At 38.9% G+C, this 72,089-nt stretch overlaps 3 protein-coding genes and 1 pseudogene across 3 annotated transcripts; 1 reads left to right on the top strand and 3 right to left on the bottom strand.

The window, feature by feature from the left end:
- Positions 1–22,670: 22,670 nt before the first annotated feature.
- SHH2 (DNA-BINDING TRANSCRIPTION FACTOR 2) lies at positions 22,671–35,206 on the bottom strand. The gene is made up of 9 exons (XM_077382701.1): positions 35,052–35,206; positions 30,545–30,630; positions 30,391–30,436; positions 30,173–30,314; positions 29,993–30,056; positions 27,862–27,913; positions 27,355–27,498; positions 27,119–27,238; positions 22,671–23,153 (listed from the first exon to the last, which is right to left on the bottom strand). The coding sequence occupies exons 1-9, from the start codon at positions 35,103–35,105 to the stop codon at positions 22,788–22,790; spliced, it is 1,074 nt and encodes a 357-aa protein (XP_077238816.1). The 5' UTR covers positions 35,106–35,206; the 3' UTR covers positions 22,671–22,787.
- A 3,956-nt stretch (positions 35,207–39,162) lies between these two features.
- On the bottom strand, positions 39,163–41,009 carry LOC143845480 (kiwellin-1-like; annotated as a pseudogene).
- A 4,419-nt stretch (positions 41,010–45,428) lies between these two features.
- LOC143879957 (kiwellin-1-like) lies at positions 45,429–45,992 on the bottom strand. The gene has a single exon (XM_077382689.1). It carries the CDS (start codon positions 45,990–45,992, stop codon positions 45,429–45,431), a length of 564 nt encoding a protein of 187 aa, XP_077238804.1.
- A 12,188-nt stretch (positions 45,993–58,180) lies between these two features.
- LOC143879950 (uncharacterized) lies at positions 58,181–60,503 on the top strand. Its single transcript, XM_077382677.1, has one exon. The coding sequence runs from the start codon at positions 58,818–58,820 to the stop codon at positions 60,324–60,326; it is 1,509 nt and encodes a 502-aa protein (XP_077238792.1). The 5' UTR covers positions 58,181–58,817; the 3' UTR covers positions 60,327–60,503.
- The last annotated feature ends 11,586 nt before the right edge of the window (positions 60,504–72,089 follow it).

Raw genomic sequence — 72,089 nt, 5'->3', positions numbered from 1 at the left:
GGACTCTAGCCCATGTAGGCCCACTACACCGGTTCATTATCTTATTGGGCTTATATTAGAACATATATGAGTTATATTATATACCCAACAATCTCCTCCTATGTTCTACATATAGCACAATCCAATAGATAGATAATGTGATGTCCAAACAAAATATTAAATCCTGCATATCACCATATCAAAAAAGATTCGTAATCCAACTGAAAACAAGAATACTTTTAAGAATAACCAAGAGTTTTAGAAATAATCTAAACTCAAACAAAAACAGTTTCACAAGTGAACTATTTATTGAAAAGAAAATAATAGTCCCCACTGCTCTATAAGGATTCACTCATCAAGTAAGTCATCTCATCAAAATCCACGAGGCAAGCTCCTCCATTTTCGCAAATTTCTGTAAATTACCAAATATGAATTTCATGAAAATGAATCCTATCATTTGTGTAAAATACTAAAGTATCTAGTTCTACCAGAAGAACTTAATACAATTTCATAATGGCTGAAAAAACAAATATCAATAAGCATTATTGTCAAGTTTCAATACAAGAACAAGACCTAAATAGTTTCTTTTACAAAAAATCATTTCATGTTTTCATTTGGAATGCTACAGTCATCTTACCCAAATTTGAGTTAAGTTGTATCATCAAGTTTGGAATGAAACAACTTTTCCAAAAAAGGACATGTCATCAAATGTGGAATGACACAAAAATAACTGTAAACATCATTAAAACATATCAAGTGCTTATCTTGGCCAAAAGAGAGAGATTCAAAAATTCAAAATAACATGGATGTAGGTTAATACATGTCTATACAGTCTTTAACCCCATCTCCCCCACAATTTTGAATATTCGATCTTCGTTCAGTCCCTTTATAAGAGCATCAGCCATATTATCCTTCGATCGCATATCAACCATAGTGATAATTCATTGTTCTATGAGATAATTCAGCGTGACATGTTTCAGTCTGACATGTCTCCTCTTACCATTAAAGAGTAAGTTCTTTACAATCGTAATTGTAGCTTGATTATCACAGAACAAACTTAAAGAATTAATCTTTAAACGGGTTAATGGAATGTCCATAATCTGATCACTTATCCACTCTGCTTCATCTCCTACAGAAGCTAGAGCATAAAGTTCTGATTCCATAGATGACAGAGCAATGCAAGTCTGTCTCTTTGACTTCCATGCAACAACTGCTCCACTTAGTGTAAATACATAACCACTGGTAGATTTACTATCTCCTAATTCTGAGTCCTATGATGCATCAGAATAACTTTTCAGTATAGGAGGATGGCCACTATAACATAGAGCATAATGTAGAGTACCCTTAAGATATCTCATCAACATCATAAGGGCATTTCAGTGCTCATGGCCAGGATTACTAATGAAACGACTTGGCATGCCTTCCATAAAGGCTATGTTTGGTCTAGTGCAACTCATCGCATACATGAGACTACCATTCAATTTAGAATAATCCAATTGATTCATGCTGGCTCCGTTATTAGGTCTCAGCTTTTTGGTATAATCAAATGGTGTTTCAATCGTTTTACACTCACTGTATCCCCATGTAGAAAGTAGTTTCTCAATATAACGGGCTTAGGTAAGAGTGATCCCTTGCCTTTCAAAACTTACTTTTATACCAAGAATGATGTCTACCACACCAAGATCTTTTATGTTGAATTCTTTAGCCAACATTGATTTCACCTTACTCACTAGAGAAAGATCGGAACCAAGAATCAACATGTCGTCTACATACAAGCAAATAATTGCAACCTTATTCGACACAAAACGAAAGTAAATGCATTTATCTGAGTAACTGGTCTGAAAACCAAAGCTCTTTACTGCCTTGTCGAATTTTTGATGCACATTTTATGTGCTTGTTTAAGACTATACAAAGATTTGTTTAACTTACAAACTTTGTTCTCCAAACCTTCAATGACAAACTCTTCAAGTTGGTTCATGTAGATGTCCTCTGTGAGGTCTCCATTAAGAAAAGCCGTATTTAAATCCATTTGATGCATAACATGCTGCTCAATAGATGCTAAAGCAAGAAGAATTCTTATCGTTGACAAATGACAGACCGGTGAGTAAACATCAAAGTAGTCTATCCCACTGACTTGAGTATAGCCCTTAGTTACTAAACGTGCTTTATACCGAGCTATAGATCCGTCAGGATTAAGTTTCTTCTTTAAAATCCATTTACAGCCCACAGTCTTAGCCCCTTTTGGCAAATCGACTAGCTGTCAGGTTTGATTTTGTAACAGAGAGCTCATTTCATCATCAATGGCTTCGGCCCATAACAAAGAGTCCCTAGATCTCATCACTTCCTTATAGGTTGATGGTTCATTCTCTAAATGGTAGGTCACAAAGTCCTCACCAAAGTTCTTGGGTACTCTATCTCTTGTAAATACTCTTAAAGGTTCTGATTCAGAAATCAGTGTAGGATGGGTGTCAGAAATATTCTGTTCAGACTCTATATGCGATTTTGTATTCATCTCAGTATCGCTAGGTATGGTCAAACCATGATCTTTGCGAAATTTATTCTCAAAGAATACTGCATCTCTAGATTCTATAACCATATTGGTAGATAGATCCAAAAACCGATCAGCAGTACAGTCTTCTGCACCACCTAGATTCACACAAGTGTTGGTTTTAGGTCCCACTTTAGGTCTCATAGGGTCTTGTATTCGCACATAAGCAATACAGCCCCAAGTCTTAAGAGTATCAAATCTACAAGGATGTTTATGCCATAACTCATAAGGAGTAGATGTCAACTTAGAGTGTGGTACTCAATTCAGGATGTGATTTGCAGTTAAATCATCTATAAAAGTGATTAAATACTTCTGACCACCTCTAGTAGTGAATTTTTAAAATCATAGAGGTTAGAATGAATTAACTCAAGAAGTTGTGTGCTCCTAAAAACCGAACGAAAATATTTTCTAGTGATCTTGGTTTGTGCACACACTTCACACCTGTCAAATTTAATCGACGTATCTAAAGGTACATTATGAGTTTTAGCAAGTTGGACTAGTTTCCTATAGTTCACATGTCCCAATCTATTGTGTAACAATTTAGGATCAATTAGAGTGGAACTAACCTAACTAACTGTTTCATTTGCTAAACTTAATCTATACATACCATCGATTAAGAATGCACAACCAAAATAAAAAGAGTTAACAGATAACGTTACTCTACCATCCAAAAATGAAGTGCACATACCAGCATTGTCTAAAAGACTAATGGAAATTAAATTCTTTTGAATAGCAGGAACTACTCTAACATTTTTCAAAGTTAGTATTTTACCTGAAGAAAGGACCAAGTCCGCAGTTCCAGTGTAAGTCACCTCCGCCTCTGCTCCACTAGCAACTATAACAGTCTCTTCCGCTTTAGTAACATCTGTAAGTAGTTTCTTGGACTTGCAAATATGGCACGTGGCTCCTGTATCTAACCACTAGTCTGAAGAAGTACTGGTCTTACCGTTGCCCAACATAGCAACAAAACTCTTAGGCTCAACCTTGCCCACCATCATATGAGCTTCCTTCTGTGGTGTGTCAGATTTAAGCTTCTTAAGTAACTTACAATCTGTTGCAAAGTAACCCCACTTCCCACAGTTGTGACACTTGCCCTTCTTTTTCTGAAAGATAGTCTTTTTGGCCTTTAACTTAGGATTGTCACTTTTAGGTGACTTGGATTTCTTAGAAAATTTCTTAGGATTTGTTACCGCGTTAGCAGCAGACTGTTGCTGTTTAACCATCTCCAAGTTATTCTTGGCTAGATTCTCATCTTCGATTCGAATGAATCATTTGAGATCATCCAGTCTCACTTGCACCTTTTTTCTATACATTTCAGTTTTAAAAGAGTGCCATGCAGATGATAATTTATATATGATTGCACCCACAAGAAATGAATCACAGACAGTAATTTTCTCATTGTTTAATTTAGACCCCAAATTCTCAAGATCAGTTACTTGATGAGTGATTTTCTTGTCTTCTTGAAACTTGAAATGAGTATATAAGTTATCCCATATACTCCTCCGTCTTGAATTGAGTATATAAGTTATCCCATATTTCTTTAGCAGTGCTATATTTGCTATAGGTTTCTGCAAGACCGTCTCAAAGATAATTTAGCAAGAAGTCTTTGCATAAATCCTCATCCCTAAGCCATTGAGATTCATCAACATCTTCAACCGTATCAGCAAAGGTACTCAAAACGGTGTAAAAACAATTTAGATATTTTAGACCGAATTGAGTCTTTCGCTTCTATGAATTAAATTCAGACCCACCAAACGATTGAGGTTTGATCATCTCAAACGGAATAGAGTTCTTTTCCATTGTATAATTTAGATCAAATAAAAAATGGAAAGAGTGCACCTAGATGGGAGATGCAGTGCCGAATCCAAGAACCAAAGCCAAGAATCGAATTCAAGTAACGAATCCAAGAATCGAATTCAAGTAACGAATCCAAGAATCGAATTCAATAACCCGCTGCAAAACCGTGAGAACCGGTTGCCAAAACCGGTACGAAAAATGGGTGCGAGCATGAACCAAATACCTCCAATAGACCAATCCACCAAGGGGATTCGGCTCCAAATTTGTACCAAAGAGGATCCGGTGGGACGAGTAGAAACCCAAATTCGGGTCAGATTTCTCGCCCTTCGTTTCCCACAAACGGCGGCAAGATTCCACAACCGGTGGCAATATGTTGTCGTTTCAGATTTCTCGCCCAAGATCTGCGCCCAAGACTCACGCCCAAACTGATAAGTACCCAGAATTAGACAAGAAGAAGATGAAATAATAGTTCATTTAGGAAACCAGTCCCTCATACAATAGCACGAAATTAAGTTGAATTCTTCTCTACCTTTTCCATTAAGAGATAAGAAAATATAACCGTCTACAATGATCTCAAGTTGCAACACACCAGGACTCTACAACCAATCAGAACAAAGGATAAATAAAAGAAAACTAAAAGATAAATATAAAAGATAGCTAAAACTAACTAGCCAACGTAATTGTTGGTTATTGACATCCCTAATCTAACGTAGCTATCAGCAATATGCGATTAAAGAAATCCCAAAAATCAAGGGATTCAACATTCCCTTCCCCTTGAAAATTGCCTTGTTCTCAAGGCAAATGCTCTTATTCATCTTCTTCTTCCTTGTCACTGTCAAGAATTTGAATCAATTGAAATTGAGGAAACTTGCACTTGTGACCAGGAACAAATCGCTCATCACAGTTGTAGCCAAGGTTTAAAATTTTGATTTCGGACCCTGAAATTTTGAAATTTTGGTCGAAATCTGGTACAAAAATCAAAACCAATATTTTATTCAATATTAAATTTCGGTCAAAATTTAGGTGAAATATTAAATTAATTATTAAAAAAAACAGATTTTTTGGGTCAAATTTCAGAAAAACCGAAATTTCGACCGAAATTCTGAAATTTTGGCCGAAATAAATGACCTTTTCGGTTTTTGTTGGTTTCAGTGTCGGTCTCCACCGAAATCCGAAATTTCAGTCCGAAATTTCGGATTTCGGTTCAAATTTAAAACCATGGTTGTAGCACAACCCTTTAGAACGTTTCTCCTTCATCTCGCCCATTGTAAGTGTAGACACCCCATTTTGACCGATCATAATTCTGTCTCGACCCTAATAATAATAATAATATACCCCTGAGCATTGGTATTGGCACTCCCCTATTGAGGTCCCCCAAACTCCGAGGCTTACCCGTACAATCTTGTTTTGATGTTTAAAGAGCCATCAATGGTCATTATTATTTCCAAGATACCCTGCAGAAAGCAGAGGGGCGTGAGTGGCAATACATAGAGTGAGAGAGGGGCTGAATTTGCTATTAAAAGGAGGGTTATTTTAGATTTATCCACATATGGGTGTGCCAATGCCAATTACTGTGTGGTTGCAACTAATGAGTGAAAATATTACATGAGGGGGAGTGCAATTACCAAGCTAAAAGGTTGCTCTTATCAGCTCCCATTCTCATTTGTAAAAGGGCCTCGAGTGGGGTTTTGAATGAAAGGAATCCCATTTCAAAAAAATATATATATAATAACGAGTGGGGTTTTGAATGAAAGGAATCCCATTTCAAAAAAAAATATATATAATAAAAAGGGTCAAAACCCATCATCATTGTCCCCCCTCCCTCCTCATTTTTTCTTCACCTACCACCACTCTTTCAAAACGTCAAACCACAAAAAATAAAAAAATAAGAAAATGAACCGAAAAACACCCGAATAAAAAAAAAAAGGGATTCGACCATCGGGTGGTCGCCAACGATCTGCAGAGATCTGCAGAGAGAAAAGAGAGAGAGAGAGAGAAAAAGATCTGAGAGGGAGGGAGAGAAAGATCTGAGAGGGAGGGAGAGAGAGATCTGCAGAGAGAAAAAAGAGAGAGAGAGAGAGAGATCTGCAGAGAGGGAGAGAGAGAGAGAGATCTGCAGAGAGAGAGAGAGGAAGGGTCTTCTCCTCCGGCAACCCAACCGGATTCCGGTCACCTTCTCCGGCATCCTCCCAGCCAACCACCGGAGCTCCACCGGCATCCCCATCTCATCCACCCCACCTCCAGCGGGCCCCACACCAGCGGGCCCCACACAAGCACGACTCTGTCAACACCTTCCTGGATCTCTTGTTCCTCCCATAGCTGGCGTAAGTTCATTTTTTTTTTTTTTTTATTTTATAATTATTCATTCTTTGCACTACACGGGTCCCACAGTGGGTCCCACAACGGGTCCCACAGCGGGTCCCACATCAGTAGGTCCCACATCAGCGGGTCCCACATCAGCGGGTCCCACATCAACGGGTCCCACAACAGCGGGTCCCGCAGCGGGTCCCACAACAGCGGGTCCCACATCCGTGGGTCCCACATCAACGGGTCCCACATCAACGGGTCCCACATCAACGGGTCCCACAACAGCGGGTCCCAAAGCGGGTCCCACAACAGTGGGTCCCACATCAACGGGTCCCACATCAACGGGTCCCACAGCGGGTCCCACAGGGGGTCCCACATCCGTGGGTCCCACAGCGGGTCCCACATCAGCGGGTCCCACAACAGGTCCCAAAGCGGGTCCCACAGAGGGTCCCACATCCGCGGGTCCCACAACGGGTCCCACAACGGGTCCCGCAGCGGGTCCCACAACAGCGGGTCCCACATCAACGAGTCCTACTGTGAATAGTAGTTTTGAATAGTACTTATAAATAGTAATTATGAATAGTAGTTTTGAATAGTACTTATAAATAGTAATTATGAATAGTAGTTTTGAATAGTACTTATAAATAGTAATTATGAATAGTAGTTTTGAATAGTACTTATAAATAGTAATTATGAATAGTAGTTTTGAATAGTACTTATAAATAGTAATTATGAATAGTAGTTTTGAATAGTACCTATAAATAGTAATTATGAATAGTATTTTTGAATAGTAATCTTGTATAGTAATTATAAATAGTAATTATAACAGTCTTCAGCACAGGAGTCAGTCCTTCAGTCAGTCCAGGAGTTTTTCCTATCATCATAGGGGTTAGGATTCTGTCCATCCTCTCATCAAGTCGTGATCTTTACCCGCTCCTGCAAGGTATAGGATGCTGTCCAACCCTTGCCGAGTTATTTTCCTGTTCGTTCCCCCGCAAAGCATAGGATGCTATCCAACCTTTGCGGGATTCCAGAAGTCTCCCTACCCGTATGATGATAGGATTTTGTCCTCTTGTGTCGAAAAATTCAAAAACATCTGAAAAATCAAAAATCTCAAAAATCTCGAGTCATTAGAGTGTAGTTAGGAAAATCAGTCCGAACTACGTTGGCTTGATCCCTTTCAACAGGGTACGTAGTGCAGCTTGGGGTCCACATCCCAGGTCCAGCCAAACCTTTAAAAATAAACATTTCAAATATTCCAAAAAAATACAAAAAAACTTCAAAACCTTTTCAAAAAAGATCTTCCCCTAGAGTTAGGAGTCTGTCCTAGATATTTAGGGTGTTTTAGAGTTAGGAGTCGGTCTTGATTTGTATTGATGTGGTGTGTCATGTCGTGTGAGTGTCCCTAGAGTTAGGAGGCCTCGAGTCGATCGGTCAGACACTTAGTCGAACCGATGGCTAGACTAGGAAGCATATAGTCAGCCCATGGTTTTCTTTATGTTGCACAGCCTAGATACACATAGGATGTAGGGCCCACCTGCATTAGCTTAAGGCTAAACAACCTGCATTAGTTAGGACATATAGAGAGTCGTAAAAATCACAATCCACTTGAATTTAAGCAATCGCACAAAAAGCTTTAAAAACTAGTCGAGTCTAGTTGATCGAGTCTAGGATAGCGGTCCTAGAGGTTTAGGCATTGTAGTTTAGCATAGGACACCGAACTACGTTGGCTCTGATTCTTCCCGAGGCCGGGATACGTAGTGCAGCTAGGATGGATGGCCATCCTGGTCCGAGTCAAGTCCTGCATTAGAATTTTAGGATTTGTCTTGTCGAGTCGTGTTGTGTTGTGTGTTTTGCTGTGTTTTCTTATTTTTATGTACAGATCTTATACCTTTAGCTGTAACATGCATGTGCTTGTCCACCAGAACTTAGACACCAATTAGGCATGGCACTCATAACCTAGCTATTCTTAGGCGACATATCTTTCATTTCTTTTGTGTGTGCTTCTTATTCATCTCCGAGACATGCATGATTAGCTAGACGTTATCTCGGAGATATTCGTTCCCATTTCGCATGATTTTCGCCCAAAACTCTTCAAAATTAATAATAAATGGCATAAGAGACCAGGTGCTAGCACTTGGGCGAATTGGGGGCGCCTAATCCCTTCCCCATTCGTCATCAGGCACGAACCCTATTTTATATCTCTGGTTATCTGTTGCAACAGAGCACAGCATGGGATCCAGATCCGGATCTGGTTCCACAGGCTGTGCTCTGTTGCAACAGATAACCAGAGATATAAAATAGGGTTCGTGCCTGATGACGAATGGGGAAGGGATTAGGCGCCCCCAATTCGCCCAAGTGCTAGCACCTGGTCTCTTATGCCATTTATTATTAATTTTGAAGAGTTTTGGGCGAAAATCATGCGAAATGGGAACGTCATGCGAAATGCGATTAGGCGCCCCCAATTCGCCCAAGTGCTGAAGACTGTTATAATTACTATTTATAATTACTATACAAGATTACTATTCAAAAATACTATTCATAATTACTATTTATAGGTACTATTCAAAACTACTATTCATAATTACTATTTATAAGTACTATTCAAAACTACTATTCATAATTACTATTTATAAGTACTATTCAAAACTACTATTCATAATTACTATTTATAAGTACTATTCAAAACTACTATTCATAATTACTATTTATAAGTACTATTCAAAACTACTATTCATAATTACTATTTATAAGTACTATTCAAAACTACTATTCATAATTACTATTTATAAGTACTATTCAAAACTACTATTCACAGTAGGACTCGTTGATGTGGGACCCGCTGTTGTGGGACCCGCTGCGGGACCCGTTGTGGGACCCGTTGTGGGACCCGCTGTCGGACCCGCGGATGTGGGACCCTCTGTGGGACCCGCTTTGGGACCTGTTGTGGGACCCGCTGATGTGGGGACCCGCTGATGTGGGACCCGCTGTGGGACCCACGGATGTGGGACCCTCTGTGGGACCCGCTTTGGGACCCGCTGTGGGACCCGTTGATGTGGGACCCGTTGATGTGGGACCCACTGTTGTGGGACCCGCTTTGGGACCCGCTGTTGTGGGACCCGTTGATGTGGGACCCGTTGATGTGGGACCCACGGATGTGGGACCCGCTGTTGCGGGACCCGCTGCGGGACCCGCTGTTGTGGGACCCGTTGATGTGGGACCCGCTGATGTGGGACCCGCTGATGTGGGACCCGTTGTGGGACCTACTGATGTGGGACCCGCTGTGGGACCCGTTGTGGGACCCACTGTGGGACCCGTGTAGTGCAAAGAATGAATAATTATAAAATAAAAAAAAAAAAAAATGAACTTACGCCAGCTATGGGAGGAACAAGAGATCCAGGAAGGTGTTGACAGAGTCGTGCTTGTGTGGGGCCCGCTGGTGTGGGGCCCGCTGGAGGTGGGGTGGATGAGATGGGGATGCCGGTGGAGCTCCGGTGGTTGGCTGGGAGGATGCCGGAGAAGGTGACCGGAATCCGGTTGGGTTGCCGGAGGAGAAGACCCTTCCTCTCTCTCTCTCTGCAGATCTCTCTCTCTCCCTCTCTGCAGATCTCTCTCTCTCTCTCTCTTTTTTCTCTCTGCAGATCTCTCTCTCCCTCCCTCTCAGATCTTTCTCTCTCTCTTTCTCTTTTTTTTCTCTCTGCAGATCTCTCTCTCCCTCCCTCTCAGATCTTTTTCTCTCTCTCTCTCTCTCTTTTCTCTCTGCAGATCTCTGCAGATCGTTGGCGACCACCCGATGGTCGAATCCCTTTTTTTTTTTATTCGGGTGTTTTTCGGTTCATTTTCTTATTTTTTTATTTTTTGTGGTTTGACGTTTTGAAAGAGTGGTGGTAGGTGAAGAAAAAATGAGGAGGGAGGGGGGACAATGATGATGGGTTTTGACCCTTTTTATTATATATATTTTTTTTTGAAATGGGATTCCTTTCATTCAAAACCCCACTCGTTATTATATATATATTTTTTTGAAATGGGATTCCTTTCATTCAAAACCCCACTCGAGGCCCTTTTACAAATGAGAATGGGAGCTGATAAGAGCAACCTTTTAGCTTGGTAATTGCACTCCCCCTCATGTAATATTTTCACTCATTAGTTGCAACCACACAGTAATTGGCATTGGCACACCCATATGTGGATAAATCTAAAATAACCCTCCTTTTAATAGCAAATTCAGCCCCTCTCTCACTCTATGTATTGCCACTCACGCCCCTCTGCTTTCTGCAGGGTATCTTGGAAATAATAATGACCATTGATGGCTCTTTAAACATCAAAACAAGATTGTACGGGTAAGCCTCGGAGTTTGGGGGACCTCAATAGGGGAGTGCCAATACCAATGCTCAGGGGTATATTATTATTATTATTAGGGTCGAGACAGAATTATGATCGGTCAAAATGGGGTGTCTACACTACGTTATCGCTCTGCCCTCATTGGCTCTCTCCAGATGAGGGAGACAATTATCTTCTGCATACTGCTCATCCTCGACATCGTCTTCGACATTCAAAACAGCAAGAAAAAACAAATGAAGAATACCAAACATCAAATGCAGTGAATGAAAAATTGAGAGAAGACTTTCAGACAACAAAGTCATGAGCATAGAGCATGAACCCCAAAAAGAATACTTGGGCTATACATTGCGATGGAATTTCAAGTTAAAGCATTCCAGGCGTAGGGGCATTCCCCACATCCAAGCAAAAAAATAAAAATCAGAATGAACAAAGAAAAATAAGATAGAATCCAGAGAAGAAAGGAGAAGGGAGCATGCCCCACGTCAACTCCTCAAGAACGTCAGAATCGCAGGAAGCAGAGTCGATAAATGGATTGAAAATTTCAAAATCATCTTCAGCATTCATAGAAGACCCAGAGCCGTAGAATCCCGAATATCAGTGCGAGATCCCAAAGAAAAAGTGGGAATTCAATCAGTCTAGCTTGCACAGTGCAGATGAAGTCTTGCCAGGAAATGCCGCCAGACTCCTCAAAAAAAAAGAGAAAGAAAAAAAAAGTTCAAAGCCATTGAACCTTAGCCATTCAAGAAGCTTGTATGCCAAAACATCAGAAGGCCATCCTTGGACGCCTGAGCCTTAAACGCCAAAAATCCCAAGTTCAAAAAAAATCCTTTTGCGAACACCTTCGAGCCTCAACAAAATCAAACATTCTTTTCAAACACCCGCAAACCAGGGGCATTTCGGCCCGAACTACGTCTGACCTGATCCCCAACTCTTCGGGGGTACGTAGGCAACCTGATCAATTCAGGTTCGGTCAACCTTTGGGATAAAAATCAAATTATTCCCTTTCAACCTTTGGGATAAAAGTCAAATTATTCCCTTTCAACCTTTGGGATAAAAGTCAAATTATTCCCTTTCAACCTTTGGGATAAAAGTCAAATTATTCCCTTTCAACCTTTGAGCTTAAAAGCCAAATCATTCTGTTCCAAACCTCAGCGAACCACTCGAACCTGATCCTCCATTGTTGGGGTACTTAGGCAACCTGGCCAATCCAAGTCTAGTCGAAACTTTGAAATCCAAAAGAAATATCCAACCGTTTTGAACCCCAGCCCACTTAGAAAGTCCTTCTGGTGAACAAGCAGAGGTTCAAAGTCAAGAACAAAAAACGATGGAATCTGAAGACCCGCTAGGCTGAAAACCCGGGAGGGCGGTCTAGGCAAAGTACCGAAGCTGTTTGCTGAAGTTTGCTAAGTGCCGAATCGAAGTCTTGGAAGTTCGTAGGGCCAAATCTAACACACAAGGCTAACTTCAAGTCCTTCCACTCCATATATTTGTGAACTTTCTCTTACCATTGAAACCATTGTAGCGCTTCACTCTCCAGATGGAACGATGAAAGAGGTACCTTCATATCTTCTGCAGTCTGATGGAAGCGAAAAAATTGTTTTGCGCAATATACCCATCCCGTCGGTTCTTCTGATCCATCGTATTTAAGGAAATCCAACCGAGTTTACCTCGCTTGAATAGATCCTCCTTTTGTTCCAGACCCTGATGCGTCGTTTCCTCCTAATTCCACATTGGAATTAGTAACCTTGCCAAGGGAAGCCTCATCCTCGACGGATTTCTGCTTTTGAATTTTTATAAATTTGTGAAACATCTCTGCTAGATTGTTAACGGTCTCTTCTAACTTCTCCACTCTCTCTTCCATGGTTGAATTGTTCTTGAGTTGACTCCTTTTTGTCATGCCAAGATCAACCAGCTTTTATACCAAAATGATAGATACCCAGAATTAGACAAGAAGAAGATGAAATAATGGTTCGTTTGGGAAACCAGTCCCTCGTACAATAGCACGAAATTAAGTTGAATTCTTCTCTACCTTTTCCATTAAGAGATAAGAAAATATAAACGTCTACAATGATCTCAAATTGCAACACACTAGGACTCTACAACCAATCAGAATAAAGGATAAATAAAAGAAAACTAAAAGATAAATATAAAAGATAGCTAAAACTAACTAGCCAACGTAATCGTTGGTTATTGACATCCCTAATCTAACGTAGCTACCAGCAATATCTGATTAAAGAAATCCCAAAAATCAGGGGATTCAACACAAACATGTTCTGTGGGAAAAGAAATTCGGATACGGCTCGTTGAAGTCGGATACTTCTTGTTGAATCGTGAAAAGATTCAACGTAGATCCAAGAGAGTGTATTGCTGCAAAGGGGTTTCTTAACACCAACAAAGTGATTAAATACTTCCGACCACCTCTAGTAGTAAATTTTTTAAAATCACAGAGGTCAGAATGAATTAACTCAAGAAGTTGTGTGCTCCTAGAAACCGAACGAAAATATTTTCTAGTGATATTGTTTTGTGCACACACTTCACACCTGTCAAATTTAATCAACATATCTAAAGGTATATTATGAGCTTTAGCAAGTTGGACTAGTTTCCTATAGTTCACATGTCTCAATCTATTGTGTAACAACTTAGGATCAATTAGAGTTGAACTAACCTGACTAACTGCTACATTTGCTAAACTCAATCTATACATACCATCGATCAAGAATGCACAACCAAAATAAAAAGAGTTAACAGATAACGTTACTCTACCACCCAAAAATGAAGTGCACATACCAGCATTGTCTAAAAGACTAGTGGAAATTAAATTCTTTTGAATAGCGGGAACTATTCTAACATTTTTCAAAGTTAGTGCTTTACCTGAAGAAAGGACAAAGTCTGCAGTTCCAGTATAAGTCACCTCTGCCTCTGCTCCACTAGCAACTATAACAGTCTCTTCCCCTTCAGTAACATCTGTAAGTAGTTTCTTGGACTTGCAAATATGGCACGTGGCTCCTGTATCTAACCACCAGTCTGAAGAAGTACTGGCCTTACCGTTGCCCAACATAGCAACAAAGCTCTTAGGCTCAACCTTACCTACCATCATATGAGCTTCCTTCTGTGGTGTGTCAGATTTAAGCTTCTTAGGTAACTTACAGTCTGCTGCAAAGTAACCCCACTTCCCACAGTTGTGACACTTGCCCTTCTTTTTCTGAAAGATAGTCTTTTTGGCCTTTAACTTAGGATTGTCACTTTTAGGTGACTTGAATTTCTTAGAAAATTTCTTGGGATTTGTTACCGCGTTAGCAGCAGACTGTTGCTGTTTAACCATCTCCAAGTTATTCTTGGCTCGATTCTCATCTTCGATTCGAATGAATCGTTTGAGATCATCCAGTCTCACTTGCACATTTTTTCTATGCATTTCAGTTTTAAAAGAGTGCCATGCATATGGTAATTTATATACGATTGCACCCACAAGAAATGAATCACAGACAACAATTTTCTCATTATTTAATTTAGACCTCAAATTCTCAAGATCAGTTACTTGAGGAGTGATTTCCTTGTCTTCTTGAAACTTGAAATCCATGAATTTGTCCACCAGATGGGTCTTGGACAATTCCTCCTCCTTCTTGAATTGAGTATCTAAGTTATCTCATATTTCTTTAGCAGTGTTATATTTGCTATAGGTTTCTGCAAGACCGTCTGAAAGATAATTTAGCAAGTAGTCTTTGCCTAAATCCTCATCCCTAAGCCATTGAGATTCATCAATATCTTCAACCGTATGCAAAGGTACTCAAAACGGTGTAAAAACAATTCAGATATTTTAGACCGAATTGAGTCTTTCGCTTCTATGAATTAAATTCAGACCCACCAAACGATTGAAGTTTGATAATCTCAAATGGAACGGAATAGAGTTCTTTTCCATTGTATAATTTAGATGAAATAAAATCTGAAAAGAGTGCACCTAGATGAGAGATGCAGTGCTGAATCCAAAAACCAAAGCCATTAATTGAATTCAAGTAACGAATGCAAGAATCGAATTCAATAACTGGCTGCAAAACCGTGAGAATCAGTGTGTGAACCGGTTGCCAAAACCGGTACGAAAAATGGGTGCGAGCACGAACCAAATAGCTCCAATAGACCAATCCACCAAGGGGATTCGGCTCCAAATTTGCACCAAATAGGATCCGGTAGGACGAGTAGAAACCCAAATTTGGGTCAGATTTCTCGCCCTTCGTTTCCCACAACCGAGGCAAGATTCCACAGCCGGCGGCAATATGTTGTCGTTTCAGATTTCTCACCCAAGATCTGCGTCCAAGACTCACGCCCAAACTGATAAGTAAGAGAAAACTAAAAGATAAATATAAAAGATAGCTAAAACTAACTAGCCAACGTAATCGTTGGTTATTGACATCCCTATTCTAACGTAGCTACAAACAAGTTCTGTGGGAAAAGAAATTCGGATACGGCTTGTTGAAGTCGGATACTTCTTGTTGAATCGTGAAAAGATTCAACGTAGATCCAAGAGAGAGTATTGCTGCAAAGGGGTTTCTTAACACCAACAAATTGATCTCCTAATTGCAGCCACGAAAGGGATTTCAATCCCCGTCAGATGAGTCAAGGCTATTTGGATTCGATCAAGACTTTCCTCCCAAAGATGGTTCAGATTCTACAATTGAATTGAGAGGTGAGAAACCCAATAAATTTTTGTTACAATGGATCAGAGAGTATCCATCGTATCTACAAGAGGAGTGGCTGTATACGGTTGTGTGGGAAGGCTGAAGATAATATTTGTGGATGAGAAACCCACGTCCAAACGAGATGTCTGTGGGATAGAAACCCACGCCAAACAAAATCTGTGGGAGAGAAACCAACTTCAAACGACTTCTGTGGGAGTGAAACCCACTTCAATTGACTTCTGTGGGAGTGAGGCAACAAAGATGGGAAATTAAAAACTCACGATGGAGGATCAGGCACCATATCTTCCAAGAATTCCCAACTTAATTTCTATTCAAAGGAGGGCTACCAATATCACACGTCTCTGTGGTGGGGGAGGGATTAAAATCACCCGAATAAGAGTGAGGCAGAAGTCCGTTCTTGATTCCAACGAGGGTTTTTCTTTTTGTAATGCTTCAAGATTGTCAGAGTCAAGCAAAGGTTGCTTGAAGCATTACACCCTAGGTATCTAGTTTGGAATACCTAGTTTGTTGCCTCCAGCCCTTATATATATATATATATATATATATATATATATATATATATATATATATATATATATATATATATATATATATATATAGGGAGAGAGAGAGAGAGAGATACACTAGAGTTATTGACTGGTTAATGGACTCTAGCCCATGTAGGCCCACTACACCAGTTCATTATCTTATTGGGCTTATATTAGAACATATATGGGTTATATTATATACCTAACATAGATTTTGTCTTATTCATTTAATTCATCCGAGTTGACTGCTCTCTCAAGCAACAGTCGGCCGCGAAATGCCTTTTGCTATGGTCCATAGCAAATCCCTTATTAGTGTTTTGAATTTGGGAAAATGTAACCATAATTTTGAAAATTTCTCCAACCTTTTCACTTTCTGTGAGGCTAGTATTGATTCATCTGTTTCTAAATGCTCTGGTTGTATGACAGTGTTTGAGTTGTATTTAACAAGTACAACTTTAATACTCTCATATAATGGCCATTTAAACAAGGGGTACACTGGGATTTAAACAAGGGTCCCTCTCTTTGTTGGTGATTTTCAAATAAAAAGTGGTTTTGAAAATAAAAGGCTTTTATTTTGGAAAATGGGTGTTTTTTGAAAGCAGAGTGAAAAGGCTTATGAAAAAGCTAAAAGTTTAGTCACATTGGAAAGTCAGAAAAGTGGAGAGGGGTTCCTCCACTTTTCCCTCTTGTTTTAAAATTCAAATGTTTTGCAAATAGTGGACTAATGGGCCAACCATAGTTAACAAAACATGATTCGGTGACAAAGATTCAAGTTTAATACGGTATTGGTTTAACAAAATGTAGTAAAAAAACAGGAAACACAAAAAAATGCTTTTAAAATTTTGCCATTTACATAATATAGTGGGGGGTACAGTTGGAAAGTTGACCAAAAAAACATGTTCAAAATGCATTTTTAAATGTGTTTAGAACATTTTTCTCAAAAAAGTGGATTTTTTTACTATAAAAGTTTGGGAAAATTCTCAAAAAATTGTGATTTTTATCCGAAATTCTCAAAAAAGAGTTAAGTTGGCTAATTTCTCAAAAAAGGGGAAACGCATCCCAGGAGTGTTTTTGGACGAAAATGCCCTTTGGGCAGTTTTCACCTACCATCTTCTTACCTTCTCCCTTATCTCTCTTGTTTTTACTCTTTTTTGAAACTGAAATCTCCGTCCTCTTGAAACGACGAGCTCTTGGCTGGAGAAGACGAGATTTTCGAGAGAAGGTCGTTCATTTTCCATTCTTCGCAAACAGGTGCCAAATTGGCTTAATACAGGTCGACCTTTTCACCATTTGACCAAACAGGTAGGAAGACTAATTACAGGTCGACCTTTCTACCATTCCGTCAGACAGGTGTAAAACAAGTGAAAACGGGTCTACCGGTTCGATGCGATTAAAAAAAAAAAAAAACCCAAACGTCTTTTGTGGAAACCACTCCCTATAAAAACCACTTCCACACCTCCCCCCCTCCCCCAAATTTCTACTCTGGAACCACTATTTATACCTTGGAACCACTACATAATGGTAAATAATGGTTCCTACGTATAATTAGTGGTTCCTATGTATAATTAGTAGTTCCTAGGTATAGTGAGTGCTTCTGAGTGTTTAAAACCCTATAAATACAGTCATTCTCACAAGTATTAGGCCATCTAAACTATGAACCACCATAACATTCGAGTATTTAGAAAATTATTTAACCCATTGTTCATAAATTCATTGCAACACTGACACCCAATGAAGTACTATTAGATTGTGTGAAACAATATTTCTACTTTGGAACCACTATTTATAGCTTGGAACCACTACATAATGGTAAATAGTGGTTCCTAAGTATAATTATTGATTCCTAGATATAATGAGTGTTTATGAGTGTTTAAAACCCTATAAATACAGACATTCTCACAAGTATTATGCCATCTAAACTACGAACCACTATAAGATCTAACTGTTTAGACAACTATTTAACCCATTGTTCATACATTCATTGCAACTTTGACATCCACTGAAGTAATATTAGATTGTGTGAAGCAATATTTCTACCTTTGAACCACTAAATACTAGTAAATAGTGGTTCCTAGGTATAATTAGTGGTTCATAAGTCTAATTTGTGGTTCCAAGTGTTTAAAATCCAATAAATACAGTCATTCTCCCTTTTTATAGTGGTTTTGATTGCATAACTATTTCAATCTCACAATTTAAACTCTCGAAACGGAACAAGTATTAGGCCATCTAAACTATGAACCATGATTAGATATGACTGTTTAGACAACTATTTAACCCATTGTGCATACATTCATTGCAACTTTGACATCCACTGAAGTAATATTAGATTGTGTGAAGAAATATTTCTACCTTGGAACCACTATTTATACCTTCGAACCACCATATACTGGTAAATAGTGGTTCCTAGTAAAATTAGTGGTTCCGAGTGTTTAAAATCTAATAAATACAGTCATTCTCACTTTTTATAGTGGTTTTGACTGCATAACTATTTCAATCTCAATATTTAAACTCTCAGAACGGAACAAGTATTATGCAATCTAAACTATGAACCACGATAAGATCTGACTGTTTAGACAACTACTTGACCCATTGTTCATGCATTCATTGCAACTTTGACATCCACTGAAGTAATATTAGATTGTGTAAAGCAATATTTCTACCTTGGAACTACTATTTATACCTTGGAACCACTACATACTGCTAAATAGTAGTTCCTAGGTAAAATTAGTGGTTCCGAGTGTTTAAAATCCAATAAATACAGTTATTCTCACTTTTTATAGTGGTTTTGACTGCATAACTATTTCAATCTCACAATTTAAACTCTCGGAACGGAACAAGTATTAGGCCATCTAAACTATGAACCATGATAAGATCTTACTGTTTAGACAACTATTTAACCCATTGTTTATAAATTCATTGCAACTTTGACATCTACTGAAGTAATATTAGATTGTCTAAAGTAATATTTCTACTCTGGAAGCACTATTTATACCTTGGAACCACTACATAGTGGTAAATAGTGGTTCCTAGGTATAATTGTTGCTTTTGAGTGTTTAAATATTGGTTCCCAGATATCAACAGTGGTTCCAAGAACAAAATATTGCTTCTACACATTTAAATAGTGGTTGTAATTGTATAGACATGAGTTTCATCCTGGTTTACTCCAAATAGAAACATAGAGGGCAATAGAGAGATAGAGAGATTATGACAATACACCATAGCATTGGAAAGAGGATGATGACAATAACAAACGCCTAACACAACCATAAAAAATCCCTAACAAGTAAACAAGATGATGACAATACACCATAGCAGTGTAAGGAACATGTTAAATGTATGCAAATGTATCAAAATTGACCTACTTGAGAAGCTTAGGTTTGATAGCCAAAGAAAAATAAAAGATCCAATAAAATCTACATTTTAGGAGAGGAGAGTTTCACCTCTCTGTAATGGAATTTCGTTTGAAATTATTACAACAGCCAATGGAGTTTGATTTTGGCATGGGAAGAAGAAGGTAAAAAAGTTAAAATGGTAGGTGAAATGCATTGGGATTTGTTGCTTACTTTTTTGAAGGGAAAGGCAACATAAGGGCATTTTTGTCCTTAAACACTCATTGGGATGCGTTTCACCCATTTTTGAGAAATTAGCCAACTCTACCCTTTTTTGAGATTTTCAGATAAAAATCACAATTTTTTGAGAATTTTTTCTAAAAGTTTTAAGCGAAGATAAAATGCATTTTTTCAAAAAACAAAAACAGTGTTTAAAATGTCGTTTTGCTAACTATAGATGCAACACACTGCCCATGTGCGCAGTAGCGCTTTTTGTGCATTTTGCACTTTGCACGTACGCATCGTCACGAGGAGTGATTACTTAAATTTTTCGGGATTTCATCTGAACTGTTGATCAAGGTTGATGTGATTGGATGGTGATCTCGAGTGGCTGGGATCTGGACCGTAGGATTGCACTCGAATTTGCTCCAATGACCAGTGCTTCATATAGTTCGATCTTGAGTGTATGATCGTGCTCTAAGCATCCAGTTGACAAAACTAAACTAATCCATCAACACTTAATTGCATACCCAAGATCATGTGCAGAACCAAGAACCCAAATAAAGAAGAAAAGGAGAAGCTAGAGCTAGAGTTCTAGACACTCATATTAGTACTAGTTTGGGACAGCCTTATATGCAAAATTGAATTAGAAATTCAAATGAAAAGAATGATTTGACCATGGTAGGCTCTAACAACAAAGGTGGGGCCTACCAGGTCTGGCTCACTAAATGTTTTTCTACCTCCTTGTTGCAATTTGAGGTTGAAATTTGAAATCCAACTTTATGTAACCAACAGCCAACTACCCATTTATGTCTTGCAGTTCTAATGGCAATGCACCGATGTAATAAGTGCGTGTCAAACATTCGGTGACTGAATTTAAGTTTGTTTAAAAAAAAATTCTAAAGAGATGAAAGTTTGTGTGTGCGTATGTTGCTCATTAGTCCACGTAACACACATCAATCCAATGAATAGTCCGGATTATATCATTATTTGAGTCGGCCCAATCAAAGTACTTAGACTACTGGAACTGGAAGTGTCATATTCACAAGGAACATGAAAAGGCTCTAAAGAAACAATAGAAGTAAAAAACCATTCACCCTCCAGTAAGAAGCTTTATTTTTCCTATATTATCTTTCAGAAAAAAAGAACCAGCATCTTAGCGTTACCCAATCCTGCTTTTAGAATGTTGTATATTTTTCAATGAAAATGAAACCAAATTTCATTTTTTTTTTCCTTACGACATAGGGATCCCACCCCAATTTTTAGAGTGGGACTATTCCCTACGGATGTGCGCAATCACCCGTAAACCACGTGCATAGGGTAAGCCCGGGGGTTTTGAACTCGCCTCAATGAGGAGCATACCCATTACTTTAATCCAAAGAGCCGTGCATACGGTAAGTCCCGGGGATTTGAACTCGCGTCAATGGGGAGCATACCCATGACTCTAATCCAAAGAGCCACACTCGAACAGGTTTAACCAAATTTCATTTCCTGTAGGACTTTTTGCTCCAAAAAATTTTGATGATGTGGACTGAGCCGGGTGTATTTCTCAAAATTAGCTTTAGAAATTTTACTTTTATTACATAAATAACATATACTAATGACGGTGCATTTCCCAAAATCATCTTTAGAGAACTGGCATAGGATACCTACAAGAGGCATAAATAATGTGGTTAGAAGAAGCAATTAGCTTAAGACATCTGAAGAACCTGGCTAAGATCACAGTTGCCGCCAAACAATTTTTTTTGTTTGTTTGAATGAAGTTCACCTACCTTTTATTTTTTCGAAATGGGGATATTTTATTGAAAAAACGAGATTTTATATGGTGTAAGGCCTTACCGTACAAAGGCCTTATTATTATAAGGCCTTGCACCATATAATTTCTCTGAAAAAAACAAACCCATGACCGACACTCAGTCATGGGAATAAAAAGTACTAGACAAAAAGTAACTCAATATGAGCGCCTTATTATTATTATTATTATAAGGCCTTGCACCACATAATTTATCTGAAAAAAGCATACCCATGACCGACACTCAGTCATGGGAATAAGAAGTACTGGACAAAAAGCAACTCTATACGAGCAAAAGAACTCGTGGTGGAAAAAAGTTGAATAAAGTACTAGACGAAAAGCAACCCTACAATAGCAAAAGAATGGGAAAAAGTTGAATATTTCTACCATCGCTATGGACATTCTTAGGCTCTGTTCACTTCTTTTCCCTGAAAAAAAACTTTTTTTTTCCCTGACAAGACCGTCTCTGTGTTCATTTCTTTTCCAGGGAAAAATATTATTTCATGTGAAAATTCTTATTTAAAAGCTCAAAATGACATGGAAATTGACTTTTTCCCGAGATTTGGTTTCCGATTAAATATATCGGAAAAAGGCTTTCCAAGAAAAACAAAACATTTTTCCTTGACAGTTTCCCTGGATTCCTTTTCCTTCTGCCATGTCACCTGGAAAGGAAAGGAAAGGATTTCCTGTCCTTTCCGGGGAAAAGAAGTGATCAGAGCCTTAGGAAGTAGTACCGGCCCGCCATGAGTGTAGCGAATGAAGGCACTCCCACCTTTGAATTGTTAAAACAAGAACTTTATGTGAGAGTAGAAGCCTCAAACAGACTATATGAGCTAAAGAGCTTCCTATTCCACTCCAACTTGAGCTAGCCCGTCGACCTCTCCATTTGCCGATCTCCATACATGATGAAAATGAACAAAGTGACCCTCGGTCCTTCAATCTCTCATCTATAAACTCTGAGAATCTCAAGGATGGGTCGATCTCCCATCTAATCATCAGATGAAATTACATAATCTCCCTCCACTACAAGATTATCCAAATATCACCCCACCGTCATGTTGAGGGATCCCTCACCATGATTTACAGACCACAAAAAACTACAAAGTGATCCCTCGACATGATTTACAGACCACAAAAAACTACAAAGTTAACATTTGTTCGTATACCATGTATAATATTCTTCATCCAGGACATGTTTAGTGACTGACAAATCAAGATTATACAAACAAAATGAAAAATGACAGGAAAATAAAGTAATTAATCCCTATTTTCTTGCAGATTTTTGTTGCTGCCAATGGCCATTCCAGTCTCCCCCATGTGGGCATCTGTAATTGCAGTACTATTCTCGAACTTCACTGTCGGGGTAGTTTCCATACTTGCAGGCTCACTTTGGTTAGGAAGTGGCGTTGTAGTAACAATCTCCTCAAAATTGCCCTCTATCAGTTTCTGCTGCTTTCGGATCTTCTGCGCGGCCGAATCAAAATCCCTAGAAGAAGTGACCAGAGAAGGATCTTTCAAAGAATTCCTCGGACCCACGGACACTATCCCCTTCGAAGCATGCAGGTGTTGCAACCGATAATCAGTTTCTGGTCGACGACAGACCTTTCTCAGAGGAACTATTTCCTGCACACACACAAAACCTAGCATAATCACATAAAACTTACAACATTATCAAATAGAGACTCGTACATTAAATTGATGAGCAGCACTGCAGCATATAACCCTTTTCCACAGCAAATAAACTAGAGTTGTCTTGAGCATGGTTTTAAATTTCCACCGAAACTGACACAAAATGACCGAAATGTTTCCATTTCCATCCCCACAGAAACCGAAACCGAAATGAAATGCAAAAACCAAAATCGTGAGTGTAATAGTCTTATACTATATTGGTATGTATTATATAATTATATTTATACGTAGTGAATGAAAAATGTGTTGCGTGCATTATTTATAAATATTTATATGAATTAAATGTGAAATTTGGCAGGTACTAAATTGTTTGGCATGCGCAACAGTGCATGTCATTAGGTGTTTGATGTTTTTAAACCATTTTGGATGGTTGTATTGCTTATATGACGATTTTCAAGTGCGTATTTGTGCTTATTCTAGCCTTTCCTGAAGTTTCATCTTTATATTCTATCATTTTTGCTCATGCTTTCATACGTTTCCTTGATTTTACAGGATTTCCACCGAAATTTCCAACGAAATCAAACGTTTCTGTGGCGACCATAATCGAAACCGAAACCTAAATTTAAAACCTTGGTCTTAAGTATATATTATTTTCCATTAGTTTGTGGTATGAATTACAAGGTCTAGCAACAATGGGGACAATGGCGAACGGGAAGTTACAGGAAACAGAGAATGTTTGGGATTGAGAAGGGGAGATTGGAGGAGTTGTGATTGTGGCGTCGTTAATTTTAATAACCAGGAAATTCTGTGCCCGGTACCAAATTCAGCTGATACCGGGCATAGAAAGAGAAATAACACATGCCCGATAAAAAACTGAATCTAGATGGCTAGATCACATCAGATCCTGTCACAACTATGGGAGATGGCCTAGTAGTGAAGCCTGCATCGGGTTCCGTGGCTATTCTTAGTAACCAATCTGTCGGGCTTAGGGCCTCTAGTCAGATGAAAGAGGAAGGAGCATGGATTTTGCTCTGATCTCTAGCCCTCACTTGAATTCATCCTTATTGAAGGATGGTAAAATTGCATTAAAACCCTAAATAGCGGGGTATTGTCGGGGTATTGTCGGGGTATCTTTGGAAGGTAGAAGGATAGAAGCAACAATAGTGTTCAACAAGGCTGAGAACAATGATGCAATTCAGAAAGAGAAGCAATGTATCACAACGAAGGTTGATGGGGAACAAAAGAGACCTAACAATGAAAGTATTTTCAGCCCTAAGAAAGGAAAGGAAAGACTTTGAGGGAGTTTGTAAGACAGTTGATCAATGATGTCGAAAATCATGGCTTGGAACATTACAGGGTTGGGTTCAACCTCTAAAATAAGGACGAGGAGAAACTATAGAATTTCTAAAAACTTAGGAGATTTTGTGTTGGCAGGAAATAAGAAAGCTTATTTTTTTATTAGATATGTGCGGGCTTTGTGGTGTCATGATCCTTTTGATTGGATACATCACCTAGCGATGGGCAGATTATAGGGAATGATTTTCATCTAGGATGCTAACTGTCTAGATAGGGGGAAAGCATAATAGATAAGTATTTTTCTATCCATCTGCTTCGAGAATGTGCAGGATGATTTTTGTTGGAAATTCTCTTCAGTGTACAGTCTTAGCGATCCAAAGATGAGGCTGTTTCTTTGGGCGGAAATGGAGGATATCTCTCAATGGGGTAGCAGCGCTTGGTGCATAGGGGATGACTATATTACTATTCATTTTGGGGATGAGAAATTGGGACCCACTAGAGGGACTAGCATGCGGAAATTTAATTGTACTACAAACAATCTGAGCTTGGGGGATCTTCCTGTGGATGGCATGAAGTTGCAACCGTGCCTGATGATGGCTCTTATTGATCATTTTATGTTCTCTACTGAGTGGGAGGAACATTTCCCCAATCCCCAATCTCTATCAACTAGCAGTGCATATGACAATCGCCCTCCAATCTTCCTAGGGCAATTTCTAGTTAGAAGCTCTCCCCCTCAATTTAGACCTGAAAAGGCTCCTTCTGCAAGGGTTCAAAAAGTTGATTAGGGAGTGGTGGCTGGTTAGCATCACCCGGAGGGGTTGCTGGCTTCGGAATGGGCAAGAGACTTCAGTTCCTTAAAATTAGAATCACGATGTGGAAGGTAAAACGGATAGAGGATGAGAGAAGAATGAGGGAGTTGGTTACCTATTATTTCAAAAAGTTGTCACAGGCCAAGGCAGGATGGCATCCATTTCAAAACTCTATCATCAGTGGATTGGATGAAATTAGAAAAAGGGTTTGAAGAAGTTAGATGGGTGGTTTTTTCCACGGATGGAGATAGGTCGGATGGATTCAATATAGCTTTTTTCCAAGAAATGTGGGAGAGTTTGAAGGTGGACATTATGAAGGTGTTAGAAGAATTTCATAGGAGGGGTAAACCAAATCAATGCCTAAAGGTTACGCTATCTCTCTTATTTTCAACTCATCTGATCAACAATATATACACAATTCTTGCCAAACTCCTAGCTAATCACCTTTAGTTAGATCAATCATCTAACCTTTTCATGGAGTGCATGGAGATTCTGACATCGGTACTACCTCAACATGACTATTTTGTGATTGGAGCCACTTATTCTACATACTTTGGAGCAGAGCCATTCCTCATCGTCTCATCATCTTGTGGAGATTAAGTCCATTCTATCCCAGACTTATTATTTTTACTAAAGACCGGTGTATTACTTTTAGTAAGTGCAAACTTACGATTTTCAGTAAATCCAAACATTGGCAAAAGACCTTCAACCCTCCTTACAAAAGCTAAAGGCGGAGAGCACTAGAGAGGAACTCATGAATTTTCGAACAAATTAGTTCCCTCGATGAATGGTGTGGAAAATCAGGTCCAGAGTGGTGACATGGGCATTGCAACACAATCATTTCGGAGCTATTCGGTTGATAGCATTCTTAGGAATTGGTATACAATTTTGAAAGGTGTGGTCCCTAAAGAAAAAGTAGTATCCACATGGAAGCCCCCTCTAGTGAATGCTCTCAAACACGATGTTGATGGTTGCTCCCTTGGCAACCCAAGCATGGCAGGTACCAACAGGTTCTTTCATTGGCCCGATGGGCGATACGGATTCTTCTAAGGTGGATGTTCGCAGTCTCCAGAGAAGATTCATTGTCCCCTTTAGTCAGATGGAGGTTAATCTAGAGGTAAAAGGCAACTCTTCCAACATTATGTCGTGGGCCAAGGGTAGTTGTGATAGTTTGTGGAGACTACCTAAATTCATTGATGAGATTAGAGAGAAGTGTTAGGTTTTTCTCTTTTGCTCTTATTCCTTGAAGCACTAATGATTTGGCTGATAGTCGCCAAAACAGGAGCGTCTAGAAGATCATTGTTTATGAGGCAGTCCTTGCCCTCCTTTCCTCTTATTAATATACATTACCTTTATCTTAACAAAAAAAGGTTGAGTATGTACTAATTACTTCACGTCAGTTTTATCCTCATATAGTATCTACAATTGCCTGAAATCACAGACGTCGTGAGCGATCAATCATTTATTTCAACGTTAGGCAATAACTAAAAATTAGAATTTCATCTCGAACATCCCAAGCTGGTAAATATCAACAATGAGTAACTGTGATTTCCTAACAGCGCCAAGCTTGCAATTAAACAGACACGAGAAAGAGTATAAGAAGAATTTTTAAATAAGTAAATATTTTCAGGCATGCCACGGTTGATCAAGTAAAACCCAGTTGCTACTGGGGTCCAAAGAGTCTAAACACAACAAAAATGACCATTTCAGTGTCAGTGATTTGGACATCCAACTCATAACCATGAATAGACACTGGCATTTGGTAGAATAGATTAATGCCATCAACACGCAGTCTTAGGACAGATAAAAAAAATCAAATAGGACCAGTAAAAAAAAAAAATCAAATGGGTATACCTCTGACTGATCATGATCATAACGAACCAGAAACCTACAACGACATCCCCGTACATCATGTCTTCGTCTCTGTGCATCAAGGACATGGGCATCAAAGTAAAGAGCCTGCTCTTTACCTTCCTGAATATTTCCAAAGGAAAGAAAACATTGTCACTCCAAATAGAACATGGATCTAGGGTTTATCCAAATAATGGAACACGATTTTAGAAAAAAAAAATCATATAAAATGATGGCACCTGAAAACAGAGAATAAGATCTCCCGGAAGTACTACGACACATTCAGTAGCCTCACACGGAAGGGACCGCTGCCTCACACATTTCCGCACATTAATCCACTCATCCTCCTCTGCACCAAATCCTGAAAATCGAACACGAACTTCCTGAAATAAACAGAAAGTTTCATATGAGAGAATGGGGAAGGTAACTGAAATGCACAAGTTTTATACGTACAAGAGCGTATAATCTAGAAGGGGGAAAATAATTTCAGTTCCAACACATTATTGGTCTGCTCAGTGCTGACTACTAAGTTTTTTATTCTTTTCAGATTTAGTGAAAGTCAGTACAACTAGGTTTGCATAAGAACAACTCGGAATGATGGAACCTTCCTTCTTAAAAGGGCCAATTTTTGTAATAAGGCATAATATCCTTGATATACAAACATAGCTTTACTACAAAAAATAAAATCCATTTCTTTAATTCTATAAAGTGTATTAGTATTGGTAAAAGTGAATTTCGAGAATTACCGGGTCACCTGTGTCAAACATTCTATGAGAAACAAAGGTTGAGACATCATACCTGTAAAAGGAAAACACAACTGATTTATTATAATCAATTCTATAGTTCAAGAGTACACTAGATTCTGAAACGAACTAAAATTTAATACATTACAGACGCTGGTGAGAGAGCTCCCAAGCATTGTAAAAATATGTATGCCTGCAGGAATCTCTTTCTGCAACAATGTTTTTATCCAATAAAGTATTCCATTTGAATGCCTTAAAAGATAAATAATCCATCTTTTGCAAATTTTGTAGTGGTTTCTCATTCCTGAAATATCGAGTCTTGAACCCCTTATTTCAATGGGTTTTCATCCGACCAGCAGCCATACGAATACATGCCGGAGGAACTTGTTATGAAAGAACAGTTCTTTACCAAGTCCAATGGTTATCTAGCCGCGCCTTTATTTTGACACAAAAACACTACTTGTGTGAGGCATGTGCCACAAGGCGAGGGGTGCCTCAAACACCCTAAGAAGTAGACCTCAAAGGGTTAATGTGCTAGGAGCCTATACTTCAGAAAAAGGATTATGCGTCTTGCGAGAGGCAAACACCATTGTACACCTCTTGACAACCCCGTAATGTCAAAACCGTGAGCAAACAATATTCTTTTTCATGTACGGTGATAAGGATAGAGGCACTGTTCACCGAGTCAATCTTCGACTCGCCCGAGTCGACTCCTTTTCACCAAGGCTGACTTCTCATCTGAGTCCAAGTTTTATGCCACCAATTCAATCAATACTCCTTTGACTGGGTGAATCGACTCCTTTTCACCTGGAACCTCGAAAAACTCTGTTCAGGAACATCTATATTATCACCAAAAAGTATATTTAAGAAGCTCAATTGACACTTGACCCTCAATTGACACTTGACCCGGAGAAGTTTCCTCACAGCTGCTCTTTTTTTTTTGAAAAAAAATATATATCATGCATTTTGTTGTCCATTAAACAGAATTTTTCTGAACAAATGCTATCTAATAAGCATGCCTGGCTATTGGAGGACTTTAGTAGGTTAAAAGCATAATAAAGGATTGATAGAGGAAAACAACAATAAAACATGTATTCTTGGTGCAGAGAAATTACGAGTAAAACCTGCCCAAGTTGTTATTTGTGGTAGCTTGCTATGAGCATGGTTTTAAATTTCGACCGAAATCCGAAATTTCAGATCGAAATTTCGGATTTCGGTGGAGACCGACACGAAATGATGAAAACCCGAAACGGTATTTTATTTCGGCCGAATTTTCGGAATTTCGGTCGAAATTTCGATATTTCCGAAATTTCACCCAAAAAACCTGTTTTTTTTTTTAATTAATTTAATATTTCACAAAATTTCGGTTTCGGCCGAAATTTAATATTGAAAAAAATAGTCTTTTCTTTGTTGTACCGGATTTCGACCGAAATTTCAAAATTTCGGCCGAAATTTTGAAATTTCAGGGGTCCGAAACCGAAATTTTAAACCATGGCTATGAGCACAGCTGATTACTGACAAATTTATTGACTGCATTGACAAATTTACCAAATACTGACACATTTTCTAGAAGTAACCACTTTTATCTTTGTTTTCTTCGGTGCTAAGAAATAACCATAGAAAATGGACACTAACTACTAGAAAACAATAGTGTATTCATTTCATATCACATTCATCCACGGTTTCAAAACTCGGACTCTGATGAAAACTTGGCCACTGTAAAAGAGTCTCGACTAGGGAGTTTATGATTGAAACGGCCAATTTTCATTGACTCGGGTGAGTCAAAGGAGTTTTGATCGACTTGGTATAGCAATGCAAAAGGGAGTCGACAAGGGCAGGTCAAGGATTGATGAGGGAAGTTTCTAAACAGTACATTCGGCATGGAATCCTTCCTTTTTAGTTCACACGAAGATGATGTTTTAGTAGATAAATGCCTGAAAATATAATAATAAAAGGAACTAATTGAAGTTGGATACTTAATTTAATCAAGTAGAAATATATAGTTGATTAATGGAATAGAGACAATATAAATCACTACATATATATCCAGAAACATAATCACACACAATGGGATGACGTACACAACCAAGCATCAACATCCAAGTGATTTAATAACTTGGTAAGAAATACAAACCAAGCCCCATCTCTAACTGATTTGGCTTCAAACTCTATCTGAGGGCTGTCTAAAGCATTCCTTCCTGCATATAGGTTATATAAACTAGCATGAATCAAACACAACAAAATTTAACAAGTTCTCCAAATACGGCGTGAAGATAGAACAATGGCAGAACACAATATGGGTTACATAAACCACCTGAAGGAACAGGGATAGAATGAGGCACATTTCTTAGCAGAAGTGAATCATCCCGAGGCATAGGTGATACACTTAGTTTCCCCGGAGCCTTTACTAGTTTTGCCCTTTGAGCATACCTCCTATTTTGGAACCAGTTCCACACCTGTAACAATTTTAACATAAATAAAAGCTTCCAAACTTCCTCATTCCAATGATTAATAAGCTAAAAAGCGTCTAACCTGTTTGTATTGCACAACAATCTTTCCTGTTCGATCCGCCGACACACTTCAAGAAAAGACAGATACGTCATTTTTTCCCCAAATGCCATCATGACAGTATTTGAGCCTTTCTAGTGATAAATATTTTTCGTAGAAGTTACATGTCCATACATACCTGAACTTTTCTGCAAGAGAGTTCATAATTTCACGGGAAGGTATCGCATTATTTGACTCTTGCAAACATGCTTCCATCTCCACCACCTTAAAAAGAGCCAGCATCAGGTCATTCCATCAAAATGTGAAATCTAAATATGTATCCAGACAAGAATAAGTTCCCAACAACCATTTCAAAAAAAAAAAAAAAAAGAATAAGGTCCCAACAAGATTCTAAAAAACAAAGAGAGAGAGAAAGAAAGAAAGAAAGAAAGAAGATTAAGTTCCCAATAAGATCCAACACTCAGTCAATATATTAACATAGTCAAACAAGTAGATTAAGTTCCCAATAAGATCCAACACTCAGTCAATATATTAACATAGTCAAACAAGTACACCAACTCAGGCGAATGAGTACAGTAGGATTTACAAGTAAGTCTAAAGGGTACGGTTTGCATCTAACAAACTAATGTCCTAAAACAATTCACAGGTACAGACTATGAAAAAAAACCTTTCTGGATAGAATACGTGAAAAAAGCGACGGTGTTTGGAAATTCATGACTACGAACAATGTGTTTGACCTCAGACTCATGACTCCGGCATGTTGATCCAATGACTGAGTCATGTATTTTTCAACTAGCTTAATAATGGTAAAATAGGAAAAAGAGGGCATTAGGTGGCAGACATGCACAGAAAGAAAATTGGCGTCATGATTTGTAAAACTTGTCCTAACAGCCCATGACACATCAGATTCATCCAAGTAACGGTAGAGCCAACATTCGTTTCTATCTAGAATTGCCAAAAAATCGTATCTAATTGGACCACTTCTGGCTGAACAGATTTAACCCGTACGGTTCATGAGGCAATATGCAGGCTTCCAGACCATAACTTTTGAGACTCAGTAAGAACAATTTCTCCACAACTACAAGCACTGATTTAAAACATTAGGCATCTGTTACCGTGAAAGCTGATCTTCTTAAAAGTGAATTTGTATTTTTGCCGAGTCTTTACAATTTAAACGGAAAACAGTACCTTTTTTCTTTTCTCGGGAAATTAGAATTCCATTAAATGAAGGAAAAACAGAATGCAACAGAACATATAGAATCTACACGATGGGATAAAGAAAATGGCATGGATGCAAATTTTTCTCATACCTACTTAATTTTCGGCCCAATCAGCCAACTGTTTTGCCTCACAGTGAATGTTGAAGACACAAGGAGTGGCTACCAGAATAGAGTATTTCAATACCTACAGAAACTAGTATTAAAGTCACCGTCGGAATTTTTCTTAGGCCCAGGGCTATGAGATACATTCCAGGCATCTGTAAGTACATATGATGAGCAAGATCCACGGGATAAAATGTCAGGGCAAAACTAGTGATTCATAATGGCTGTGTGGGGCCCATAGAACCCAAAGGAGCAGCAACAAAAGGAGCAAACTTTCATTTAACATCTCCAAGCACTATGCCTGCCATACAATCTTGACGTCCATGAACTTAATTCATCATCTTCAGCCAATCTGATATTCTTTCTCTACTTTCAAAGAGAACTTCTGACAATAACAATTACATATGGTTGGGATAAACAGGCAAATATAGGGAGATTGTATCAAAGCACAACAAAAACCCTAACTTACAGAGATTGTTTGATCATGTTCTAATTTCCTTTTTGCTGCACATATACTTGTATAAGGGGTATAGGACAATCATATTTTTTCTCTCTTGAGTGTACTGAAGTTGAACCCATCATCATTCACTCATGCCAATACCCACACCTGCCTAAAAGTCTCAATCTTCTAAGAAGTGAGTTAACCGTATTTCTATATGTTGAGGTTGATTACTTTGATTAGAAATATTAAAGTTTATGTGGTTCAGATATCTATTATATATTCATTTCCTATGAAACAAATCCTCTAGTAGTGTTTTCATGTTGATTCAACAAATGGTGGGTATTTTTAATTATCTTCGTGATATATTTCCAACCAGGGCCCCATAGAAGTTAAGAAACACCAACTTAGTCCGTCCAATTGAGAGGAACTTGGACCCTTTAAATCCCCTAAAAGCCCACTTTCCAATTATTGTGTTCATTGTTTGTTTGTTCTAAGGATATTTCCAAGAAAAATCAGAAAAATCCTTATAATCTTCTGTTGGGTGAAGGAGACAGATATGACCAGCAGGAACAAACATAGCCTCCTTATAGGTCATACAAATCAATTTGACGCCGTGGCAATTGCATAGTTTAAGTGCCATTGAAGCAAAATGTTTGACATTAAGGTCCTTGGGCCATCAGGATAGTTCCTTAGAATCGAGGTTGCTGGATCCATGAAGGGGATCTTTCTCTCAGAAAAAGTAAGTCATTGATCTTCCAGAGTGGATCGGAACTTGGGGCCTAAGCAAGATAAAAAACGTGTGAAGCTAAACCATACTTGCTCAAGTTTTAATGAGGGAGAACTTATTCGACAGGTCTCACAATCACTAGACCAAATTTAGCCCATGCAGAGGGTACTCTAAACGTTAATGCGTGCTTTAAGATTTCCATCTAATTTGTTTGTGAAATAGTACAGAATGTTAAACGTTCAGTTGGTTGAGGGACTACAAATAATGGGCAATCTTCCCGGCATTGACAACTTTTAGATGCCGATAAGTAGAATTAGTAAAGCATAGAAGATTATTGTTCATTCAATGCGTGTTGTGCATCTTGGCCTGTGTGTATGATTGAAGAGAGAGAGAGAGAGAGAGAGAGAGAGAGAGAGAGAGAGAGAGAGAGAGAGAACTGGTAAGTAGTTACAAGGTCAAGTGTAAGGTAAATTGGCAGTTCCCAAAAATATCTCCTTACCTTTCGTTGTTGCACATTTCTCATTCAAGTGTTTCCCTATGATACCCAGATACGAACATGGACACGGACATAGGAACGGAGATGCTACTTGGCATTTTCCAAAATAAAGGACAGGGATACTAATACAGGTATCACATGCCATGAGATAAGATACAAGACATCTATAAATAAAATAGCATACAACTTAACTAGAATTAACTTAGATGACGAAATTAATGATAAAATTAAAATAGTACTTGTAAGAGTCACATACACAAAATTTATAATTACAAATCTAAGACATTAATAAGCAATAAAAAATAAACATGAGAGTTAATGTGAATCGAGAGGCATAGGTTTAAAACAAGAGAATTATTTTTCCATGAAGTATCTGTAAGTATTTGAGTACTGGGTCGTGTCGCAGATGGTACATTGGGCCTCTAGAAGTGTCCGAGCATCATAAGTTTTCCTCTCGTCAAATAATAAATCCGATTAAAATGCAAAGAAATTTTACAACCACCTGATGAAGAAATTCAAACCCAAGCAAAAACAGTTAAAATACCTCAAGAGAACAATGCAATGGAGAGAAAGAGTATTAAGTGTCGATTTCAATGTGAAAACTAGCAGGAAAGCAAAGCAAAACTTGAATTAATATAAAGGCTTTTGTAATTATCTAAAATGTCTCCAAAAAGAGTGATTTACATCATACAAATGGACTATTTTCACTACCGACCAAAAAAAAAAAAAAAACATGGACTATTTTGAATTTTCACTTCCAAAACACTTTCCTTCCTAGACACTCACTCTAATTTAAAAGGACTTATAAACGTTTCTATAAAACAAGTTGCAATACTCTGAGAACATGGACGGACATAATAAAACTAAAATAAATTTTCTCTAGAAATATTTTTTTTTTTTTTGGATGGTTTCTCTAAAAATAATATTCCTAATATAAATTATCTCTAACTATAAATCAGTCAATCTTCAACCTTCTTATTTCAATTTAAATGTTCCCAACTAAAAATATAAACCCTCAGTTTCAAATAGTCCCGCCTATTTCCATACCAGCAACATTCTAAGACCCAACTAAAAAATCATGAAATTCAAATAAAAATCACGAAGTTTGATGACAATTTGTTCCTCCAAAGGTCATTCTCTCATCTATAATTCCTGGTATAAAAATATAAAAAAATTTAATCTGTGTCGCATCACATTAACCAGATACACATCATTTAGCTCCATAAAAAAATAAAAAAAAAGATTATTTTAAGTTGATCATAAGTTCAAATGAGGCATGAAGGCTTCCTTGGAAGCCATTAATTATACCATTTATAAAACTACCCATCTAATTATTTACAAGCAAACCCCTTCAAAACCATTTGCATGTAAGATTATATGCAAATATAAGTAAGAGTTACCGAAGGGGGGGTCTTTAATTTTGTACATGTGTAAAAATAAACATGTTAGAGGTGCATTAATAAAATCATAACAAAAAGAGAGAGAAAAAAAAATCTACTCCTCTTCACAGTAACAGAAACGAAACCCTAATCCCATGAGATTCAAAACCCAAAACAGTCATGCAAGGAGTGGCAAAGCTCAGGATATCAGCTATAGAAAGATAATAATCAACAAATCAAGATAGTAATTTATGAAATTTTTGAGTTGGATTAAGAAAGTGCGAAAATAAAGAGAGGGTTAGGGTTTAGGGATTTGAACCTCATTGGGTGTGAATCGGAAAGCTGGGACTCCGCTGTGTGGAGGTCGACCCATTAGATTTAGGGAAAATGAGTCCTTTTTCCTCCTCACTTTTACTTCTCCAAACGCCTCTCTGCAAAAACTTCGGGTCCTTATCAAAATCCAGGAAAAAAATTTATATTTAAGGAAAAAATTTTAAATAGTGGGAGATGATTTTTAACACCCCTGTAGGATAATGCGCCTCATTGTAATGTGATTTGACGTCAAAGAGTGGGCGCATTATTCTACAGTGGGGGCGAAAATATTATCAGCGGGCTTAAAAAGAGTAACATCGGCATCACCGTTTAGACAGTCTCTAGTCAACACGTGGCATTGATGCTGCCGTCAGATCTTTTCATCTGTTAGAAAGATCACGCCCAACGAAATCACCCACATTATACATATGTAATTACATAAGACTTTTATGCATCTAGTCTAGAGAAAAGGAGGGATGCTCTTTGATTTGAGTAGAATACATGAGATCTTGTAAGATCTTACTGTTAGATTGTTTGGGTGGGAGATTATGTAGTAAGGTTAGATTAGGCAACTTAATTAAATTGGAATGGTCTTCTTCGGTGTTTATCTTCATCTTTCCTTGATTATTCCCTATGTGCTCTATATTAGGCCATGTTCGTTTAAGATTATGATGATCGATCGAGTCTAATAATTGGTTTTGGACTCACAATGCGGTTGTCATAACCTTAAACGAATTCAGGGACTCAGCAGTATTTTGAATTAATTGTAATCACCTAAGATTAGTGAAAATATTTTCCTTATCAAGTTACAACCAAGAATATAATAGGGAAGCATCACCTATATTTGCCCCTCCCCTGACCAACAAACTCTTTGAAATTAAAAATTCATGTGTACAACCAACCAAAAAAAAAAAAAGAGGGGCCACACGTGAGGGAGTGTTAAAATATAATTGATTAAATAACATCATCTCTAATAGCTTAAACTTTTGGAGTAATTGTTAATTTGTTTCACAGTACCATCCGCTCGAGAGTGCGACCACAGGCGTGTCGTCTGAATGGTATTGCTTGTCACATTCCGATGGACCACCACCGTCTCCGCCCTTTTCGAAGCTGTTGAGGGTCATCAGCGCCTTTGTATGGGTTGATGTTGGGGGAGAACAATTAGAAGTAGTATAAAGTTTGCCCCGTATACAACAATCGGAGTCATTCTCTGTGTTGCATTTCTCCCTTTGGGGGTTTCTTGCCCCTTAGTACCCCGCTCAGCTTACAAGACTGCGATTGGGTTTCAACAAGGAGAAGAAAGAAGAGGCAAAGAGATGCACAAACGCCCTTCTTCATCGCTCTCCCTCGCATGGATTACTACATGGGTGATGGTGTTTATATAAGAACTTTTTCCTAAAAGAGAAAGAAGCCAAGGCTTAGTTCCAAGAAATTGATAATCCTTTTATTTGTTCAGGTTGTTTTGATCGTCATACTTCTATTTTATAGGTTTCCTTGCCGTTTAGAGAGTCGTAGTCTCGTGGGCATGTTAATATGTCCACGAGTGATGGCCCAAAAGAGATGTCTACAACTACTAACCGGCTAGACAAAATTGCGTTCACTACCTGCCAATGGAAGGGCTTTGCACTTGGGGTTGATGACATCGAAATCCTTGGTAGAAAACTCTATGAAAAATATTGCTTGTCACACCCTTACAAGATAAATAAATAAACTCATTTCTTAGATTACTATTATCTTTGAAAGTCCCTGCTATAGCACATTTATTTCAGGGTTTGTACATCTCTCTTTACTTTTATGCCCTGTTTGGATTGCAGGAGTTTTTTGGATAAGTTTTGAAAAGAATTTTTTTTCTTCAAATTTTCTTGTTTTTCCGTTATTTAACTTCACTTAAAAAGAAGTAACTTGAACCACCACAGTTCAAGTTTTATCTTAATGACCTTCATCTTTGCAGAAAAAGATATCCCTCTAAATAACCCATAACAGGGCCTTAAAGAAAAGAAATTTTTTTCATAAGAAAAGAAATTCCACAATAAATAATTTTTGAAATTGACAAAAACAATTCTTAAGAAAAGAAATTCCACAAGAAATATTTTTCTTGCAATCTAAACAGAGCCTTAAAGGAAGTAGGGTGAAATAGATACTTAATGGAAGAGAAGTAATGTAAATTAGGCAAAGGAAAATTACTTTTGTAGCATAAATTTCAGGCCGGAATAAAGTCACTCTCTAATGAGAAAATTTGTCATTATACCCATTAAATTTATTAATGGGAAGATTTTATCATTTTCTTTTATCTGTTTTCTCGTCATTTGTTAGTATATTTTTTGTTCGCAAATTTGTCCAGATTGATTCCAGATTGATGATGGAAAGCATAAGTATAAATTCCATTCCATTCCATTTCAGTTAAAACAGCCAAAATGATCCGTTGCGAAATAGAAAATGAAACAAATGAAATATTCTGCCCTGTGTTGCATTTCATCATAGTCTATTCCGTTTCTATCTGTTCTTTCATACCAGTTTGTTGGCTCTTGCTCAGATACATCTCTGCTTATCGATCAATAACCGAACGAGGTGTTGCCTCTTGTTTAGTTTATGTGGATGACATCATCCCCACAGGCAATGATGTTACTATTGTCACTCATTTACGTCGACGTCTCTATGTTGATTCTTCCTTGGCATTGAAGTCACAAATGTTCTTAATGGTCTTAATGCTCTCCCAAGGTATATTGCATATGTACCTCTTTGAACAAAGATGGATGGTATGAAGAATCAACAAAGATGGATGCATCCTCTCTCTATCCCACTTCTCTAACAAAGTTCTTACTGATGCTAGAAAATATTTTAGCACTGTGAATGTTTTATATTACCTCTCCCTCAGTCATCAGAATCTCTCATTCCTGGTCAGTAAAATCTATCAATTCTCCCATCACTCAGTTAGAGACCACTGGGCCAATTTAACATGCATCTCTAGCTATAATCAAATTGTCAACATGCTCAAGATTCTTATCATTCTTTAAGATTGATGGGAATGTAGGCTGTTATTCTTTAATGTTCTTCCTTTTTCGGTTATCTTTGGTTCTTATGAACTTATAGGCTACAGACATTCCCATTGCCATGTGCCGATAACGAGACAAACTCTTATCATTCTTTAAGATCTCTCTCTCTCTCTCTCTCTATATATATATATATATATATATATAACATAGCTCCCATTCATGCTGAGAGTAAAGGAGAATACCGAAAACACGAGGTCTATTCCTTTACATGGACAGACACCAACCATCTACCAAACAGAAAAGATATGTGGAATATGGACAGACCCCAACCATCTACCTTTATATATATTTTTTTGTTATAGGGCATTCCAGTCCAAATAAAGTGGTCATTAATGCATTGTTGGGTGCCTGGATTATCATGTAGGGCTATTAGAAAGTTCCCTCACACTAGGTTGTCTGCCTAGAAGCTCTACTAGATAATAGATAGAAGAAAATTGAGCAATCCCACCTAGGGGTGGACATGGTTCGGTTCGGTTCGGTTCGGTTTTGGGCTAAACCCAGAACCGAACCATATATAATCGGTTCCCTGAAATTGGAACCAGAACAGAACCATATATGTGTGGAACCGAACCGAACCAGAACCATATATAATCGGTTCGGTTTGGTTCGGTTCTGGATTTACCCAACCTTCACCAATGGCCCTGTTTATATATGAATTACAAGCACTAACAGTAACAGTAACAGGCACAAATTTGGGCAATGGCAAACTTATATGAAGTATGAAGAAGTACAAACAGGTGGTATAATCATGCACAAATTTTGGCAATGCATGAAGCCATGAACTACAAATTTAGGAAATAATAAGGCCCTAATATCCAAAGCAAACAATCCCTAATATCCAAAGCAAAAATCACATTAAACCAATTCGGTTCTCGGTTCTGGGATCCCAAACCCAGAACTGAACCGAATTTGCACCGGTTCCCGGATTTTTGAACCGGAACCGAACCGAACCAAACCAAATGTGGCGGTTCGGTTCGGTTCCTCGGTTCGAACCGGAACCATGTCCACCCCTGATCCCACCAATAAACTCATGAAAACATCTTTGTTGCTAGTGTACATACGTGACTATTTCAAACCATAAAGATTGCAGACGAACATATGGAACATGCCAATAGTCAAGCTGCCTGCCTTATTACAAGAAAGAACAAAATACCCACACACAAGTAAGAAAGAAAGACAGACCACCTAAATTCAATAACACACTCTCATATATAGCTTCATCACACAAGCATTTTGAAATCAAGCATCAGACCAAACGACATAGTAACCATGGTTTTAAATTTCGGCCGAATTTCAGATTTCAGTCAGGACCGAAACCGAAATTTGCCGAAATTTAAAATTTTGCGAAATACCAAATTTCGGTCCGAAATTTCTAGAAAATGTCATTTAAAAAAAATGAAATGTTACAAAATTTGAGAAATTTTCAGATTTCAGTGGGGTCCGAAATTGGTACCGAAACCGAAATTTAAAACCTTGGTCGTAACCACCCCATTGGCATTGTGGTATACATAAGGCTTCCCAAACAGCTTTGGATGCATCAACAACGTTATTGGGACAAGGAGGCAAGAAATCGTGGTCCGCGTCACACCCCATGGTTGAGTCACACTCATCAACCACCATGGCCACAACACTATGCCCATTGGCGCTTATGGTTATGTTCTTTAGGCACCTCCTTTGATGGTTGAACCACCTTGTTGAGAGTGCCACCACAGGCGTATCATCTGGGTGGATTTTATTGTCGCACTTCGATGGGATACCACCGTCTCCCCCCTTCTGAAAGCTGTTAATAGTCAACAACGCCTTTGTTCAAGCGGAGACAGGTGGAGAACACTTGTACATTGTGTAAAACTTCCGCTCTTTGTTTTTGAAATGGTAATATTATAAATGACGGAAAAACAGGAGATCGAGATGGAACTCCCATATTTACAATAGAATACAAGAAGACATAAGAACCGAAAGATACAATCAACGGCACACCACTCCTCAAGGAGGAAGATGGTCAAACCACATAATAGGACCACCAGATACACCGCGCTTAGCAAGCGCATCCGCCTTATCATTTGCCGATCTTCTGACATGATGATAGCCGATAGCAGACCCCGAAACTACATCACCAATCTCATAAAAAATGGAAAGAAATCTTCACGGAGGAGCCGCCCCACCTTTCAGCCAACGAATCACATTTAACGAATCCCCTTCAACAATAGTCTGATCCATCAAACTTCTATCAATATGCAAAATGCCAAAATGCGTAGCCCTCACTTCAGCTTCTGAGGCATCACAAACACCTATAGAGCCATAGTATGCCCACACTACTCCCCCCTCTTCGTTGTGACACACCCCTCCCACCCCAGCCGGACCCGGATTGCCGAAGCTCGCTCGGTCAAAATTAACCTTAAGCCCCTCCCACTCCCACCTTTGCGAAACAAGAGCTCTCCGATCAACACTAAAACAAACCTCCCTCCATCTTTCCCAAAGATCAAAAGCTGATACAAACCGGAAGGAAGAAAGGCATCTCACCCAAGATATAACCAAAGTGATAATCTTCAAATAGATCCAATGAGGGTTCTTAGCTTTCCCCTCAAAGATCCTAGAATTCCTCTCCTTCCAAATAGACCACCACGTGGCGAGTAAACAAAAATTCCACAAAGTTTTCCCTTTTTCCTTCCAAGGAACCCCTTCCCAATGATGCAATAGCGACGGAATAGACTATGGAAAAACCCAACAAACCCCTTCTCAATGATGTAAAACTTCCCCTCTTTGCAACAATCGGAGTTGTTCTCCTGGTTACATTGATGTGGGGGCGTTTTTTTCCCCCTCAACCGTCCGCTCGGCCTACACTGCTGAGCTTCCGCCCATTGGAATGCTTCAACAAGGACTAGGAGAAGAAAAAATGCTCTGAAATAACCCATCTTCGTCATCTTTTTTCCTCCTCTCGTGTTGTAGAAGTGTTGGGATGGCTAGGGTATATATAAGAACGACCTACTCAAATTAGCCTAACCTTTGTTTCAAACTACAAATTACCCCTGGTGGGGAAATAACTTACAAAGAGACTGAAATTTTCAAAAGCAAGATATCATCAATTCATCATAACTCAACGTTAAAATGGGGATATATTCGTATTTTCATTAAAGATGCAGATTATGTTGAAGGAGTATCTGACAGCCGTAATTAACTTTAGATTCCAATAAAAAACATCAACCGTCTTATGTAAGGAGATAAATTTTCGTCATGTACCAAAAGCACATGAATATTTTTGGCTATAACAAATGAGGCCTATTGCCCTTGATCCCGTCATTATTTTCACTTGTCCTCCAAGATTTGTTAGGTTTCTTCGTTCCTAATTACTGTTGTAATTTTGTTGCTAGGCCAGTAGTACTCTAACTCGGGCCAGTTCCATGGTGCACCATGACTCGTAAAAATTATGAATATGATGAAGGAGATGGATGAACGGGTTAGCCACAAGATGAACAGGCCAGTGCAAACATTTAATGGTCGGATTTCTCTTAGCTGTTGGATACGAAGCCATCAAATATGTGATCCAAAGGAAGAGTTGAGCACTTACACATGTAGTGGCAGGTGGCCCACTAGGCCAATGGTCACGATCATTATCAAGTGTATATCCTTGTTGTCATGTAATGTTTGATGGTAAGCAGTTAAATTAGGGATATCCAGAGCCGAACTTTGGCCTATGAAATCAAATCCATAAAATTAAATCAAATGAGACGTCTCTGTGAAAAAATAATTAATTTCCCTACAACTTTGAAATTGTTAAATAACCATCTCCCCTATTTTGACCTTTGGAGACTATTCTTAAACAACAATTCAGCATTAGTGGAAGCACTAATATAAAAGTATTATGTTGTGTTTGTTGTCATCAAAACATGACTTGAGAGAGTGACCAAGGTTAAACTCTTGGGCTAACACCAGCCATCATCTGGAACCGAAAGTGGCAGTCTAGGAATGTATAGACTGCAAGACGGAACCCACATATAATATGCACTCCAATGTTCTTAAAATAAGGGCCAAATGTATGTTTTACGATCTAAAATTTATTTCAATGTATAAATTAATAATTTGTGATTGGGTAGTTTTTGGCGTAGCCGGAAGCACGAAGAGCGAGTCGAGGTTGATCAATGTCAACACCGATCGGAATAAACCTTCGAATCCACTAAGGGCGCTCGTCGAATCCACGAAAGAAGAAAATATCTTCTTCTTTTTTTCATAAAACAAACATGAACATGCAACAACCCTTGCACATAGGCTTTTATAAAAACACTAACTTCTTCTCCAAGTAAATCTTTCTTTCTAAAATTATTTGAAGCCAATTCCTAAATTAGACTTAACTTCTATTCCTAATTGACTAAATATCTAAATCTACATGGACTCAAAATATAAGAAAAGGCAACAAGCCATATTTGTCTAAAACTACCTGTTAACTAGAAATATTAAAAAGGAACCCTATACTCCTATTACAAGAAGGGAATAAATAATCTAAAGAAAGAAAGTTTAAGTAGCATGATTCTAAAGAGAAAATAGAAATAAATTCCAAGTGAAGCAATCTTAGAGAAGGGCTGGCTTTTGTGGATTTTTTCCAAAAGTGTTATTCTCTTGTTTCCAAAAGACTTGTGCCACGTCAGTTCTCATGCCAATAAATTTGTTTGGATACACTAGCAATTGCGACATTATAAGCTACAAAACAATGCACAATAAGCTAATTTATTTCAATGTATATAATAATAATCCAAGATAGTGCCTCAAGAAAATATATAAACTAGCAATTAGGCTAAACACGGTACAATAACCCAAATTCCCTTGCAAAAACTACCATAGAAAAAGAAACATGAAATATTCAAAAAATTTGCCAACTAGAGAAGTCTCTGTGACAGGTCAACAATCGCACAGGGACACTAAAACATTTTGTTGGCCCATCTAACTGAAAAAATGCAACAACTAGAGAAGCTTTTCTCACAGATAATGGAGACCAACTTGTCCCATATTAGTCTCCTCAGTGCTATACTCATAACCAAGTTTATGTGTTGCATCCCTCAAACCCAGGTTTATGTCCTGCATCCATTACCTGATTTGCTAGCATCACCATGTATAGGAATAGATCTCCCATAATGAAACTTTGGTTAGGCTCAACTAAGTGACCCATGATAGGGTTGATAGCGTGTGAGGTAGCAACTTAGCCATTATCTTGTAAGATTCTGGACCATATCTCTGAGAAAACAAAACCATAATACAAAACACAATGGAACCTGAAAATGTTAAAAACTATCTCCATAGCATGCATGAAATTAATAATGCTCTAGAAGCCAAAAAAAAAATACTACGGAATAGATTAAATAGAATTTAAAAAATTCTCAAATCTAATAGAAACTTTAACGCTTTTTGGCGTCAAATCACGTTAAAAGGGGGGCGCATGCGTACAGCAGGGGGGATTGGTGATGTCTTTGAAGTTTTGATTAAAATTCTACCTCAAATAACCCTGTAAGTGTGCTCATCTCGACCGCTGTCAAATATATCAAATTTCTAGAATTTTAGTTGAAATTGCGAGAAAACCAGTCAGATATGTGCACATTATACATTCTTGGGTATACTCTAGGAATATCCTTGGATATTGTGCTCAGTGTAATTCCCCCAAATCTGGACCAGCAAGTACAAAATACTATTTCTTGGATTGAATTTTTCCTCACTTGAGATTCAGATCTTACAAGAAGTCACCAGCTTTGAAAGGAAGCAGATAATCAGTTGGCTTGTTGCACAAGAATTGAATTCCAACTTAGATCTTGAATTCAAGTGAATTCGTCCCAAATCTTGGATGTAGTTGACTTTCTTGACATTTCGGAACTGAATTTTCATGTTTCACAATTAAAAATCCCTGAGATTAAGGCCCTGTAGAAAAGAATTGAGCTTAAAGTTAGTTCATTGTTGAACTGCCACCAAAATCAAGTAGATCGAATAGACTTAGATCTCAGTCTTTTGCTACTTGGACAGATATGTTTGTGGCCTGAATTAATAGCAAATTTGCAGCTAATTCAATTTTCTAAATAGATCTGAAGTTTTTTTTAGATAGAGGATTAAAATTTGTTTCTAACAAAATGTTTCATGGCCTCGATTAGTTGAGAAAGTCTAGCGTTCAATAGTTATTGTACTTTCATGAGTTGTGCTGAGTTGTTGTATTGCGATTAAATCATTCAATTTTTTGTTGATTTGATGCAATTAAGAGCTTCAATTGCACCATAAGCTATTAACCAATTCATTGAACAATAAGTTGCACATTAAGTTGATTTTTAATTACAAGATTGCTCGGTTGAACTTTGCTTTAGGCCTTGAGTAATGGATTTTCTTATCTTCACTGATAGTTACTGCATTGACACGACAACTGTCAATACTTCTGAATTTTGAAGGTTTTTATTTAGTTTGTTAACTGAGATTGAAGAATTCCTAGATACCATTGAGAAAAGATTAGTCTCAACCGAGACCTTGTTTTTAAATGTTGTTGTGTATCTTCTCCGAATAGACACATTGAGTGATTGTTTTAGAGAAGACACTTCTTCTCACGGGGAGTATTCTTCTCAATAAAAAGAGAAGAACTCAGACTTCTATTATTCTGACTTTCACTCTTTCTGTTTTTAGTAATTGCACCCTCTCAGAAACTTTCTTTTTGCAATCGCACTACCACAGAAAGTGCAACCCTTATTCTCTTTGCCATCTGTTCCATTTGATCATAGTTTCAAAGTGATTTGAAGAGCACCAGTAAGCGAGTAGATGTCTATTGGAGTCTAGGTGCTATTTTATCTTGGAAGTTGGTTAGTGCATCCTGGTTGCATCGTAAAGGACGAATACGATTTTAAAAAGAGTGAACAAGTGGCACATGACTCAGCCTCCTCCATTCCTAAGCGACATCTTTTTCAATAGTCAACGAGTGCATGTTTCATTGAAAGATTATACCTTCAGTAAATCGATAAGTACACAACCTCTATTTCATACTCTAATTATATGTCTCCAATTGGTTTAGCTAAACATTACATTACTATTTCAAAGTCCATACAGATTGCAGTTGAAGATATGAAACATGCTCACAATCAAGCTGCATGCAATCTTACAAGGATGAAATGAAGTACCCCCACACAAGATAAGAAAGAAAGAAGACATGAGTTCAATAACACACTCGCAGAGTTTCATCACACCATCATCTTGAAATCAAGCATCACACCACACCACAAGAAAGAAATGAAGAACACACGAGATAAGAAAGAACGAAAGAAAGAAGACATGAGTTCAATAACATGCTCGCAAAGTTTCATCACACTAGGATCTTGAAATCAAGCATCAGACCAGACGACATCGAATTCACCCCACTGGCTCTGTGGTATACCTAAGGCTTCCCAAACAGCTCTGGATGCATCCACAATGTTATTGGGACAAGGAGGCTGGAAATCATGGTCGGGGTCACAACCCATGGTTGTGTCACACTCATCAACCACCATGGCCACAACACTTCGCCCGTTGGCACTAATGGTTATGTTGTTTAGGCACCTCCTTTGGTGGTTGAACCACCCTGTCGAGAGTGCGACCACCAGCGTGTCATCTGAGTGGAATTTGTTATCGCATTCCGATGGGGAACCGCCATCTCCCCCGCTCTCAAAGCTGTTGAGAGTCAACACCGCCTTTGTTCGAGCGGTGACAGGCGGAGAACACTTGAACGTCGTGTAAAACTTGCCCTCTATGCAACAATCGGAGTTGTTCTCTGTGTTACATTGATCTGGGGGTGGTTTCCTTCCTCTCAACCTACCGCTAGGCCTACACTGTTGAGCTTCTGCCCATTGGCATGCTTCAACAAGGAAGAGGAGAACAAAAAATGCCCTCAAACAACCCACCTTCTTCATCTTTCTCTTCTCGTGTTGTAGAGGTTTTGGGATGGCAAGGGTATATATAAGGACGACTTCCTCAAAATGACCTAGCCTTTGTTTCAAACTACAAAGTGCCCCCGGTGGGGCAATAACTTGTTAAGAGACTGAAGTTTTCAAGAGCAAGGTATCATCATAATTCAACGTAAAAATAGGGATATATTTGTAATTTCATTAAAAGATGCAGATGCATGCTATGGTATCTTTGAAGGATTATCTGACAGCCGTTCTTCACTGTAGATTCCAAGTGGGGCCTATTGCAATAGGGATATATTTGTAATTTCATTAAAACATGCAGATGCATGCTATGGTATCTTTGAAGATTATCTGACAGCCGTTCTTCACTGTAGATTCCAAGTGGGGCCTATTGCCTTTTTTTGAAATGACATATATTATAAAAGAATCAGAAGGGAAACTCGAAAGGGAATTCCCGAAGTTACAGAACAAAAATAAAATACACAATGAAAAGGACATCAAATAGGAAATTGATCAGACCAATTCATCGAGTTGCATACCACCCCTCTTCTAGCCAACGCATCCGCCTTCTTGTTAGCAGACCTTATAATATGAATCAACTCAATATCTGATTTCGCCAATATATCTTCCATTTCGTCAAAAAGATCCAAAACCTCCAAGGTGGAGCCACCCCACCCCTCAGCCACCGGATAACATTAAACGAGTCCCCTTCAACAATTACACTCTTCAGACGGTCCCTACACACCTTTTTTATGCCATTGAAAGCCGCTTGGACTTCCGCCTCCGTAGCGTCAGTCACACCTAAAGGGCCCCAAAAAGTCCAAGGAACCTTGCCGGCATCATCACGACATAAACCTCCCACTCTGGCTGGATCAAAATTCCCAAAGCAAGCACCATCAAAGTTTATTTTTAACATTCCTGGAGGCGGTGGTTTCCATCTTTGCACAACTTTATTAGCCCACTCACTACTCAAACACACCACACCCTATCCTTCCCAAAGATCAAGAGCTGAGACAAACTGGAAAGATAAATAGCATCTCGTCCAATTTATAACCAATGCAATTATCTGCATATAAAGATAATGAGGAGCCTTGGACATTCTCTCAAACACCCGCACATTTCTCTCCTTCCAAACCACCCACCAAGAGGCAAGCAAGCATACTTCCTACAAAATTTTCCCTTTCTTCTTCCAAGGCACGAGGCTCCATTGTTGCAACAACAACTCAACAGATCTAGGAAAAAATCCAGCTAATCCCAAATCTCAGAAATATGCGACCCCATATAGACTGGGTGAACGAACAATGCATAAATAGATGATCCACAGATTCCCCATCCGCAAGACATAGGGGGCGATGATGAACAAGCCACATACCACGGTTTCTCAGAAAATTAACAGTTTGTATCCTGTCCGACATGCGGCCCTAAGTGGGCCCTATTGCCCTTGATCCCACATATCATTATTTTTTGAATGGTTATTGGATAATATTATTAAATGACTGATTTTTCCTTGCCTGTATCTTAACAACAGAGCCTTGATAGCTTTGATGTACATTGTTTTTCACAAGTCTTACAAGATTTGTTTGGTTTCTTCGCATATATCTCTTGTAATTTTGTTGCTAGGCCGGTAATATATACTCTAATTCGAGCCAATTACATGGTGCACCATGACTTGAAAAATTACGCATATGATGAAGGAGACTGATGATCGCATTGGTCGGGTTAGCCATCAGATGAACAGGCCACAGCAAACATTCTAGTGTTCGGATTTCTCTTAGCTGTTGGATACGCAGCCATCAAATATGTGATCCAAAAAAAGAGTTGAGCACTTACACATGTTGTGGCAGGTGGCCGGCCCACTAGGCTAATGGTCACGATCATCACCACGTGTACATCCTTGTTGTTTCTTGTTGTAGTGTTTGATGGTAAGCAGTTAAATTAGGGATCTCTAGAGCCTAACTTTGGCCTATGAAATCAAATCCATAAAAGTAAATCAAATGAGACTTTTCTTCAACAAGGATAGCGCTTTTCTCTTGTGAGCTCAAAACCGAACAACTCCTTGATATTAAAAAAAATACAAGTGTACGGCCAACCCAAAAGAGGAGTAACATGTGCCACGTGTATGGCTAACCGAAAAAAGAGGGGTCACATGCATTGGAGGAGCCAGGATTTATACATAAGGGAGGCAGGTTATACATATAAGGGGGCAGGCTTCAAATTTTGAAGGGGGCTGGGCCCAATTGAGTTGGGCCTATTAAGGAGTTTGGCCCAACTCAAGAGGGGCAGCTGCCCCCCTTATAGTACATGTAGCTCCACCCCTGGCCACACGTGAGGGGAGTGTTGAAGTATAAAGGATTAAATAACACCAACTCTAATAGCTTAAACTTTTGGAGTAATTGCTTGCTTCACAATCCTAACAGAAACCCCATATCACCCATTTTCTTCTTTCTTGGACTAGTTGAAATTAGTGTTGTCTCGCCATAGGAGAGGAGCAAGTTAAGCTTATCTTACGGTATTTGAAATATACCATTACTTTTGGTCTTCTACTTCAGCAATCAAGCACTATCTCTATTCATGCCTTTTCTAGTAATGTATTCTACTTAAGCAGTCAAGCAGTCTCTCCATCCATGCTTTTTCTAATACAGACTGGGGTGGATGCCCTGATGATCAAAAGTTTATGTTAGGATAATGAGTAAACCTAGGTCCAAATCTCATGTCATAGGGCTCATGAGGGCCATTTCATGCTTTGGTCGGGACTAGCTGTAAAAATAATGGGCAAGCTAGCTAGACCTAGGCGGATCCAAGCCCAGCCATGCTAGACCTATCAAATGGGTCACTCACTGATTATACGGCAAAAAAGGGTAACAAACTTGTTAAATAACTACCCCCTCAGATCCATCCTGTCACGCCCCGAACCAAGCCATAGCCCAGGCACGTGACAACATTACATACCTGCAAGCTACCTCTTTGTCACGGATATGCAAGGCAAGAGAAACCAGAAACCACAAGGCAACAATCTGAGTGATTCTCTTTGTTGCATCTCCCCCTTGGCCGTATGTTGCCCCTCAGTACTAGCCCAATGGTCACGATCATCACCGCGTGTACATCCTTGTTGTTTCTAGTTGTATTGTTTGATAGTAACAAGTAAGCAGTTAAATTAGTAATCCCTGAAGGCGAACTCTGGCCTATGAAATCGATCAAATCCATAAAATTAAATCAAATGAGAGGTCCGTGTGGAAAAATAATTAATTTCCCTACAACTTTGGCATTGTTAAATAACCATCTCCATTATTTTTCCTTTTAGCATTAGTGCGGTGTCACTGACATGCCATGTCATGTTGTGTGCATGAAATAAATCTCTCCATATCCAAATGTATAACGTAAACAATTACAAAGCTCTTAGAGCCTATCGTTCGTATCAGCTTAAATTAAGTGATATGGATTCTGGTGGTCTTTAAAATAGAGCAACTAAATCACTTGCTTGCGATTTGCACTTAAAATAGAGTACTAGAAGACTGTTAAGCGTGTCTCAGGGCATTTGAAATGCACCATTACTTTTGGTCTTCCACTTTAAGCGATCAAGAACACTCTATTCATGCCTTAATTTCTTCAAAAGTTTAGTATATATAGGTACAAATCTCGTATCATGGAGCTCCCATAATGTTGTGGGGTCCATCCCATCGGATGAAATCGCTGATGCGATCATCAGATTGTTAAATCCAAAACGTTTCCTCCTATGAAACAAGATCACAGTGATGAATCTACAATGCTCAGTCAACGTCAATGCAAAGAGATTGTTATAAAATCTCTAGAGAATTTGTGATCTATGTAAGCTTTCTTTTTATGGGTGATCTTCTCTTTGAAGTCGTGTGACTTGTGGGCCATCTGAGGCTTTGGTTGGGACTAGGCCTTAAAAATTATGGCAAGCTAGTCCTAGGTCGATGCAGGCCCAGCCATGCCAGATCTAACAATGGGGTCACTCAAGCACTCACTGATTATACCGTGCAAAAAGACTGGTGGAAACATAGACTTGTTAAATAACTAGTCCCTCCGATCCATCGTATGTAATTTATAAACGTCTGGTCATAAGTGATACATTAGCCTTAATAAAAGTACTTTATAGAAGGAATCTATTTGTGCCGGTCTTTTTATCAATTTTTTTATGAGTAAGCTAGGGTTTGGCGGGATCCCTACCTGTTTATTTGATAAAGAGAAAGACGATACAATAATAGGCACAAAAATCATCCCTAACTCGTAACATGAGAGAGACGGAGAACCAAGGTTCAGCACATATGAGCGACAAACATTAAGCCTAAGAGATCTAAATGCTCAATACTTGTGAGTTACATAATCTGCTAATTTGGTAGGGCTATGTTGGGCTCTTTGTGAGCGTGTTGGCCAATTTTTCTTGTAAACTTCTTGCCATGATTCATTTGATTCCTCAAGTAATGGATTCTCTTCTTCACAATTATCCTCTTGCTCAATTAGGAACAAGTGAAATAGATTACATTCATCTGTTCAGGATACTTTTTGTTTTTGTATTTTTTTTTTTTTTAGATTCTTTGGGACCTTCTATGTTTGTTGGATTGTCTTCCTTTTCTGAGGAGGAATCTAATGAGGGAACCTCTTCAGGGCCCTCCTCACTCTCTATTCCTTCCTCTTCAGGTACAGCATAGCTATCATCGATAGTTGGTTTAAGGGAAGAGCACAATAACCCACGGCTTGGGTTTAGGATCTCAAGATTTGTACTCTACTGTTCTCTTTCAAACTCCTCATCTTGATCTTTTTGTCAATTAGAAGAGAGAAGAAAGAATATTTTTCTTGTACCAGTGATAGCTTCTACTTCATAAAATAAAACATATGTAATGCTTTTACAGGTCCCATTTCCTAATGTGTGTCAAGTACTTAGAGATGAAAGGTCGAAAATGCTCAAAGACTTAGACTTCATTGGATCTTAAATTCCATAATATATACATATATACAAGATTAGGAAAGAGACATTTGATTATCGAAATCAAACCCTGATAAGCCCATGTGAACGAATATTTATGACCAATGCTAGAGAGAGAGAGAGAGAGGTGTGCTATGCCTGAAAGCCATAGAAGGCCATCTGAAGATGAAATGGGTAAAGCTGCAAGTTGCAATGCCATTAAATTGTTTACGGTACATAATGGAAAAATACTTGGCTCCGCAACGTTGCGCAGGAGGTTCCTGCGCAATGCACTAAAATCGAGAGAAAACAGGGGGTGTGGAAATAGCAAACCATGGCATTGATTTTGCCGCACCCCCTGCTATTTAGTGTATTTTACTGGGTTGCGCAGGAGGTTCCTTTTTTTCTTTTCTACATAATGAATCACATTCTCAGCACCGCATGATTTGTTTACACATCACGACACCTTACTAGTGGATTTACCCATACCCACTTGTTCTTAAACTATCACAGCCCAATATGACCCAAGTATTGAATTGCAAGAAGTTGAGAAATATTGACGGCTCTGGTGGAGATTGTCATAAAGTGTAATGTGTGGGAAGTTATTAATTGTTGAAGTATAAATGATTAAAAAACACCAACTTGAACGGCTTAAGCTTTTGGAGTAACCCAACAACTCAATTATATTAAAAATCCACATGTGCGGCCAACCCAAAAGAGGGGCCACATGTGAGTGGCAGTGTTTGCATAAATGATTAAATAACAACAACTGGTTGTTTCACAGTTAGTGGTCTAAAACAAGTTCTCTTCCACTAAGACAAGTAATCGAAAAAGTTACTACTAATATTATTAGTATGTTACTATTAATATTCCTACTTTAATCTTCCGTGATTACAATTTATAACCCTAAACAGTGCTTATATAAAGCACTTAGGGGGATAAGAATAGAAAGAAAAGATAAACATGGAATGAGATCATCCTAATCCAAGCTAAGTAACTAATGTACCACCCAAACTAGTTAGGAAAAAACGTAGAAGAATACAGCTTAGTGGGGGAACAGTCATTTTTGGTAGGTATTGTCAAAAATACCCTTCACTGTAGGGTACGAGTTGAGTGGAATACTGGCATGCATGCTCCAAAGCCAAAGCTAAAGTAAAACCCCGTAGTATACTGTTAAGTCATCTTAATTATTAGAGCAATGATAGAATGAAGGGAGCCCTTACAAAAACTAACTTCAATGGTGGTCAATTTGAGCAAAAGTCAAAGCCGTTCCACCTTTCATGGAGCCATCCACTTTTTCCGGCGCCATCATAAACGCACTTTCGCTGAAATTGTCCGATGAGGGTGCCCTTCAAGTTGGTTTTTGCAAGGGGGCCCTTCATTCTATCACTCTTCTCTTAATTAAGTAATTAACGTAACTAATAATGGCATATTAGCAAATTACTGTAACCCATAGAGGCAATTTTGTAATTGTAACCATAAGAAAGGATGATAGATCATTCCAATTTTCACTTCCACAGCATGATATATCATATATATACTAAAGGTGCCACTTCAGAGTCGTCAACAACCTTCTCTAATGAAAGAAAGGTTTGGTATTGATAGTGTGAGCATGAAAGAAGGGCTCAGCTTCTTCTCATCTCGGCATCTTTCAGTAAGTCCCTGGTGGCTCGTCATGGCCGACACCGGGGCTGTGCCCTGGAGATGTGGGTCGGAAAGCTTCCACCCCATATTTCTTATGGCGGATGCCCATATATGTCTCTTTCGACTTTCCTTCACACGACCCCTTAGGTATCACGGGTGTATGCCATTCTAGTTTTCTTGCTGGAACTAAGTAGAAATTTTTTGAGAAAAGAAGAAGAATAAGAAGCATAGTAACCTTTTGATATGAATTTCCAAGAGAGGCAGCCATTGATCGTTCCACTATGAGAGTGAGAGAGAAGGAAGGGCAGATTTTATGATTGGAAAGGAGTTGGAAAGAGAAAAGAACTTCAAGCTCGCTTACACTTGGAGGTAGATGGTGGTTGTGGTTGCTATTTAAGATGGTTGGAAGGTCCCATGCATGGGGAAATGGAAAAACAAAGTCCAACCATTAACTAAACAAGTACTAATACAAAAATATTTGTATATATGGTAGGGTTAGCCATAATGCAAGAAGGAAACAAAAGGGGAAGAATATTTTGTGCACGGCAGATACGTCCATGGATTTCCTTGTGTACTAAATGACGACTTTATGTTTAAAACTTAGTGGAGGTATTAACCAAACATTTCAGTTTAAAACGAGTGCAGCCAACAAAGAATAAGGAGAGCATTTTGATGTAGGACAGTTTCTTAGTTTTAGGTCCCACTAGAATTAGAAGATATTTTAGGTTATAGTTATTTGATACATTAAAAGTCTTAAATAAGAATTATGGTGAAGTTAGGAGTTGGAATTTGCTTAGAATCTTAGTTTTTCTATTTCAATTAGGAGTTCGAGTCAAGTTAGGAAGGAGATGGGAAAAACTCTATAAATATTAGACGTTTTGTGTAGAGAACATGACCTTTTTATTGAATAAGAAAACAAATTTGTTTTTAACATATCTTATTTCCTTAGGGATTCAAGGATTTTATCGAAGGGAGACAGTGTTCTTCTTCAACCGGTGACCTTCACCTTCTTTTCGCACACCTCCACGTTTGCGTCATGTTTTTGTATTTGTTAGAGAAATGAAAAGAAAGATAAGAAATGTCTGTAAAGAGGTTCCTAGCTAGAGTTGATCCCCGTGTCTTAGCTACTACAGGGAAAGGTAAGAATTGATGGTTAGGATTTATCTGGGTGCCCTTGCTCTGACTTTTCTAAAATATATGAAATAAAGAAGTCAATGACCATCTTTGATGGGCCTTCTTCCTCCTTGACTTGAAGGATTCCTTGAGCCTGGAAGTGATGAGCTCTATAAGGATTCCTTGAGGCGGAACGGCCCTCCCTTCCTTTGGGTACTAACATTATAACATGACAATCTCTATCACTAAAATACTCTTTCTTTCTTTCTGTAGTTTTTGAGCAACCAAATCTTTTGTACGTAGATTTACTGGGGTAACCCACACGACTGGAGAAACCACTCAAGTTCTTTGACTAATCCTAGGGTTTAAATCAGTACAAAGTTGGTCCATCCATGTGATGCCTCAATGATAATCCTTATTTTAAAAGTGAACCTCTTTTTTTTCTTTCTTTTAGGCGTGGGGAATATATTAGCTAAGGCCTACCCTAAGGTTAAATATTCCGGATAGTTTGGAATATTATTAGCAATTTTTACTCATATATAGGCTACTGATATTCGCACCACCATGTTTTGATATTTGCACTAACATTGTATTTTATTATCTAACTAGTTGTAAAGGTTATTACAATTCCCAAAAAGTTCTCAGAAGCCGATTAAAATAGAAAAGACTAGGTAAGCTCGCCCCATTAACAAAACATGGTAGTGCTAATATCAGTACCCTATATCATATGAAAATGATTGTGTGATGTTAAGAATGAGGCAGTTCAATATTTTCTATATCATTAAAAAAGAAGAAGAAGAGGAATGCTAGAGAAGGGGGCCCTTGCAAAAATCAGGTGGAAGGGCTGCCCCATTGGCTGTACGTCACCATCCTCTCTGACTTTGCAGTCATTATTAATGATAAATGGTAACTTCCAGCCAATGGGGGAGCCCTTGCACTTGATTTTTTGCAAGGGCCCCCTTCAGTCTAGCATTCCTCAAAAAAGAATGAGGCAGTTCAGATTTTCTTTTCTTAGTTTCTTCTTCCCCTTTCTTTTTTGTTGTGTTTGACTCATTAGATTGAGAACCTACCTTTTTTCCCAAATCTTTGACTAAACTAGTTGGCTACATGCAATTTTTTTCCTTCAATTTCTTATAACCCTTACCATTCCATCTTGTCCCAACATTGTTTCCATTATACTCAAAAGACTTGAAAACATCCTAGTCTTTTCTTATCATGGCGGGCACTAAGCATTGTAGGCTTTGTAGTGCATTGGTGTGATCTTTCTTAAAAACATCACAAAAGCATATTATGAGATATTCTCTTCATTTCAGTTGCCATTTTCCGATAGCGGACAGAAAGATATTCTCTACATAGTGCGTGGGCCTGTTCAAGCATGCGTCGCCAAAGATTGCATTATGATGAGTTACTTTATTCGTAATAAGGACTAAACAAATATTGTTACATTAAACAAAGTGAGACTTATAATAACATGGAAGTTGAAGATGGTTTTGGTTTGATACGAGTATTACATTGCTGACAAATGTGTAGGCAATCTCGCATAAGCATTTTTGCAGCCTCACCTCATAGCTGACTTTAAGTATTTCTTCTAGGCTCCGTTTCTTTCGACGTAAAAATGTAGAAAGAAACAGCATCTTATTACCTACCCTTTATTCATTCCATTGATGTCTCTTTTCTCTTCGAAAGGAGGGGCTGCAAAATTATCAATAATATACTCACTGTATTGTAGTGTAACATATAGAATACGGCAAGGAACTTCAATCTGATCCTTTTTTGATCGGGCCCATCCATAGTAGTGCCTATAGAAAATGAATGTTTTCAATCATTGAGCGATTGGCCTCCACTTTTACTTTTGCAGAGAACCCTATTACATGACAGACCATCGACTCAACCCCGTTCTATTTTGAAAATGAGAAATCAATTAGCCTTTAGATCTCCAAGGCCAAAAATACTTGTTGATTGGGCAGCCGTGACCTTTCGGCCAACAGCCCACAAATGAATACTCAAATAAAATTATAAGCAACATTCCAAAACCAATGGTTAAAAATAAAATTGTTTGGATAGTTAGGATTGTCTAACCAGAGTAATTTTGAGCCATGTGAGATCTAATACTCTACGAAGTGGATGCTCCATATTGATCAAAAGATAGGACCTCTTACTATCTATCTATCTATCATATATACTAGGAATGTTTCTTTCCATTGTCACTCGCTTTCTTTCCAAGAAAATATTTTATTGGAAAACATTTTCTTTAAACCTCATGCTCTATTTTGATAGGGTGGGTATTGGGCCCAAGCATAGAGAGAGTGGGGGACATTGTTTTACACTTGCTTTGGCGAGCCCACTATTTTACACCATATGTTATAATGGGTGGCGCCCAACATTTTATAAACAATTGCCTAGCACGATTGGGGCCCACCGTTCTACACCTCATGTTTTGATGTGCTGGGCCCACCATCTCAACCCAAACCCATGCATAGGGTGGGTCCTACAATTTTACGCCTAATATTATTGATGATGTAGGGTCCACCATCTCGATCCATACCTATGTATTAGGTTGGGCCCACCACTTTACACCTCATGTGGAATATTTTGATGGTGTGGGGCCTATCATTTTACTCCCATGCATAGCATCGGACCAAGATACTAGTACTTACTATGCATGAATACCTCACTGTGTGCAGCGGGGGTTAGCAGCATCATTCAGGCCAAAAAAAAATAAAGCTTGGAAATGGACCTATGTACTTGTTTCATCGGTTCCGTTGGTTCTTATTTGTAGTTTTCAACGATTATGTTGCGGGCAGAAATTAGAAATATGCTGATCGAGGTGGCTTCGGAAGAAATGAGGTTCCTACGCACAAGTAAACGGTTAGATGACCTACCTGGAGTGAGTACTCCGGGAAGGCCCTCTGATGCTTAAGTCAGCGACCATCAACAGATAAAGAAAGAACTACTATGAATAGTAAATTTTGGGATTTGAACCCTTACCTTTAGTCCGGCTATTTATGGTCAGGCATTAAGAATGAGATTACTCTAATGCCCTTAGACAGGTTTTAACCTGTTAATGAGCAAGGCAGGGGCTGGACCCTTCCTTAAAGGGTGTGATTACATGATTATCCTTTGCCACATGTCACCCTGTGATTGGGTGATTATTTTGGTCCCCATCAGATTATAAGTGATGATAAGTACGGACCAGATTTTGTTACGGGTGTGCTTCTTTGGTTCACTTCTATTTGTAGGTTATCTCAACTAGCTAGTCTATGCCACTCTCCTCATACTTTCTCTGGCCTTATGTCTCATACTCTCAAGGTCCTGTTTGGATGGCAAGAAAAACATTTTTGACGAAACAAAATTTTCTTGGTAAAAATTTGTTTGCACGGTTTAAAGGGAAATGATATGATTATGGTTAATTTAGAGGAATATTATCCGAAATTTAAGGTCCCTCTCTAACTAAAAGAAAAAGAAGAGACAGTTTTCCTGTCCAAACGTTTCTCTGACATTTCAAACAAGGCATAAGAGAAGACATAAATCCTCTCTCTTTTGCATGGAAAGCCTCTATCTAACGCTCTCTAACACGCTTGTAAGATCTTGTGTTTCGTCTCTTTCCCTCTTACAAGATCATCCTCAAAACCATAGACAACATTTCATTTTCTCCCCTTTGCATTTCTCACTCACTCCTCTCTTCCTTTCCTAATGCTAAGAACGTAAGTAGGGCATGACCTTGACTTAGAAAGTAAGATCCAAAGAGACTCAAAAAAAGATCGGACTACGAGGAGTTCAAATATACCATGATTAAGACATCGGCGGATCATCCGAAGCCTACTTCTCGTTGTCTTCTAATAAATCTTAGCAACAATATGGAATCAGAAAAGGAGAGGTCGTTTTTTAAGAATCTCTCAAACAATAGGTGGTTTTTTGTAAAAACCTCATTACATCATCCCAACCGTGTGATACAGAACAAGCAAATGAACGGTTAGAAAAAGAAGCAATGACCCATAATAAGGATTGCTTGGCAATTTTGCAGAAAGCCATTTCGTTGCTTACTTTTGCACGAGAGAACAGCAACATATGCTCACTTTTTTTCTTTTTTTTTTGCAAATTTTAACTCATTCATTATTCACATGAGGTGGCTGTTCTCCCTTAACCACAAAATGGCTTTCCGCGAAATTGCCTAGCAGATTCCCCCTTAATATTGATCGTTATCAAGTACGGGTGCAGCTCTTGTTGGGTTGAGGCCAACCGTAACCTAGGTTGAGGCCAACTGTAACCCAACCCGAGAAAGCATTCCCCTATTCCTAACCCAACCCAACCCAACCCGAGCATAGGGTTGAGGATGGTCAACCCTAACCCAACTTTCCTCTAAATCTCTCAACCCTAAGCCAACCCATCTAACCTGAAATCAGGTTGGGTTTAGTCGGGTTCACCTTGGGGGGCCTTAGGCCAAACAGAAAAATACAATAATCCAAAGAAAATCAAGCTAAAATTAGATGACGTTGCAAGTCCTCAACCCTAACCCAACCTAACCCGAGGAAAATGCCAACCCAATCCGAGCCAAAATTGTTCTCAAGTTGTGCACTCCATTTCATAATAATATTGTTCTCGTTGTGAAACAATTACACTACAAATTCGAGACTTCACCTTGCCTCCATTCATCATTTCTAACTCAAGGCAAAGGCGAGACCTGCGTGACTGGTTTTTTCCCTCCTCGACACTATTTTCTGCCTTTACTAGGGTTTTATCTCTCTTCGAAATCCCCGCCTTCCCATTTTCTTTTATTCTCGCATTTAGGGTTTTCAATCGATTGTTCTCTCTTTTCAATCCGATTCTTCCTCCTTTATTTTTATTTTATCTGTTTCATCAGAACTTCAATTATCCTTGTACTGTCTCCAAGTTCTAATCGCTTTTTTCTAGGGTTTCAACAACAATTCCATTTTCTCTTTTTACGTCTCTGTAATTCATTGCTTTTCTAGCCCTAAAATTAGGGTTAGGGTTTGGTTCTGGGTTTTAGATTCTGACGAGCGAGGGTTTCAACATCAGTTCTCTCTTTCTAAGTCTCTGTAATTCTTTTCTTTTCTAGGGCTAGGTTAGGGTTAGGGTTTGGTTCCAGATTTTATATTCTGATTGTTCCTCATTTATAATTAGAAATGGCGGGGAAGAATCCTTCATCATCCAATGGTAGATCTCTGCTCGGCATCCCGCAAATTGATTCGAATCAGAAATCCGCCCTCGTTCCTTCCAAAACCCTACCTGATTATTCCTCACAAATGCCCTCATTTTCCAAATCTCAGCCTTTTCCCTCTCACTTGGACGTCCCCAATCTCTCTCCCAGAGTCAAAGCCATATGCGAAATCCTCGCAAAATGCCCTGCGCCAGAGCTCGAATCCGTTCTCTCAAGCAGTGGCGTTCCTCCATTGCCGGAATACGTGGAGGAAGTTCTTAAGCTCTCATATGGCTTTCCCGCGGCCGCAGTGAAGTTTTTTCGTTGGGCCGGCCTCACCGCCAAATACACTCCATATTCGTGGAATCTCATGGTCGACCTTCTTGGTAAGAATTCTCTCTTTGAAGCAATGTGGGATGCGATTCGAACTATGAAGCAAGAAAATGTGCTTTCCATTGCGACTTTCGTCTCTGTTTTTGGTAGTTATTGTATGGCGGGTAAGATCAAGGAGGCGATCATGTCGTTCGACGTTATGGATAGGTATGGAATAACGCAAGATGTGGTTGCGGTGAATTTTTTACTTAGTGCAATTTGCCGCGAGGGTCAGACTGTAACGGCCCTCGAATTCTTCGAAAGGATCAAGGCTAAGATCAACCCGGACGCAGACTCATTTGCCATTTTGTTAGAAGGTTGGGAGAAGGAAGGGAATGTCGCCAAGGCGAAACATACTTTTGGAGAGATGGTGATTAGGGTTGGGTGGAATTCGAAGAATGTATCAGCGTATGATGCATTCTTGACGACCCTTGTGAGGGGATCACAAGCAGAAGAGGCAATCAAGTTCCTCAAGGTCATGAAGGGAAAAGACTGCCTCCCAGGTATGAAATTCTTTAGCAATGCTCTCGATATTCTGATTAAGCAGAATGAATATACCCATGCTTTTTCTCTTTGGGAAATCATGGTTGGTAGTGGCTTAGTACCCACTCTTATAATGTACAATGCTATGATTGCTTTGCTGTGCAATAACGGCGACATGGTTTCTGCTTACCGTCTCCTTGACGAGATGGTCTTAAACGGGTCCTTCCCAGATTCCCTTACCTATAACATGATATTCCAGTGCGTGGTCAAGAACAGGAAGGTTCGTGAAGCCGCTAGTTTTTTCACTGAGATGACGAAAAATGAGTTTCTCCCCACGGATTCAAATGCTGCAGGAGCCATCAAGATGTTCTTTGACGGGGATGATCCCGAAACAGCAATTGAAGTTTGGGACTACATGATCAAGAACAATGCATCTCCGAATGAGGAGAGTTCGAATGCATTGCTTATTGGGCTGTGTGATTCGGATCGGCTGTCAGACGTGCGGAGGTTTGCAGAGGAGATGCTTGATAGAGGGATTGATCTGCGCTCTGCGACAATGGAGAAATTGAAAATTGTTTTCTCAAAAGCGGGAAAGAAGGAATCTTATCACCGCATCGAGAGGAGGTGGAAGAGCCGCTAGAATTACTGTTGGAAATACATGAAGAGACATGTGTTTGTCATATTCTCCTCCCTTCCTTTTTTTTTAATTGATGTTTTGAAAATGTTACAGATGTGAAGCATTTGGAGCTGTGCCTTTTCTTTGTTACGTAGACTACTTTCGAAGGACACTGTCTTTAATTGCAATTTACTTGGTCTCCCCCTTGTAGTTCCTTTCTTCTTTCTTTCATTGAAGCTATCTTCCATTGCAACAACTTTGATCCTATTATCTGCGTGTGATCTTTTCTCCACCTTATGCTCCCTTTCCTCATTGATACACCCTTACAACATAGTTTCATCTTCTCGGATACATGCTTCGGAGTGATGCTGTCAGCAAGAGGAGAATTTATGATGCAACTTATCTGCAAGGGTTGGATGGAGTCTCTTTTTGCTTGATGAAACATCAATTTTGTGAGGCACGTTTGTCTAGTGGTGTTTCCTCCATTGGTTCTGGAACATAACAAGAAGTTTTCAATTTCTTCCTTAATGGTTTTCTTTTTCCCATGAAGATGCTTCACTTTGCAGGTTCTCTATTCCTCATGGTTATTTTTGTTCTCTTTAATTGTAAACAGAGCAGCTTTAATGTTTATGCAGGATTTGAAGAAAGAGTCAACGGGCAGACATTTCTTTGTCATTGCTTTCAATTTGTCTTTTACGGTTTTACTTGATTTTCATAATTCATACTTGGTGATTTGCAGATTCCATCTTTATTGCTCTACAGGGTTTTTGTATATTCAAATGATAACTAGAATGATTTGGAACGCAATGATTGTTGCATTACCGAGGGAGCGTCAGATATGGCTTTCTACGTCGGGCTGGATTCCTTCTTCATCTGGGACCGAATCGTTCATTGGTTTTGAACTTAAATTCACTGGATTAATCTTTGAGTGTCTTGCCGTTACGGTTGTCATGGTTTATTTATTTTTACATCGGTCTAGTGTTGGCTTGCTTGGGAATCACAACTATGGATCAATTGAAGGATTACCTCTTAAATCCCAATAGACAACCCAAGAGCGAGGGGGGTTTATAAAAAGCTTTTGTGATTACGTAACTTTGAAAAACAAGTTAGCCCTCGTAAATAGAAATGAAATGATAGAGATAGGAAGCATGTTACCGCTCACTAAAAGAGATAGAGAGAAGAAGATGAGAGACGATGCACACGATTTTTACAGTGGTTCAGGAAAACCCTACATCCACTCTTGTCAAGTTTCTCTCCTCGAGGAATCCACTATCTTGATCCTCCTTGAGGGTCGGATCCATGTACAAACCTAGCTTCGAGCTCCAAGGGATTTTACTTGGGTGCCCTTTCCACCACTTACACGTTGTTGATGGAGAGAAGAGGAGAATACCCTCTTTGAAGGTTGTTTCATACAATAAAGATCACTGCAATAATCTCTCAAAGATCGCAAGTTTAAAGGTTGATCCAAACTCCCAAAATATTGCTGAGGTTCAATGGCACTTAGGGCTTGGAAAGAGGGATTTGAAAGCTGAAGTGTATTTTCAAGTTAGCAAGAGCTTTAGGTTGAATATATGGTCATTAATTAGGTAAATTAATGCCCAACAAAGCCATATATATACAACTCCCCAAAAACCTACGGTTTGGCTATTGCCAAGGGCTCTTGCGGTTACGAGTCGAATCGAGTCGTTGGGCCTGGGCTTTCTTGCTTTGATGATTGAAAACTTGGAAGTGGGAACTTAAAACTTAATTATTTTTGTAAGTTACAAGCATGTAGTTATTTACTAGTAAAATGGTGGGCCCCACACCATCAAAATATGAGATGTAAAATGGCGGGCTCCAGTCAAATGCATAGGTTTGGGTAGGGACGGTGGACACCACCTTGTCAATAACATTAGGGGTAAAATGGTGGGGCCCACTTTCTGCATTGGTTTGGGTAGAGCCAGTGGGCCCCGCCAATCCTAGGCATGGTCATTAAATATTGGACCCCACCCCGTCATAGCATGAGGTGTAAAATAATTAGTCCAAACCATTCAAAAAAAAAAAGTTTGTCCTAAGGTGTATGCATGGGTTTGGATAGAGTTGATGGGCTCATCGGATCAAGGGTAAAATAGTGGACCCTACCCGTGCTATTCTTGGGCATAGAATATGGGCTCCACCCCACCCCATCAAAAGATCAAAACATGATGTAGGGGAAAATACTTTCCAGGAAAAACTTTTTCTGGAAAAGGTGAATGACATTTGGAAAGTTACGTGCTTAGTATATATTATGGATGGATTGATGGATATTTTTGGCTTAGTGCTTTATCTATGTGCAATTGGGTTATATTTTTTTTTACATGTTTCATCTTTTGAGATATAATCATATTTTTTTCAACTACATTTCTACTCTTTTCAAAAACTCTTACGAGTCATGAGTCGAGTCGAGTCACGAGTCATAAAATTAAGAAATCGAGTCACGAGTTGAGTCACGGGTTGACAACTATGGTAATAGGTCATCCTAGCATTCATTGTTCTTAACCATAAATTGCCTCAGGACAAGTTGACTCTCTGTATGGCAATGAAGTTATAATTTGTTGCTAAAGTAGAGTATTGTTTTATTTAAAGCGATTGTGGACAATGTTTTATAATCTTGGTTCGAAATGTTGTTGCATATTCAACCATAATAAGAGATATACTAGTAAATTGCATAGTTCAAGTAATGATGTCCTATATTGTGGTCTTTGTATCATTTATTTTTATAACAAGCCTATGAACATGTTTGAGTTAATTGTTCAAGGATAGTTATGTCGATGTTGAGGGAAAATCTCTTCAGGCCCTCTGAGATTAGGGGGTGTTTGAGTTTGTTGCCGAAGGTAGTTTTGGTACCCCCAACGTACCTTCCCTTCTCTTCTATTTCTCATTTTATTCTAACCAGGTGCTCTTAGTAAAGGGTGCCACATCCCCGAAAACCCAATGAGATTCCCCTTCTGTCTGTCTTTCTATCTGTCAGCACTTCTTGGCTTATGGCTTTAGTTAGTCTAGTGAGGGACATTGAAGGAGGGCATCTAAAAGGAGAGCTTGTTGGAGATCGGCCAGAAGGTGGAGAAATTGGTGGAGAGGGTGCATCGGTTTCCAGTTGCACCGAAGATGGAAGGGAAGAGGTCGACAAGCACTGAGATGTTGTGAGGAGCAAATAAGCCGCTCGATTTGATAAGGCTGTTGTTGAGCAGAAGACGCATCATCTGGAGGATTGGAAGTGTTCGAAAGGCAAATTCACAAACTTCAAATGCCATATCGATTGTGGTTGGTGTGGGAAAATTTAATCCTCCAGATATTTGAATATCTTGAGATGACTGCAGGCTTCACCAGTTCAAAATAGAAGAAGGATGCCCCTGGGCGAAGATCAACCTGCCCCTGTTAAGGAATCTCTATTTACCAAAGTGATAGATCGGTGGTGGATCCGATCTGAAGGGGGGTGGGGGGAGGGTTGCAAATCTCCAATCCATTCTCGGTGCAGTTGCAAGAGGAGTAGTTATTTTATTTTATTTATTATTATTATTGTTATTAGTTTTATTATTATTAGGGAAAATGACCAAAAAAAAGTTGTTTTTTGGACTATTATTGAAAAAGCAATGGGAAGTTGAAAACGACAAAAAAGAAGTGCTTTAACTGCTCACATTTTGTTAAGGACTGAATTACCCCTCCTGCACATTCTCTCTTACACACATCTTTTCACCTATTAAAAAGCATTTTTTTAGGAGGAAAGTATACACGTTTCCCAACTCTCTCTCTCTCTCCTAACAGCAACCTTTGGTGGGCCCATCATTTGAACCCTACCCATACTTTTTACAATGAACAACCATAGGATGATCCAAACCGTCCATTTGATGGGCCACAAAGTTTGCATCCCAAAATATCATTTCCATAGGCTGATCCTAGCCCTTCAATCTAAATAGAAACATATGATGCAACCTCTATAGAATGGAGGGTTGCGGCGAGTTGCACCCCAAAATATCATTTCCCCTGGTGGGGCCTACAATTGGGCCTTAATGTTAATGTACGACCCTCACCATCGGATGATCCAAACCATCCATTTGATGGGCCACAATGTAAATAGGTTGCGCCTTAAAATATCATTTCCATAGGATGATCGCAACCCTCCAATCTATAGAGGTTGGATCATTCTATGGTGTGGAGTCTGTGGACCATACACTTTATTTTGAAAAATATGGGTGGGGCCTTCGATTGGGCCGTAATGTTACTGTACGACCAACTCCATAGGATGATCCAAACCATCCATTCGATGGGCCAATGTAAATAGGTTGTGCGCCAAAAATCATTTACATAGGATGATTGCAACCCTCCAATCTATAGATGTTGCATAATATGTAGTTTCTATTAGATTGGAGAGCTAGGATCAACCTACAGAAATTATATCCCATTCGACGGAGAAGAAAACCCCATTTCTCCACGCCGGTGAATCCCCTTCGACGGAGAAGAACCCTATTTATGGTTGAAAACTATTCTAGTGGTTGAAATGTGTTGAAATAGTGGTTGAAATCTGTTTTAGTGGTTAAAATTGGTTGAAATAGTGGTTGAAATATGTTTTAGTGGTTGAAATAGTAGTTGAAATCTGTACTCTTATTGGTTGAAATGGGCTTGAAATTTTTGTTGAATTTTAGTTGAATTTGGTTGAAATCTGTTTTAGTTGTTGTTTGTGTCTTCTTTGTAGTGAGAAATTAGTGTTTAAAATCTGTTGTAGCTGTTGAGATGTGTTGACATAGTGGTTGAATTCTGTTTTACTGGTTGAAATTGGTTGAAATAGTGATTGAAATTTGTTTTAGTTGTTGAAATTAGTTGAATTAGTTATTGAAATCTGTTTTAGTGGTTGAAATAGTAGTTGAAAACTGTACTCTGTACTTATGTTGAAAATGGGCTTGAAATTTTGTTACTGATTGTAAATACCTTGTAAACGAATCACTTTGTATAATGCAATCCGGACACCATTTAAAGTGTAAATTTTTTTTTTTGAAACAGTAAAGTCAAAGTTGACTCTGGAGTCGACTTTGATTTATTTTTTTGAAACAGTAGAGCCAAAGTCAACTCCTGAGTTAACTTTAACGTAAACAGTAGGTTGAGAGTCGACTTTAAGTTAAACATTAGGTTTAAAGTAGACTCCGGAGTCGACTTTAGCGATTTTTAAAAAATAAACTGGAAACCGAAAGGTCGTATTGAATCTGATATGGATCTACAACATATCGACATTTTAAAGATAACGAAACCTTGGATGCTTTGGTCCCAATTTTTTGTGTATTAGAAACTGAAATTCTAAGAAATTTATTTCGCGATTCACAATTAAACACATCTTCGTCCCCCCAACATATTCGAATGACACAACATCCTTCAAGTAGATAAAGGAAGCCTTTGCCCCTACCATTTGCACAGTCCTTGTGGGATGAAAAGCCACTTTAAACCACCACTTTAGAACTACGGAACACTATTCAAACACTATGAACCACTATTAATCAGATGAAATCCAATCCAATGATAAAATATGAATAGTTGGAAACCAATCCAATGAAGAACATTTGGACAACCTTGAACCAGTGTGGGAAGGGTTTGAACAACTCTTAACACACATTAACTACTATTCTCAGTGTTGCAACTACTATTGATACCCTTTCAACCAGTAATGACACAACTTTAACCATTATTCCAACAATCTTCAACCATTATTGACAGTGTTGCAACCACTATTGATACTCTTTCAACCAATAATTACACAGTTTGACCCACTATTTGAACAATCCTAACCACTAGTAAAGTACATGAAATCCAATCCAATGACTCAATATGAACCAGATGGAATCCAATCCATTGAACAACATTTGGACAACCATGAACCAGTGTGGGAAGAGTTTGAACAACTCCTTATAAACAATAACCACTATTCACAGTGTTGCAACCACTATTGATACTCTTTCAACCACTAATTACACAGTTTTAACTGCTATTCCAACAATTCTCAACCACTAGTAAAGTAGATGAAATTCAATCCAATAACTCAATATGAACTAGATGGAATCCAATCCAATGAACAATATTTGGACAACTCCTTATACACACTAACCACTATTCACAGTGTTGCAACCACTATTGGTTGTCCAAATGATGTTCAATGGATTGATTTCCATCTGGTTCATATTGAGTCATTGGATTGGATATCTTGTACTTTACTAGTAGTTAGGATTGTTGGAATAGTGGGTCAAACTGTGTAATTATTGGTTGAAAGAGTATCAATAGTGGTTGCAACACTGTCAATAGTGGTTGAGGATTGTTGGAATAGTGGTTAAAGTTGTGTCATTACTGGTTGAAAGGGTATTAATAGTGGTTGCAACACTGTGAATAGTAGTTAATCTGTGTCAGGAGTTGTTCAAGCCCTTCCCACACTGGTTCAGGGTTGTCCAAATGTTCTTCATTGGATTGGTTTCCAACTTATTCGTATTTTGTCATTGGATTGGATTTCATCTGCTTAATAGTGGTTCATAGTGTTTGAATAGTGTTCCGTAGTTCTGAAGTGGTGGTTTAAAGTGGCTTTTCATCCCGCAAGGACTGTGCAAATGGTAGGGGCAAAGGCTTCCTTTATTTATTTGAAGGATGTTGTGCATTCGAATATGTTGGGGGGGACGAAGATGTGTTTAATTGTGAATCGCGAAATAAATTTCTTAGAATTTCAATCTCTAATACACACAAAAATTGGGACCAAAGCAACTAAGATTTCGTTATCATAAATGTCGATATGTTGTAGATCCATATCAGATTCAATACGACCTTTCGATTTTCAGTTTGTTTTTTAAAAATCGCTACCGGAGTCGACTTTGGCTCTATTGTTTCAAAAACATAAATCAAAGTCGACTCCATAGTCAACTTTGACTCTACTGTTTCAAAAAAAATAAATTACACTTTAAATTGTGTCCGGATTGTATTATACAAAGTGATTCGTTTACAAGGTCGTTTACAATCAGTTACAAAATTTCAAGCCCATTTCCAACAATAAGTACATAGTACATAGTACAGTTTTCAACTACTATTTCAACCACTAATTCAACTAATTTCAACCACTAAAACAAATTTCAATCACTATTTCAACCAATTTCAACCAGTAAAACAGAATTCAACCACTATGTCAACACATCTCAACTGCTACAACAGATTTCAAACACTAATTTCTCACTACAAAGAAGACAAACAACAACTAAAACAGATTTCAACCAAATTCAACCAAAATTTCAAGCACATTTCAACCAATAAGTACAGAATACATATTTCAACTACTATTTCAACCACTAAAACAGATTTCAACCACTATTTCATCCAATTTTAACCACTAAAACAGATTTCAACACATTTCAACCACTAGAATAGTTTTCAACCATAAATAGGGTTCTTCTCTGTCGAAGGGGATTCACCGGCATGGCGAAATGGGGTTTTCTTCTCCGTCGAATGGGATATAATTTCCGTAGGTTGATCCTAGCTCTCCGATCTAAATAGAAACTACATATTATGCAACATCTATAGATTGGAGGGTTGCAATCATCCTATGTAAATGATTTTTGGCACACAACCTATTTACATTGCGGCCCATCGAATGGATGGTTTGGATCATCCTATGGAGTTGGTCGTACAGTAACATTACGGCCCAATCGTAGGCCCCACCCATATTTTTCAAAATAAAGTGTACAGTCCACAACATAAGATGATCCAACCTCTATAGATTGGATGATGGCGATCATCCTATGGAAATAATATTTTAGGGCGCAACCTATTTACATTGTGGCCCATCAAATGGATGGGTTTGGATCATCCGAGGGTCGTACATTAACATTAAGGCCCAATTGTAGGCCTCACCAAGGGAAATGATATTTTGGGGTGCAACTCGCCACAACCCTCCATTCTATAGAGGTTGCATAATATGTAGTTTCTATTTAGATTGAAGGGCTAGGATCAGCCTATGGAAATGATATCTTGGGATGCAAACTCTGTGGCCCATCAAATGGACGGTCTGGATCATCCTATGGTTGTTCATTGTAAAAGTATGGGTAGGGTTCAAATGATGGGCCCACCAAAGGTTGCTGTTAGGAGAGAGAGAGAGAGTTGGGAAACGTGTATACTTCCCCCCTAAAAAAATGCTTTTTAATAGGTGAAAAGATGTGTGTAAGAGGGATTGTGCAGGAGCGGTAATTCAGTCCTTAGCAAAATGTGAACAATGAAAGCACTTCTTTTTGGTCGTTTTCAACTTCCCATTGCTTTTTCAATAATAGTCCAAAAAACAGCTTTTTTTGTCATTTTCCCTTATTATTATTATCATTATTATTATTTTGTGTGTGTGGGGGGGGGGATCTTTGGAGATCTTTTTTACATTGGGCTTTCGGCTTTCTTCGAGGTTAAGCATCTTCTCGATTGATAAGTTTGAAGTAGGGGTGCTACTCGGGTCGGGTTGAGGCCAACCCTAGCCTAACCCGTGATAGCATTCCCTCAACCCTAACCCAACCCGAGCCTCGGGTTGAGGATGGTCAACCCTAACCCAACCCATCTAACTCGAAATTGGGTCGGGTTCCCAAGGCTTCAACCCTAACCCAACCTGAATTTAAATCGGGTTGGATTTTGCCAACCCTAACCCAACCCAACCCGAGGAAATGCCAACCCAACCCGAGCCAAAATCGGGTTGAACCAGTCGGGTTCGGGTTGAGCCCGACCGAAGTTGCACCCCTAGTTTGAAGTGATCATTGTCCCTCTAGAAAGGTTGATTCTGGCTCAAAAAGATGCGAAGCCCTTTTGTATCGGTGCCAAAATGGGTTGATTTCTTGAAGGAGAAGAGTGTGGTTGATTGGAGGGAGATTTTCGGCTTACCTGCCCATGTGTGGTGCGAAAATAGCTTCCAAGACATTGGAGCCTCAACGGGTGAAACTTGAAAAGGTTGATCCCTCCTGCTTCTCTGAGTTGGGATTTGTTTCCAACAAGATTCTAGTTCGATCGTGCAGTGCACTTCTGGAAACTCTATTGATTCCTGCTCGCATTGATTCAGAGGTTTTCTGGATATTAGCCTGGAAACTGCCCTATGTAGCAATAAATGGTGCTGCAGCCAAAAAAAAATCTTAATGGAGGTCAACCGTCTGCGGAAGATACTCTCATTGGAAGCCCGTCGGTGATGATCATTACCGAGGATACCGATAGTCCCAAGGAAGAAGATGAAGCACATGGTAGCACTGCCCTTAATTCGAATTTTGAAATGGCCAGGCTTTCATGCTGAACAATCTCTGGATTTTCTTGTGACGTGGAAAGGAGGCCGCTGGGTTGGACTTGGTAGGCATCGGAATATCCAGAATCCCTTCAGTTTTGTCGGTTTCTCGGGTTTTGGGTGGGATTGCGACTAGAGGTTATGATGGTGGGCCCATTATACAAAATGAGATACTCCCTGAGGCTTTCATTTCACAAAATGAGATCTCGGCAGAGGCCGAGGCCTAAGGCACTCACTTAAGGTGTGGATCTGTTCAAAGCGACATGGGCCCAACCATTGAAGCCCTTCTCACTATTCTTCCCCCTCTTGTCTTCTCTCAGGTGAAGCTTGATGCATAACGCATGGCGTTGAACAAGTCTTTTATTTTTTATTTTCTATTTTCGTCATTTTATTTGTAGTATTTTTTTAGAGCATCAAATCTTGTTCTCATTTTGGTGTTTTTAGAAAGGTTTGTCCTCTCTTCACGTGGGTGAAGGAACTCGCTCCTTTAACTTGTTATATATTAGAGTTTTTCTCAAAACCGTGGCATGGGTTTTCAAACCCCCATGAGATTATTTTAGTTGCTACTTGTGTTGATCTCCATCTTGTGTTGCCGTTCGATGCTCCCTGCATCATATCTGGTTCTGTTCTGCCTGGACTAGATGTGGAAATCGTAGGTGATCCCAATCCCGTAGCTATTGGTTGCGATCCTGTTAATCCTCTGTTAATTCTCAACCGCAAATGCTATCGATGCCCAGCATGGTTTTCTTCTAGGAGATTTGATTTCATTTTTGCCGGCTCCAACAGATCCGGCTAGTAGATGTTGATTTGCTGAGAGTCCAATTTCATTACTTAGGACTTTCTTGTTGGATGATGCGGCTGTTCTGGTTCCGGTTGACTGTCTGGAGGATAGTGAAATGAGATCAGAGGTCATCCCTCGTGCTGCTTGGCTGGAATTTGAAAAAGGTTGTAACATTCCGGCAGACAGATCTCAACCTCTTCGCTTTGAACGTTTGTGACCAGGAGGCAGGTCGACGATGCACTTCATTAGACAAAGTTTTCCTTGTTTGGTTGCAGCTGCTATCGCCATTGGATGGCTTGTGCGCTGCTTCCTTGGTAGCTTCGGGGCTAGTAGCTCCAGGGATTACCTTTGCTGGATTCAATCCAAACTAGAGTTGAGCGAAATATCTCAGACATTGTTCCTTCTATGCTGCAACCAAGTATACACATTTAACATGCAATGAAGTTTCAACCGGGATGCTTGTTTTTTATGGTTTGGTGCATGGCTCAGAGGTAGATTCAATCCTGGTAGTTGAGCGAAATATCTCACATTGTTCCTTATATGCTGGAACCAAGTATACCCATTTAACATGCAATGAAGTTTCAACCGGGATGTTTGTTTTTTATGGTTTGGTGCATGGCTCAGAGGTAGATTCAATCCTGGTAGATGAAGAAACTCAGATCCCGGCAAGAGCTTCGGTTGATCCATACCCTTTCGATAGTAGCAAGGGTGTTGAAAGATGTGCTGAATCAAGAGGAAGAGGGGAGTGATGATAAGGGAGGAAGATTGGAATGAATGGAAAGTGGATCTGAGAGGCAAGAAATCCTCAAAGACCTTATCAGTGGGGATGGCTTTCAATCAACGGTGCTGAATTCAGGGTCTGGAACATGTGCCATCGACAAGGCAGGATCAGGAGGAGGGAATGGTGGATCTGTTTGTGAAGCATATTATTGAAACTAGTAAGGCATTTGGCTTATCATATAGTGGGTAGGGGTGGACATGGTTCCGGTTCGAACCGAGGAACCGAACCGAACCGGCACATATGGTTCGGTTCGGTTCGGTTCAATATTTATATGGTTTGGTTTTGGTTCCGATATCCTGGAACCGATGGAAATTCGGTTCAGTTCTGGGTTTGGGATCCCAGAACCGAAAACCGAACCGAGAACCGACCCTCACCTTAAAACCCAATGCCTCATCGCTTGATAAAATCACTCCACCCCCTTTTAATTCACCCCTCTTTAACGTGTTGCTTTGCCTTTAAAATTTTAATTCACCCCCCAAATTTGTGCTTGATTATTCCAAATTTGTGCATGTTTGTAGGTCATATATAATTTTTGCATTGTCCAAATTTGTGCAAATTTGTGCCTGATTATTCCAAATTCGTGCATGTTAGTCTTTGTAGTTCATATATAAACAGGACCGAACCGATTATAAATACGATTAGGCAAAATATCTACATTTGGTGAAGGTTGGGTAAACCCAGAACCGAACCGAACCGAACCGATTATATATGGTTCTGGTTCGGTTCCAAACATATATGGTTCGGTTCTGGTTCCAATTTCAGGGAACCGATTATATATGGTTCGGTTCTGGGTATACCCCAAAACCGAACCGAACCGAACCGAACCATGTCCACCCCTAATAGTGGGTCGGAGGAAAGTCTGAAAGCATGTTTCAGTCACCAGAGGAGAGAGAAGTTCAGATGAGAGATCCGGTGTATGGGGGAGGTTGGAAGCTTCTAGAGGAATGA

The sequence above is a fragment of the Tasmannia lanceolata genome, unplaced genomic scaffold (genome assembly GCF_043159265.1).
Source record: "Tasmannia lanceolata isolate RefF3 unplaced genomic scaffold, GAP_Taslan_0.1 ptg000002l, whole genome shotgun sequence".
NCBI classification, from domain to species: domain Eukaryota; kingdom Viridiplantae; phylum Streptophyta; class Magnoliopsida; order Canellales; family Winteraceae; genus Tasmannia; species Tasmannia lanceolata.
This window is presented reverse-complemented; position numbering and strand designations above follow the sequence as displayed.

Coding starts and splice junctions, on each gene's coding strand:
- SHH2 (XM_077382701.1), bottom strand. CDS start 35,105: ATGGGTCGACCTCCACACAGCGGAGTCCCAGCTTTCCGATTCACACCC. Junction 30,437..30,544: donor TCTCTTGCAGAAAAGTTCAG/GTATGTATGGAC, acceptor CTTTTCTTGAAG/TGTGTCGGCGGATCGAACAG. Junction 23,154..27,118: donor ATGATCATGATCAGTCAGAG/GTATACCCATTT, acceptor GTGTGTGTGCAG/GAAATAGTTCCTCTGAGAAA.
- LOC143879957 (XM_077382689.1), bottom strand. CDS start 45,992: ATGAAGAAGGTGGGTTGTTTGAGGGCATTTTTTGTTCTCCTCTTCCTT.
- LOC143879950 (XM_077382677.1), top strand. CDS start 58,818: ATGGCGGGGAAGAATCCTTCATCATCCAATGGTAGATCTCTGCTCGGC.